The sequence below is a fragment of the Chionomys nivalis genome, chromosome X (assembly GCF_950005125.1).
Source record: "Chionomys nivalis chromosome X, mChiNiv1.1, whole genome shotgun sequence".
NCBI lineage: Eukaryota > Metazoa > Chordata > Mammalia > Rodentia > Cricetidae > Chionomys > Chionomys nivalis.
Window position 1 is genome coordinate 80,248,160 of NC_080112.1, and position 72,089 is coordinate 80,320,248.

At 37.4% G+C, this 72,089-nt stretch overlaps 1 pseudogene; it reads left to right on the forward strand.

The window, feature by feature from the left end:
* The first annotated feature begins 38,289 nt into the window (after positions 1-38,289).
* LOC130868503 (peptidyl-prolyl cis-trans isomerase A-like) lies at positions 38,290-39,801 on the forward strand (annotated as a pseudogene).
* Positions 39,802-72,089: the final 32,288 nt, after the last annotated feature.

Here is a 72,089-nt window from a genome sequence, read left to right on the forward strand (position 1 = left end):
GCTCAGAAAGTCTCTGTGAAGGTAGATGTGACACTTTTTCACTTGGATCAAATAATTGTTATGAATGAACAATGGTGTTTAAATTTTTCATCTTTACAAAAACATTTGTCTATAGCCACATAGGTATAACTTGGAACTTCTTCAAAAGTTTATCACTCCATTCTGATATCATAATCAATACAAGAGGCATAGTACTTTATAAAGCAAAGAGATTTGACACATGATTCCAGTGTGTGTATGGGAGCAAGGGAAGGGGACTCAAAGAAGCATGGCACCAATGCCCTGGAAATAGTTACATCCTAGCACAGTAGATAATGTCACAATGACAAGAAGGCATACAGTATAAAGCATATAACAAGGAAGAATACTGAAGGAATTTGTGAGTCATTTTTCCTCTTTTGTAACAATCAATTCTCAGAAAAAGTAGATTACTCAATAAGACTCAAATTAATCTTTACTGAGAAGAATGCATCTATTATTTAATCGCCTCCTGGTATTCCTTACCTACTAATTTTTCCAGTATTTCCAACACTGTCACACAAATTATGAATACTTTAAGCCATTAGACTCCAGGGAGACCACACATTCAAACAATACTTAAACTGTAGCAGCTAGATAACAATGTGGTCTATGTGGAAAGTATCAGAGACCTATAAACCTTCACTTTTCCCCTATATGTAATTTAAATTTTTGTGATGGAAAAATTTCCAAATCGAGGCCTATTTTGCTAACGTCTAACATCAGTAAGCATGCACATAAATGTTAATGGTACATAAAATGAGAAAAGGTAGTTTTTTAAAAAATAATTAATTAAGAAATAATCACTATCTATGGTGAGAAGGAGTTTCTCTGTTAAGGACTGAGAGATGCATTAATCTCTGGGTATATCGATGTCATTAGAATTTCATCTAATACTGTACCCATTTAGCACAATAGCAATATTATTTCTCCTCCTATGAGTTATGGCATATTAGAGCAGGGTTATGGCACTGATCATTAGCTTGTTTAGCAAATATAAAGGAAGTTAGAAAGTATCTGGTCACTCTTGCCACATTTTAAATCTATTTAAAAATTTTATACACCAGCAAAAGTTTAATATTTTCATATCTTTTAGTTGCTCTTTTGCTAAGAGTACAGAAATCACTGGCAACATTTTGAAGTTTTTGTCAAAAGGTCTTCATTCTTCTTCAGGGATAAGGTCTTTCTCAGGCTCTCTTATAATTAGATACTGTCACATGAGTTCTTCTCACTAGTGCAATGCAAGGGAAATATGGTATTGCAGATTTCTTGAGAAGTGTGCTTCATCCACAGTATGTAGGAATCAAAAAGCAGGACAAAGATCAGAAAGAAGCCTGAACTATTTCTCAGAAGAAAAGAGCCATTGACTAGTTTTCACCATTGAGTGTAGAAAAAGTAAACAATTAGTTGCAGCTGTGTTTGACCTACTACATGTATTTGGGTTTTTGGTGTTTCCCCAAAATAACACAGTATATTATTATAATATATTACTATTAGATAGTGCCTATATAGCTTTAGTTTTCCTGGAACTCATATGTCACCTGGAAGTCAAACATCTGAATGCCTTTGTCTGTGCCTTCCAAGTATTAGATTTAAAAGCATATGCTACAGGCACAAGGTATCAAATACCTATTAAAAAGTAGAGATAACTCTAGTTTAGATCCACAGTTGGTTTTCTTGACTCTGTTTTTTAAGTTATTTGTATATTCTGAATATTAATCCTCAATCAGATATATAGCTGATAAAGATTCTATTCTACTCTGTGGACTTCCTTTTCACTTGACTGATGATTTCTAGTGGTGTACAGAAAAGTTTTTAGTTTTAAGAGGTCCCATTTGACAATCCTTGGACTGTAACTTTCACTTCTCATCAAATAATACTTTTTTTTTTAGAGGAGATGGATATCATCACAGAAAACTACAAGTAAAAATAGAGATAACAACTGGATTTAGGATGCCCATCCCCCAGTGGTACATCAACAGCATAACTCCTACACCTAAGGCTCAGGGCACATCAAGGAAAGGGGAGGGACAATTGTAAGATACAGAAAACCAGAAAGTCTATGAGAAGTTAATATCTTCTATATGTAACAGAGACTTACACCCATGAAATTGTAACAATATAGTCACTGATCTGCACAGTGGCATTAGCTGACATTTCAATGTCACAAAATGGAAAGCTACAGGAAATTAATGGCTGTTAAGAGGATTAATTACCCTTCTTCAGGGATGAGCCACTGATAAATTATGTAATCTTAAGTGGTAAGTCCTAAATACAGACAAATATGAGCAACACTAATTGAATCCACAGGTTGTATTTATATATACATATGTGTGTATACATAAACATATATAACAATAATATCTAAAGAAAAGACCATGAATTTGAGGGGAAGTGGAGGCAGGAGTAGTGTTGGGCAGATAAGTGGTGATTAAAAATTGTGCTAATGCCATACTCATGTATGAACTTCTTACAAAATAAAATTAAAGTTCTAAAAAAAGAAATAAAATGTATCTTCTCACAATAAAAATATAGTGATATTTATACTTTAATAAATAGATCTTGCCTGATGATCAGAGACAAAGCTAAAGCCACTAGAGGTCATGTAATGGTGGCACATACCTTTAATCCCAGGATTTGGGAGACAGAGTCATATGGATCTCTGTGAGTTCAATGCCACCTTGGGCTACACAAGATCAATGCAGAAACAAATCAAGGTGGTGGTGCCTCAACTTTAATGCCAGCATTGGGGAGTCACACCTTAATCCCATACTAGGGGAAATATAAAATAAGAGAAGAGAGAGGGCTAGTCGGCTTAGTTTGTGGTCATACGGCCTTGATAGAGGTAAGACTTCTCCAGTGGTTTGACTGCCTTGCTCTTCTGGTTTTCAGGTTGAACCCCAATATCTCACTCTGGGCTTTTATTATTCATGCTACATTACAGAATAAAATTAAAGTTATAACAAAGAAAGCAAATGTATCTTCTAACAATAAAAAAGTTTCCAAACCTAGGCCTATTTTGGTAACATTGAACACAAATAAACATGCACATAAATGTTAAGTCACGATATGCTAATTATTTTGGTTGCTATATACAGTTTTTCTTTAATAATTAAATATTTTCAAACAGAGGCATCCAAATTATGAGAGACACAGTCTTTCATTGTTGTACGCAGCACAGTTAAATATTTCAATGAGTCACCACCACGTTTATAGTTTTAAGTGAAAATAATTTTAAAAATTAAAATCAAAGTAGTTTAAACAAAAAAGAAAATTTTGGTTTGTATAACTAAAAGTTCCAAAACAACTTAAAAGTCTCAAAAGTAATTAGACTCTGTACCTCATCCCTATATTGTGTGTGTGATGGAACCTTAATTTTCAGTTCTAGGTTGGCAATTTTCTTTTTCCCCTACCATCCCTTTTTTTCTCTTAAAATCTTATACCCTCTTCCTTGTCTTCCTTCTCTCCCATTTCTTTAGTTACTTCCCTTTTTTTCTCTAGGGGTAAATCTAGGCGTACTAATTTAAAACCCATTTCAAATGATATTTTAAAATTCAAAATTGTATATATCAATGGAGCATCATGTAATATTTCAATGTGTAAACACTGTGTAATGTCTAAATAAGATTAAACATATTTATCTGCTCAAACATTTAGTTTTTTGTAGTGAAAGTTTCAAGATCCTTTCTTCCATCTTCGAGAAATTAATAGCCCATTATTAGTATCTATAGTAACCCTAATAATGTGCAATGACACAATAGTACTGTGTTCTCTTCTTCACTTGTAAGTACAACTGTTCAAACCTACCCAAACCCTTTATTCTCCATCATTTAGTAAATACCATTGTATTCTCAAGTTCAATGAAATCAACTGTTTTATAGTCCACGTATAAGTGAAAACATGTGGTAATTGTCTTTATCTTCCTGGATTATGTAATTCTGCAAAATTATCTCCAGTTTAAACCATGTCCTAAAGAAAAATATTTAATTCTTCATGTGACTGATAATATTCTATTGTGCATATGTACTATAGTGTCTTAGGAATTTATACTCCCTAAGATGACACAAATCACTTCCTAGCTCCTGTAGCCTAGCAACTTGGCCATGAGTAGTCATTAAAATGACACAGGAAGCTAGAGTTCATCCATTATAAATATGCATTCATCTAAGCTCACAGTTTACCTTAAAATATGTAGTAAAAAGAGAAGTTGAAAATTGTTATACTATTTAATTAGGGAATATTTGTAGCAAATGTATAAATACTTAGAATGACAAAACCATTGTGAGACTAAAACGAGTTAAAGTTATATAAATCTAAAGAATTTGTGACATGCAGAAGGCGCTTAAAACTTATTATTGCTATTACTTATGTTATTGATAATTCTTGAGATAAGTGACATATAACAGAGATTAAAGTTTTTAAAATCTATGAGTTATTTTATAAAGATTAAGTTGTTGGAAATTGAAGTGGTATTATATAGACTTGTTTAATGGATATGATAGGCATAATAACACCCTTCCTCCAAAGATGTCTACCTCCTAATTCCTGGAACATATGAAAATGAGATGTTACACAGTAAAAGGAACTATATTTGAAAGTATAATTAAGTGTAATTAAGGTTGCTAATCATCTGACCTTCAAATAAGTATAGTTCTCTAGATTTCTCATATATATGAGTAACATATTTTAAAGCTATAATATATTTTTAAGGTTCCCTGGATATTGAAGAATTAATTAATGTCAGAATGACAGAAAGATTTGAAACCATGGCAGGCAGCTTTAATGATGAAGGAAGGAACCTTGGACTAAGGAATACAGATGACCTCTAGCAATACAAACTCTAAAATCTCTTCTAGTGTGACTTCAGTATAGCTAACTTTGTTGCAAAATGGCATAAAATCATGTATGTAGTCCATTAACATATTGTATATTTTACTCAATATTTACACACAATGTAGGAATTCCTATAGACAGTAGCCTTTAAGTTACCTGCCCACTTGGGCATGGCCTCTTATACTATAAATGCCAAAGTAAAGTGTGGCTCTCTCTTTCGACTGTGGGATTCGGTTGCTGTTCCCCTTTGATCAGAGGACTGTGATCTGTGAGTCTACCCCTAAATAAACAACCCTCTATTATACTCAATTCTGAGATAGTGTGGGATTTCTTTCTCTTTTTTTGTATTTTATTTTATTTATTTTTTATTAATTAATCAATTTATTTAATTATTAAAGATTTCTGCCTCTTCCCTGCCACCACCTCCCATTCCCCCCTCCCCCAATCAAGTCTTCCTCCCTCCTCAGCCCAAAGAGCAAGCAGGTTTCCCTGCCCTGTGGGAGGTCCAAGGACCACCCACCTCCATCCAGGTCTATTAAGGTGAGCATCCAAACTACCTGGGCTCCCACAAAGCCATTACGTGCAATAGGATCAAGAACCCATTGCCATTGTTCTTCAGTTCTCAGTAGTCCTCATTGTCCGTTATGATCAGTGAGACTGGTTTTGTCCCATGCTTTTTCAGACCCTGGCCAGCTGGCCTTGGTGAGTTCCCGATAGAACATCCCCATTGCCTCAGTGTGTGGGTGCACCCCTCGCGGTCCTGAGTTCCTTGCTCGTGCTCTCTCCTTCTGCTCCTCCTTTGGATCGTGAGACTTCAGTCCAGTGCTCCAATGTAGCAGCCCTCATACACATACACTGCAGAGTTAGATGAGCAGTGTACTAGTGAAAGTAGATCTATGTACTCTTTGAGATTTCACATTGTATTTAAAGGTGATTATGAATAAACTGTCTTTACTGGAACACTCCTATTAATATAGTGATGAAGCTAAATGTTTTTATATCCCCTAATATCATATATAGTCACATGATGTATATCAAATAAATTAGGTGACTGCCATTTACCTGTGTTGTCCTGAAGCAAGAATTTAATCTATACTATGGCACATTCACTTAGTAGAAGTGGAATTGCAAATATGCCTTGATAGTATGTATATGTCAAATTCTAGCAATTTTGTACTCATATAATCTTTTCAACTATTTTTGTCATGTTCCTTTTCTAGAACATACTGGAGTCTTCACTTCTTCCTCGGCAATATTGAGAATAATGAGATCTTGGAGGAGGAAGTCTGCTCTAAGTAACAAACTGTTCTTTAAATTTATTTTCTTATTACAACTAAACATATAAGAAAGACACCAAACTAAGAACATTCCTCCAGAGATCAGATCAACACAGTCTTTGCTCTTCATTATATCTAAGTGGGTAAAATTGCAAATCAAAAGCTTGACACAAGTCCCAACTTTAAAGCAGAAAGCAGTAACCCTGTCTAATTCCTTCACCAATTGAGCCTTGGGGTCATCCAAACTTTCTACTATGCCATGATACTTCTTTCCCATTGTGTTCATAATCATAAAATTGCTTCTCATTGAGGGGCTAAATCTCTAGACTGTGTCATGAAATAATTTCTTGGTCTCTCTTGTGTTGCTCCCTGATTCCTGGAAATGTGTTTTTATTGTGTTGTCTTTCATTTGCCCATGGCGCAGTCAATCCAACATCAAAAATTCCCACAGTCATTAACAGTCTCATACTTGTTTCAAAAGTTCATCTGAGATACATGGCAATCACTTAACTGTAATCCCCCCTGTAAAAAAATAAAAAGCAGATTACATACTTCTAATGTATAATTGTCAGCGCCTGTTCCAGTAGAAATCAGCTGGGGGTACTTGGGAGGGGGTGCTGAGGCTGAGGAAATGTTAGACTAAAAGAAATGAAGACATGATGTGGGAGTGATTTCTTTCTAATCTGTTGCTTTCAATTGGTTAATTAATAAAGAAACTGCCTAGGCCCATTTGATAGGCCAACCCTTAGGTGGGTGGAGTAAACAGAACAGAATGCTGGGAGAAAGAAGCCAAGTCAGGCAGTCACCATGATTCTCCCACTCCAGATAGACGCAGGTTAAATAAGATCTTTCTTGGTAAGCCAGCTCATGGTGCTACACAGAATATTAGAAATGGATTAGATCAATATGTAAGAGCTAGCCAATAAGAGGTTAAAACTAATGGGCCAAGTAGTGTTTAAAAGAATACAGTTTCCATGTAATTATTTTGGGTAAAGCTAGGCGGGTGGCGGGAAGCAGCCCGCCACTCCATACAACAAAGACAGAAACATAGGATAGACCAGGAGGACTGAATGCTAATATCAAACAGCCCAGAGTTTATTTCAGAACTTGCTTATATACAAAATCAGAACAAAACACAGCACAGACGGTCAGTCTGTATTTAACCACAAGACCATTCCTGTCCTTGAGTGAGCAACAACCATGCGATTGCTGTTCAGGAGCAGCCTTACTTTCCATCTTGATGTTCCTGAGGTTTGGTGTCAGCAGTATTCTTTCTACTAGAAAGAGTGTTCTTTTCTCACAGGCTAACATGCTTTTTCCCATGGGCTTAATCAGGACTTTCTCACAGTCTTCAAAGTTATTGGAAAAAGCAGAGTAGGCAAACTTGAACTCAAATGACTTCTTTAAGTCAGAAATGACTCTGGATGGAAACTGAGTCACACATGAGCTCCCACATATAATGACAAAGAATATATATTACCAGAGCATCCAGAGCATAATGTGGAAATACTGAAACAAAGCAAGCCCAAACACCAGCTTGGGAACTCCAAACTCTGCAGCTCCATATCTAATGTCAAAAGACTCTTCAGATCTCCAACTTTGTTCACGTTTGTTGACTGCGACACACTTATTTCTCTTGGACTCATTCCACTCTCTCTTAGCAGCTCTCCTTTGGGGGCCATTTTCTTTCAAACCACCACCTTGTTAGCATTTATTGAAGATGTGGCTAAATTTACATGCTAATCAGAAAATAATTTATGTTTACATAAAGAATTAAATCTTAGATCTTCCCTGGGCCTAACCTGATGAGTGCAGCTCTCTCCCTTTATGAAAAAAAGCTTCTCTTTCCAGTAGATGAAGATGATTACATCTGATTATAGGGTTCCACGTCTCAACTGATACATCTACAACACAGTACTCACCCCTGAGACTCTGGGAACATCATAGATGAGGCAGCAGAAAGATTATTAGAGCTAGAAGACCTGTAAGTCTGCTAAAAGATTGTGTCTTTTAGAAATGACAAAGAAGCTTCATCTTAATATATTAACAATGTGGCTGACTATATAAGACCTGAACAAAGGAAATGCCGATAGACATTGCAAAGTGAATGGCAAATGGACAGTAGTAGCACACATCTTTAACCCTAGTACTTAGAAGGCAAAGGCAGGCAGGTGTCTGTGAGTTCAAGGCCAGCCTGATCTGCAGAGCAAGTTCCAAAACATCCAGAGCTGTTAAACAAAAAAATCTAAAAAAAAATAAATAAATAAATTGAAAGGCAGAAATCTCATGGTGTTATGGAAATCATATCAAGTCAAAGAACTAAGGCAGAACTTAATGGACTCAACAGGCTTCAAAGATATATTTTGAGAGGGTGTGAAGGTAGGACATGACAGAGTTTTAAAGGAGGAAAGGGAAGGGGAAATTAGGTTGTATAGTTAAGTCTTCTAATTGCAAAAAATTAAAATAAAAATATTTAGATCTTAGCTGAGTATTTGACACTTCATATTATAGAGGATCTTCAGCATTTTCAGGGACTATTGATATTTTTATCTCATTATTAATAATGATGTGAAATTGCTTCATATAAATATATAACATAAAATAGTAGAAGTATGTTTAGGGACATTTCAGAAACTTTGGGAAGTTCTGTCTTAATGTCAAACAAAAATACATTTAAGGCTGAGTGTGTATAAGTCTAACTCATGTCACACTTCCAACAGCAATTAAAAGAAAAATTTCTAACATTTTAAAAATCCAGATATATAGTAATTTCATGATTATGTGTTGAAGAATGATGGTAGTAAATATTGAAAGTCTTTACTTGCTATAAGTTATTTATTTACATTCCATAATATTTCCATAAACATTACACTTCGATAAATGGAGGGAACTTTTATGTCTGGTGAACAGCTAGAACACAGAAGTAGTCTCAAGTCTGAGCCAGGGCATTTTGCTTAGTGTTTGTTTGTGATGTGGGGCATAACAAAATACAAAATTCACATGTAGCATGTTCAGAATCATGGCTATAGTGAAGTCTGGTGATACAACATCTATGAATACTGCCAGAAAACACCTCAGATTCATTCTACAATTGATTTGTAAATAAATTTTTGTTGCTATTTATTCAGAAAGAAACCTGTAATTGTTGTGAATTACCCTCACATTCAGTTATGCAATACCCACCCAGTTATACATAACCCACAGTTGAAGAAGCTATGCTGTAAACCTGTTTTCATCAAATCAATATAATAATGGTTAATACCAAATGATAATTTTTTTAACTTGTATTATGGCCTTCACATTTCTACTTGGCATAGTAGTGAAGAAAGCATTTTTTCTTCTTCAACTATTTACTCATGAAATTATTAATACTATTTTGAATGTATAAATTAATAATTTCCTTTTTATTACAAATATGGATATAATTACTTGTGTATATGCTCTTTTCAATTTTATTTATTCATTAGAAACTTCTTTATTACTGGGCATATTAGGTTGAATTTTATTGTCTTTCAATAGTTTATGGAAAACTTTAAATAATTTGAAGTTTCAGTTACCTTAACTTACCAGGTTGTATGCGTAGACTTCCTGTTTATCCAAGTTCTAAACACAATGCACATGAAGGTTTATATAACTTGGTTTCCCATTTCATTGTATTAGACCTATTGTTCCAAAATGCTGCAAATACTCATTTTATTTTATCATTTACTTATTTTTATGGTGTGAGTAATAAATCCAGGGCTTTTCACATGCTAAGTAAAGACCTTATGACTGAGCAGCATCCCCCAAATCTTCATTTAAATACTAAATTTTGAAGTTAGCTGTTGCTAATACATGTTCACAAAATGTATAAATCAGACTCTTTAATTTACTAGTGTTAATCCACTTTACTGTACAATAGTGCCACACAAACAATCATTAGAGCATGGGGGCATGGGGTAGAAGGAAGAGGAGAAGGGCAGGGGTGAGGAGCACTTGAGGGAATGGGATAGTCGAGATGGAGGAAGGAGAGATATGAGAGTAAGGAAAGAAATATCTGGACTGAGGGAGTCATTATAGGGTTATCAAGAAACCTGGCTCTAGAAAAATTCCCAGAATTCCACAAAGATGACTCCAGCTAAGACCCTAAGCAATAGAGGAGAGGGTGCCTGAACTGGCCTTGCCCTGTAGTCAGACTGATGATTATCTTAAATATCACCATAGAACCTTCATCCAACAACAGATGGAAACAGAGGCAGAGAACCACATCAGAGCACTGGACTGAGCTCCCAAGGTCCAGTTGAAGAGTGGAAGGAGTAGAAATATGAGCAAGGAGGTCAAGACCATGAGGGGTTCACCCACTGAGACAATGTGCCTGAGCTAATGGGAGCTCACCAACTCCAACTGGACTGGGAGTGAACGAGCATGGGATCAAACTAGTCCTTCTAAATGTGATTGTCAACTGGGTCAGACTGAGGGGCCACTGACAGTGGCACTGGGATTTGTCTCTACTGCATGTATTGGCTTTGGGGGATCCTATTCTCTTTGGATGTGTATCTTGCTCAACCTAGATGTAGTAGGGAAGGCCTGGACTTGCCACAGGGCAGGGTGCCTTGTCCTATTTTAGGATTGGAGGGGGAGGGGTGAAAGCGTGTATGGAGGGAGTGGGAAGACGGGAGGGAGTGGGAATTTGGATTGGTATTTTTTTAAAGTAATAAAATAATAAGAAGAAAGACTTACTAATTAAAAGAATAAAAAATTGATAAGAAAAACTGTTATAATGTGGCAGACTGACTCTAAGTAAACGCATTGTTTAAACTCCCTCATGGTCTTTCATTTCTTCAGGATTCCTATCTCACTGTTGTCTTATTTAGGTACAGCACCGTCTGATGAGCTTTTCATCCCGATTTTCCTATGATGTCTACTATTATTTTGTAATGAAGAAAATGTTGCTTCATGCCCAACAGACCTGTTGATAAACTGCTAGTAGTCTTTGTTTTTGTTTTTGATGATTTCAATAAGTGTATGTCATTTTTGAAGGAAAAAATAAAAATAAAAACTAAAACAAAAAAATTTCATTTAAATACTGGACTTACATTATTTCCACTACACCCTTTCCCCCTTTCAATTTTTCCCCGTGTGCCCTCTACTACCTCTCAAATTCATGACCTCTTATTTTATATTGTTGCACACACACACACACACACACACAAACTCTCCCAGTTCACTTTCTATTTCTTTGACAAAGACTATGATCCAACCAGTTTGGGGAGTACAGTACTTCTGTACTCTTTGATGATATTGAAGAATAGATAGTTATAATTACAGTTTTCCTTAGTTATGATAAAAGATAAAGTAGATATAAATATTGCAATTGTAACTCTTGCTTGATACCTGTTTATATATATAATTTTACTATGTTAAAGTTAAAACCTTCCTTTTTGTTTAAACATAAAAAGGGAAATGATGTGGGAAGCTGTTCTGTATATGTGTTGCTTTTATTGGTTAATGAATAAAGAAACTGCCTTCGGCTCTGATAGGGTAGAGTAGAACTAGGTGGGAAAATTAACTGAATGCTGGAAGAAAGAAGGCAGGGTCAGGAAACATCACTTAGCTGCCAGAGGGGAAAGAGGTGAACTGCCAGCTAGACCCTTGTTGATAGGCCATGAGCCTCATGGTAAAATATAAAATAATGGAGATGGGTTAGTTCTAGATGTAAGATCTAGCTAGCAATATGCACAAGGTATTGACCAAGCAGTGATTTAATTAATACAATTTCTGTGTGGCTATTTCGGGGCCCAACAGCTGGTAACAAACAAGCAGTCCTTATAACAGTAGAGGGTTTACTTAACTTACAAATCACAATCAGTCCATCATTGATGAAGAAGAAGGCAGGAACTAAAAGATGGAAGGAACTTAGAGGTAAGACCTGAAGCAGATAACATGGAAGAATTGTGCTTACTTGCTTGCTCACCATGACTTGGCTAACCCATATTTTTACTCAAACCAGGATCATGTATTCAGGGTTGGCAATACCCACAGTAAACATGTCCCTCCCTCACCAAATATTAATTTTTAAAATGCCACCATATACTTGCCAATAGCCCAATTTGATGAAGATATTTCTCTCAGTTTTTATTCCCTATGCTCAGATGACCCTAGTTTGTCTCAAGTTGACAAAATTATTAACCATCACAATTGATCCCTTCACAATTTGACACACAAATATATCATTGTTAACTATAACCATTCAATTTTGGTTTATCCACAAGATTTTATGTTAATATTACATTATAAAATTTAAAATAACTTTAAAATTCCCACATCCAGCATTTCTGGCGAGCCACTATCTGCTCATTCTTTGCCAGGGTCTAACTGGGTAAGTCCTCTTGATTTTCTCCTTCATGCATTTTCATGAATTCCCCAGATCTATTCCAAATCCCACATGTAGTGCCATGGAATAGTCTAACCCACACTGGCCCCAAATTCTAAACCTCTACCAGGCCCCTTCCTACCATAGTTTCCACAACTTACAGGTCTCTAGTCCTCACGACATTCAGTCTCTCCACCAATACCAGATTTTCCAAGTCCTTTACCAAATTCTGGTCTGTCCAGAAGAATCTACATGATGCTACCCTCAATGTATCCTCAGTACCCATATCTAACCCAAAACTGCAGGCTTAGACCAGGATGCACACCCTGAATGGAAGATAGCTCAGTACCCTGTACAACCTTAAAATCCCAATATAGCCCTAACATTCTGTGTTCTGCCCCAATCAAAGAATCTATGCAGCACTGCCCTCATATAATCTATCACTCCTATAGAAATACATAGATAAGACCAGGGCAGAGAATTTAAAAGGATAGCCATAAACTTCATCAAAGAATTGAAGGATTTTATATAAGACAGAAAAACAACTCAAAGAACTTAGAGAGAATAAATGCCTGAGTGATGACCACGAAAACATACAAACAAAAAAGTCAATGGAAATGACTAAGACGATACAGAATTTCAAAACAGAATTCAATAAAGAGATAGGAACACTAAAGAGCTGAAATGGATTTGGAAATGAAAGTACAATGATGCAACTAGAATATTCAAAGGAAGACTTTACCAGTAAAATGAATCAAACAGAATATAAAATACCAACACTTAAATTTAACGTAGATATATAAGAAATAGGCAAAGAATTGAAAAATGTATAAAGCACAAGAAATGAACATACAAGCTATGGGGGACACCATAAAATGATCAAACCCACAACAAATTGGAATAGATGAAGGAGAGGAATATCATATCAATGACATAGACCAGATCTTCAACAAAATCATAGAAGAAAACTTCCTCCAAAGAAAGGCATACCCATACACATACAAGAAGTATAGAGAACACAAAATAGATAAGACAAAGAAAATGCTCACCACGAAATATAATAGTTAAAAACCTATAAAAGAACAAAGTAAAAGTATTGGAAGATGAAAGAGGAAAAATCATGAGTCACATAAAATAAAACTCTTCAAAATAACAGCTGATTTCTCAATAGAAATGCTGAAACCTAGAATAGCCTGAAGTGATGCATTCTAATTCTAGGTTTCAACATTTCTATTGAGAAATCAGCTGTTATTTTGGTTCTAATTCTTAAAAGAACACAATGGCCAACTTAGACTAATGAATCCAGCAAAAAATATTTGTCATATTTAAAAAAAAAGCCATATATATCCAAAGTATCAAAAATGACTGAAATAAAAGAGCCAATATTTTGGCCTTATGAGAGCAATGAGCATAATCAAAAGACTGAAGAAATTAGATGAAGCTATAATTGCTGAAACACAAACTACCACTGAGAATAAAATCAACAATAAAGCTCAACAATATAATCAACACACATTTTTAATAGTAGATTTAAATATCAACAACCTCATTCTCCAATCAAAAGGCACAGGGTATTTGACTATATAACAAAAAACAAAATCCATCTGTTTTGTACAGGAAATACATTTTAACTGGGCAGTGGGGACACATGCCTTTAATCCCAGCACTCAGGAGGCAGAGGCAGATGCATCTCTGAGTTTGAGGCCAGCTTGATCTATGAGAGCTACATCCAGGACAGGCTCCAAAGTTACAGAGAAACCCTGTCTCAAATCCAAAAATAAATAAATAAGTGAGAGAAAGAAAGAGAGAAAGAGAAAAGAAATACATTTTCACTTCAAATTGGCATTATCTTGGAAAAGTGAGATGAACAGAAACACTTCAAACAAAATAAACTTCAATCTACACCTAATAAGCAGAAAGCAAAAAGGAGACTCCATTCTAATGAAGGGAACAAACGACCCAGATACATTACTCTCCTATGCATAGATGCACCAACTCTGGTGCATATAATATCATAAAAAATGTACTATTGGAATTAAACACACATATTAACATTAACTCATTAATAGGTGAATTTTTTTACTTTCTTTTTTTTTTTACTTTTATTTTTTTATTGAAAATTTCCACCTCCTCCCACTTCCGTCCCCTCCCCCCACTCCCTTCCCCCCCTCTCCAGTCCAAGGAGCAGTCAGGGTTCCCTACCCTATGGGAAGTCCAAAGTCCTCCCTGCTCCCCCCAGGTCCAGGAAGGTGAACATCCAAACAGATTAGGCTCCCATAAAGCCCGTCCATGCAGTAGAATCAAAACCCAGCACCGTCCACCCCCTGAGACGGTGGGACTGATCTAATGGGAGATCACCAAGACTAGGTGGACTGGAACTGATGGAGCATGTGATCAAACCGGACTCTCTGAATGTGGCTGACAGTGGAGGCTGACGGAGAACCCCACTTTCTCTAATAGATAGGTTATTTAAACAAAAACTGAGAAGCATCAGTGTTAAAGTATATCATACATCAAATAGACTTTAAAGATATCTGCTTTTTATGCCATTCAAACACCAAAGAATATATTTCTACTCAACCATTTCGTGGACGCTTCTCTAAAATAGTTCACATCCTGAGACATAAAAGAGAATCTTAACAAACTTGGAAAGAATAAAAACAATTCCATGTACCCTATCTGATCATAATACAATACAACTTAAAATCGGCAGCAAACAAACATCTACTAAGTAAACAAACGCCTGGCAGTTATACAGCTCGTTACTGAATGATTAGTAGGTCAAAATAAAAATTAAGACAGAAATTTAAGTTTTTCTGGAACTAAAAGAAAAGAAAAACACGATACAAATACTTCTGGGACACATTAATAGTAGACCTGTGAAGCCGGGCAGTGGTGGCACACGCCTTTAATCCCAGCACTCGGGAGGCAGAGACAGGCAGATCTCTGTGAGTTCGAGGCCAGCCTGGTCTACAAGAGCTAGTTCCAGGACAGGAACCAAAAGCTACGGAGAAACCCTGTCTCGAAAAATCCAAAAAAAAAAAAAAAAAAGTAGACCTGTGAAACAAATTTGTAGCTCTATGCACCTACATTAAAAATAGAACACTGAGCACAAATAAATTACTTTATAATGCAAGTTGAAAATTTTGAAAATCAAGAAAAAGAACAAATTCAAACCCACTACATGGCAAGAAATGACAAAATTCAGACACATGTAAATTAAATGGAAACAATAAAGTAATCAACAAATCTATGAGATAGTTTTTGAGGAGATAAACCAGATTGACAGATCCATGTCCCAATAAACTAAAAGAAAAAAGAGACAATCCAAATTAACAAAATAAGAAGTGAACAGAAAAACAGAACAACAGAAACTAAAGAAATCAAAATATTATAAGTGAATACTTTTAAAACCTGAACTCTATAGATGGAAAAGCTGAAAGAAATAGATGGATTTCTAGGTTCAGCCAAAACAATAAAATTAAACCAAGAAGATTCACAACCTAAACAGACCTATAACAAATGAAGAGATTGATATAGTAATAAAAGGGCTTCCAACCAAAACAAAAAGCTTCAGGACCAGATAGATTCAAAATAGAATTCCACTAGACATTCAAATAGCTGTGGTCAATCTTTATTAAACAATTCTACAATAAACAAACAAACTAAAAGGAATACCCAAACCATGCAACCATTAGTGTCACAATAATGCTAAAAATATGTAACAACAACAAAAAATAAAAACCTATGTACCAATATCATTGGTGAACATGGCTTATAAAATGTTATTTTCAAGCTATTGCAATGTTCAATACAAACCAAAAAGATTACAAAGCCAAGTTAGCTTTATCTTAGAGATACAGGAATGGGTCAACACACCACACAAACCAATTAATATAATAAACCACATAAATGGACTTAAGACAAATCACATTATCATCTCAGCAGATACAGAAAAGTGTCTTTGACCAAATTCAACATGATTTCTTGAAAAAATTCTAAACATAGTAGGACTAGAAATAATATACTTCATGATAATAAAAGCTACATATGAAAGGTATTCAACAAACATCATCCTATATAGAAAAAATATAAGGGATCTTTCTTGCTATTTCTTTCAGCCTTTCCTTCTTGCCCATCTCCATTCCATTTTTACATCTGCTGACCCATAGAACCACTCTTCACCATAGTAGGATTGAATTGAATTGAATTGAATTGAATTGAATTGAACTGAACTGAATTGAATTGAATAGGCTAGCTCCTTTTTAGTCTCTCCAGATTTACCCTTAGTGAGACTACAGTCTGCTGAAATGAATGCATCATCCCATCATACCTCCTACTTCCTCCTCAGTGATCCATTAAATTTTTTTTCTAGGTCATCCCTATTCCTTTGTGATACCTGATAAAGTGTAAAACCCTTCTCAACCAGTCATTTGGTCAGTATTTAGGTACCCAGACAAAAGCATTCCATTTAAGACATTCCCAGATATCCAAGGACATAGAATTACTACATGCCTAAAGCTATTGATTCATAACTTCTCAGATAGAAAAATAAGCATGCCCTCATTTTGCCTCACTTGTAGATAAGAAAAGCAAAGACCTAAAACTAACCTAGCATTAAAAGATTGCTAACTCCTCATGCTCACCTTCACCTCAGTTTATTAATGGTTTTAGTTCAGGAGATTTACTGCTTGTGTTTTACTCTCAGGAAAAATAATTAACCATCTCCCCACAGCCCTTAGGAAGACAAATCTCCACTGGTGTTTCTGATAAGCATAATTTTGAGTCTTGGGTCTCCTCTTTGTTTCAACTGCTTAAAGCAACAGGTGTAAACTGTGACAGACACTATGGGACAGACAACTTCTTCTCCCCTAGAGATTCTTGATTCATTACAAGGATGTCAGTATGTGGGCTCACAAACTCTCAGTCCCAAATTTCAATGTTGGCTGCCCCCCCTGGGGAAAGTTCAACCTAACCATCATAGGAGCAGTTTCAGGTCATTGGTGGGGCACCATAACCAAGTGCCCAATATAGTGTTCTAGTAGAGGACAATATAGTGTTCCTGGTAGAGGACCCCCTTCTTTGATTAAACCATTTTCCCCTGGAAGATTAAGGTCTTGGCCACTGTGAAGAAGGACCCACCCACCAAGACCCCTTCATCCCCCAACCCAGAGATTTTTCAAGGAGGCAACACAAAGGAGGAGTTTTTCCCCTCTTCCCTAGGCCCCTGATCTTGCCACAACTATTCCATGACAGTGCTGCTGCCAATTCAGCTAGCCCCTCCTCTGCCAGTACCAGCTTCTCTAAAAGGGGAACTGGCCCATGGGACCCATATCCATAGAAAAAAGCCCCGTGACCCTCAGAACAGGTAGCTGGACTGCCAGACCAAGGTGCAAATAAGCCACATCACTACTGGCCCTTTGCCGCCAGCAATCATTTAAGTTGGAGAGCCCAAACTGCACCCTTCTCAGAAAACCCTAAAAAAGTGATTAGCCTCTTTGAGCCAATTCTTTTCACCCATCAATCCACTTGGATGATTTTCAGCAGCTTCTACAGGTATTCTTTATGATGGATGAGAGACATGATACATATAGAAGTCCTGAAATTGGTTACAGGACCCAGAGAAGAACCCACCGTTAACCAGGCTCTCATAGATGCAGCCTTCTCCCTAATTTGCCCAGTGTGAGACTACAACATACCTGAGGTAGGGGAGGCCTCCTTGTCTATTACAATGCTCTGTTGGCAGGTCCCAAAGCAGCTGCAAGACAGCCTACAGATTTGAGTAAGGTCTGTGCTATAAGACAGGGAACAGATGAAAACCCAGCAGTGTTCCTGGGGCACCTCAGGAGGCTTTCCGGATATATATATATATATATATATATATATATATATATATATATACCCTATGATCCAGAGTCCCAGGAAAATGCTGCTGCAATGACCCTGGCTTTCATTAACCAGTCAGCTCCAGATATTAAGAGAAAGTTACAGAGGCTAGAGCACCTTGGAGAGAAGAGTATCAGGGATTTAGTAAAGGTGGCTGAGAAATATATAATGGAAATGATAGCGCAGAAGAAAAGGAAATTAAAAAGGAGCAGCACAAGAACCAACACATCACTAATGTGCTGCGGGCTGCTACTGCAGAACTGGGCTCACACAAGAGATAACTGCAATGCCTAATGGCTGGAGAGGAGGATAAGAAACCAAAAGGTAACAAAGAAAGGCCCCAGCTGGGAAAGAATCAATGTGCACATTGTAAACAGTGGGCCAAAGAGTGCCCCCGGAAGGAGGCTAGAAGTAACACTAAGATCCTGCTTGCAATTAAGGGAGACTGGGTTTTCCCCCTCCTCAAGCCCAGGGAAAACCTAAGAGTGGAAGGGAAAACAGTTGACTTCATTGTGGACACAGGAGCTCAGAACTCACTGTTACTGAGGGATGATGAACTCATGACAGACAATAAGACCTGGGTCCTGGATGCCACCAGAATTAAACCATATTTATGGACTACCCAAAGAACCATGGACTTGGGAATGGACCTAGTAATCCACTCATTCCTGGTAATCCAAGAATGTCCACTCCCACTGTTGGGCTGTGATTTACTGACCAAAATGAAAGCCCAGATCTATTTCTCTAGTGGAGGACCTAAGTTGCTCAATGAGAATGGGAAATCCATTCATGTATTGAAGTAGTTTGAAGAGTACAGGCTACATGAGGTAGTCACTGGGCCTGACCCCAAACTGGAGAGGTGGCTTCAGAAGCTCTCATCAGCCTAGGTCAAACAGGGGAAATGAGGCTAGCAGCAACACATTGTCCCCCATCTATGTGGAAGTTAAAACAGGGGCAGACCTAGTCAAGGTCTGCCAGTATCCCATGCCCCTATAGGCCACACATCAGGAGTCTACTGGACTTGGGTGTCCTCAGACCTGAGCAATTGGCCAGGAACACACCCTTGCTGCCCATCAAGAAGCCTCATACCAATGATAACGGACCAGTCCAGGACTTGTGAGATGTCAACACACCACAGAGCCTAATCTTTATACTCTACTCAGCTCGATACCCCTAGACCAGCAAAAGTATACTGTCCTGGAACTAAAAGATACATTTTTTCATTCTGCCTTTTGCCCCCAAGGGCCAAAACTACTTCACCTTCAAATGGCATGATCCAGAGATCTGGATCAGTGGCCAGCTGACGTGGACCAGACTATAACAGTGATTCAAAAAAACCCACAACCATCCTCGATGAAGCTCTGCATGAGGACCTGGGTGAGTACCAAACACAGAACCCAGAGATTCATTTGTTGCAGTACATTGATGACCTACTTACTGATTACAGCTGCAGACAGAGAGACTTGCCTGACTAGGATTAAGTGGATGTTGCAAATCCTAGGAGACATAGGGTTCAGCGCTTCAACCAAGAAAGCCCAAATCTGCAAGCAGCAAGAATTGTACCCGGGGTACATCTTAAAGGAAGGGCAGCAGTAGCTCTTGGGTGCACAAAAGGAGACAGTACTTAAGATCCCAGCACCTACTACTGTCAGGCAGATGAGAGAGTTCTTAGGCTCTGTGGTTTTGTATAGCCTGTGGATGCCAGGCTTTGCAGAATCCTTACATGAGACCACCAAAGAAGGGCAGGATTTCACTTAGACCTAGGGTCACAAGTTGGTCTTTGATAAAGTCAAATAAAGACTACTTTCATTCCCTGCACTGGGTTTGCCAGATGTGGCCAAACCATGTCACCTATATGTAGATGAAAACAAAGGGATAGCCAAGGGAGTCCTGACCCAAACAATTGGCCCCTGCCAACATCCCATAGCCTACCTGTCAAAGAAGCTGGACCCTTTGGTGGCTGGATGGTGACATTGTCTCTGCATAGTAGTAGCTGTGGCCCAACTGATCAAGGATGCTGACAAATTGATTTACGACAAAGTCTTACCATAACCACACCCAATGCTCTTGAGGGAGTTCTCAAGAAACCCCCTGATCAATGTCTGTGCAATGCTAGAATAACCCATTATCATACTCTGCTGCTGAATAACTTCAGGTACCCTCAGCTCTGAATCCAGCTACTCTGCTGTCTGATCCTGATCTGGAAGCGCCGTTGCATGACTGTTTCAGTGTAGTGATGAGGCGGTAGGCTGCTTCCCGCTGCCCAGCTCCTGGCTAGCTTTATCCAAAATAATTACATGGAAACTGTATTCTTTTAAACACTTCCTGGCCCATTATCTCTAGCCTCTTACTGGCTAACTCTCACAACTTGATTAACCCATTTCTAATAATCTGTGTAGCACCACGAGGTGGTAGCTTACCAGGAAGGATTCTAGCCTATGTCCATCTTGGGTTGGAGCTTCATCACATCTGCCTCACTTCCCTTCTTCCCAGCATTCTGTTCTGTTTACTCCACCTATCTAAGCTGCTGTCCTATCAAAGGCCAAGGCAGTCTCTTTATTAACCAATGAAATTAACACAGAGACAGAAGACCCACCTACATCATTTCCCCTTTTTCTGTTTAAACAAAAAAGAAAGGCTTTAACTTTAACATAGTAAAATTACATATAACAAAACAGTTATAAAACAAGAATTACAATGTTTGTATCTATTTTGTCTTTTATCATAACTAAGGAAAACTATAACTATCCATTCTTCAACTCCATCAAAGACTCCAGAAGGATATAATACTACGTAAGTAAACAAGAAATAGCAACTTCCAAACTCTAGAAATGACAGAGACATCTCACTGCCTGAACAGTCACCCAAAGTTCCTTTGTACCATTGGGGCATCCAGACATTTCCTTGAAGCAGTTTATGCAACAGTCCAGGCAAGAGCAGTTTCTTGCTCAAATGACTAGCACACTCCAATGCTGGCATTCCGGTCTGTACTGCCAGGGCAAACTCTGACTCTTTCAGACAGGCAGGCTGACGGAGTGTGGTCTGTGAGCAGAATGCTGCAGCTTGCTTGCTGGCAGGGACCTTAAAATGCCATAGAGTTGTGGCAATAAAAATGGCTACAGCCGATACCTTCACCATGAGGCTGGAAAGCTAAGGAACGGACTGGATTCAGCTGTCAAAGCCATAGCTTTAATCCTACCCATATTGCTTGGTAAACTAAAGACTCATGTGGTCATAAAAAGAGAGAGATACAGTAAAAGAAAGATTCAAAGTTGAAGAAAACCTCTAAATGGTTTACAGTTTGTTAAAAATGTGTAGGCTAAAGGTTAAAATTCTTAAATTAAAAAAAAAAGAAAGAGTAGTTGGGTGTGGTGGTACACACCTTTAATCCAAACACTTGGGAGGTAGAAGTAGATTGACCTCTGTAACTTCAAGGTGTGACAGGCCACACCTTTAATCCCAATGCTGGGAGGCAGAGACAGATGGATCTCTGAGTTCAAGGACAGCCTGGTCTACAGAGTTATTCCAGGACAAAGATATACAGAGAACCTATCTCAAAAAGTAAAAGTAAAAATAAAAGAAATAGAGGTTAAAACAAAGCTGCACAAAGATGGAAAATATACAGAGAATCTTGATACTGTATGCTATTATGCTCTCTTTGAATTGTTTGAATGCTGAGAAAAGAGCAACAGCTGCTAAAAGATATTTGTTTATAAATGCTGCTGAACTAATCCAAGATAGATATTTTGAAAATTCCTTGACTTCAAAATTTGGATCTAAGGTTATGATGCTTTGGAAAAGTTTTTTTTTTTGTTTTCACAGAGGATGAGACCCTGTGGATTGCTTCTATCCCAATATGGTATGATAGACCACACCCTCCTGAAAGGTTGCTGTGAACACCTTCAAAAAATTACTTCACTCAACTGCTGACTGAGATGAATCTAGCACACAGGTTATACCATGAACAATCTGATTAACAGTGCCCCCATACAGCATGAAGCAGTTTGGAGAGAAGAAACTGCACCCATATTCCCAAATATTGTTTTTTACTGTTCTTTTACATTTAAAGGGGGATATGATATAGGTATGAATAATTTGCATTGGTATGGATTTGACTTTATTGATATAAATTTAAGGTCAATCTTGTTATATGTATATGTATTTCTGATCTTGCTTAGGGTATTGTGATTGTGTAGTTCATTTAAAAATGTAATGTATAATTAGGAAATACAGGTTGTTAATGGATAATCATCAATAATAGCCAAGTTTGTAGTCATGTTAGATTTTTTAGATGTGCATAGATATATTTCAGATAGGCATTATTCATATCTTTCAAAGACTACAGAATATGGCATTTAATGTTTTAATAACTTAGGGATTTTCATGACAATGAGACATATCTGCTCCTGGCAGCACCAGCTACTTCAAGAGGAAGATGGGCATCGAAGAGGCTCCTTATGGAGTTTGATAGCCATTTGGGCAAGAAACTGCACTTGCCTGGATTGTTGCATAAACTGGACACAGAGAACCCACAGAGAGAGGACTGCTGAACTTGCCTAAAGGTGAGATGGTCTTTCGGGGTTCCTGACTCATGAAAGTCTGTGAGACATTCTGCAGGACACAGCAGAAAGTGACTAAACTGTCTTTGAAATTTCCTGCTTCATGGAAAAGTCTGCTGGATACTATGGGCCTAAAGACTGAAGATGGATGCCCCAATGGTACAAAGGAATTTTGGGTGACTGTCCAGGCAGCAAGATGTCTCTGTCACTTCTAGAGTTTTGGAAGTTTCTTACTTGTTTACTTAGGTAATATTAAATCCTTCTGGAGTCTTTGATGGAGTTAAAGAATGGTTAGTTATAGTTATAGTTTTTCTTAGTTATGATAAAAGATAAAGTAGATACAAATATTGTAACTGTAATTCTTGCTTGATAATTCTTTTGTTATATATAATTTTACTATGTTAAAGTGAACGCCTTTCTTTTTTGTTTAAACAGAAAAAGGGGAAATGATGGAGAAGGGTCATATGTCTATTGGTTAATAAATAAACTGCCTTGGCCCCTTTGATAGGACAGCAGCTTAGATAGGCGGAGTAGACAGAACAGAATGCTGGGAGAAAGAAGCCGAGTCAAGCAGTCACCATGATTCTCCCACCCAACACAGATGCAGGTTAAGATCTTTCCTGGTAAGCCACACCTTGTGGTGCTACATAGATTATTAAATATGGGTTAAAGCAAGATGTGAGAATTAGCAATAAGAGGCTAGAACTAATGGGCCAGGCAGTGTTTAAAAGAATACAATTTGTGTGTTGTTATTTCGGGTAAAGCTAGCAGTGCAGGAGCTGGGCGGCAGGAAGTGGTCCGCAGCTCCGTCTACAATAAACAAGATAGTCAAGACACTTGTAGTAGGAGGCCTCTTGTTCATTCCCAGCTGCTCAACCCCAAAATAATCACACAGAAGCTATATTACTTAAATCACTGCTTGGCCAATCACTTAAGCATTTTGCTAGCTAGTTCTTATATCTTTGGTTAACCCATTTTATTAATATGTGTAAATGCCACGTGGCTGTGGCTTACTGGCAAGGTTCCAGTGTATCTGCCTGCTGCAGTGGCTACATGGCTTCCCTTGACTCTGCCTTCATTCTTGCAGTATTCAGTTTAGTTTTCCCTGCCTAGCTCTACTCTTCTCCACAGGCCAAGACAGCTTCTTTATTCATTAATCAATAAAAGCAACACATATACAGAAGGATTTCTCACACCAGATACTGGTCAGATGAAAGAAGAACTCTTAATATTGGGACCTCAGCTACCAAAGGAAGTTCAGAGTAAAGAGTGTAAAGCAATGAAGAGTCAAACATTGAAGATTCCACATGAACATCATAGTCTAAACTTCCAAAGTTAGGAATAATTTAAGGATGTTGGATGCTAGAATTGATAATATGAACATTTCATTTTTCCCACTCTACTATGTCTTCAGTGTTACAATATTTGGCTCAAATAAGAAATTAAATTACTGATATGGCTTTATTGCTCATGATGTATTTCATCAATAGAGAATATCACTGTAATACAGGTTTTGAAGAGAAAACATTCACATTTTCTCATTGACACAAGGATGTGTGTGTGTTTGCTTTATTACAAGCATGGATTTATTTTACATACTATCATAATAAAGAAAATATTTCTTTTGAATTAAAATAAAATATTGATGAATGAAAAGTAATTTCACCATAAATTCTGCATGATTAACAAAAAAATACATGTACCTATGATATGACCTCCCTCACTTGGAAATGAAAGAACTTTATAAATTTGTTAAATGGCTTCATAGTTTCAATTACCATCTCTGTTCTCATCCCAATGTTTAAACTTTAAATCACATTGAATCATTTATCACACTAAATAATGGTACTGAATCACAGAAAAATTTATATATTGTCAAAAAAATCTGGATCTTAAAATATACATATTTAATTATGCTATTAGAGTGCAGTTTGGAGATGGGAAGACAAGAATAAGTCTCTCACTCAAGAAAAACATTTGACGGAGATCTGATCTCGGCACCAGGAGAGCCATCACGGGGTGAATGAGTTTCGGACCGAGACAGCAGCCCGGGACACGGAACTCAGACATTCCTCATCCACCCCCCCTATATTTCCTGATCTTCCTACAGGGGCTATACTCCCCGGATACTGCCTCTCTCTTCCTATACCACCCAGCTTGCATCCAGAATCTCCTCTCCCTTCTGTCTCCCTCCCCTCTTCGGGCACATAGCATCACCCAGCTCAGCCTGTTTGGGTGCTGGGGCCGAATCTTGTGGGAGTTCCTTTGCCTCAATAGCCTGCCTGCAGCAAACAAGGTAGGTGCTTTGTTTACGAGCTACCCAACCAGCACAGAGATCTGATCTAGGCATCAGGAGAGCCATCACTGGGGAGTGCCATCACTGGGAAGGTACATCAGTGGGCAAGGAGACCTGATCCTGTAAAAGAAGATCCATAGAGGAGCATTTGGAGGAAGAGATGGGCAGGCGTCAATGCAAGAATTCACCCAACAATCTGAAAAACAACATGAAACCACCAGAATCCAGCAACCTCACAACAGGAGGACATGAACACCTTAATCAAGAAGAAGTAGAAAAAATTGACTTTATGAAAGCAATAGAGTCCCTTAAAGAACATGTAAAAAATGCCCTTATAGAAATGGATGAGAAGTATAACAGAAAGTTTGAAGAACTGAATAAATCAGTGAATGACACCCTAGGAAACCAATGGAAAACAATCAAACAGATAATGGAAACAGTTCAAGATTTGAAAACTGAAATGGAGGCAAGGAAGAAAATACAAACAGAGGGCTGGCTGGACATGGAAAATCTAGGTCAACGAATAGAGACTACAAAAACAAACATAACCAACAGAATACAAGAGATAGAAAAAAGAATCTCAGATTCTGAAGATACCATACAGAAAATAAACACACTGATCAAAGAAAACAGCAAGTCCAACAAACTCTCATCACAAAACATTCAGGAAATATGGGACACAATAAAAAGACCAGACACTAAGGTTACCCACCCAGAGCAGTGAGTGCCTGACTAGCAGGCAGGCCTCAAGGTCCCTGCCAGGGAGCGCGGGCCCCTGCTGCTGGGGCTGCAGGGTCTGCTGTGCTCTCCTAGACCTGCCCTGCCTGCCTCCTTCTTCCCTTGGTCCCTGGCTCTTTGGGCTGCCAGGTGTCCCTGGGTAGATGCTGAGAAGTTCCATCTGGATGGGTGAGTGTGTGCTATCCTGGGGCAGACTGTCCTGGAAGAGAGCACAAACCCCCTTCCCCCAGCTCCTGCTGCAGGGCTTTCTTTCCTATACACGCGTCACCCCTCCCCCCAAAGCCTGCCTTGTCTGCAAGGTCCTTTGCTGAGGAACAGCTTCCTGCTCCTACACTAAGGCTACCCACCCAGAGCAGTAAGTGCCTGCCTACCGGGCAGGCCTCAACAACCCTGAAAGGGAGCACAGGCACGTCCAGCCTGTGCTGCAGGGTCGCCTGTGTTCTATTCGACCTCGACCTACCCCTGCATTCGCTCTTTTGTCCGCGGGTCATTGGACCACCAGACGTACATGTTTTGGTGTTGAGGAGTCCATCTGGAAGTGAACGGTTCCTGCCCCTACACTGAGGAGATACACCCAGAGAGTTAGACACATCAAAGTCTGGACCAAGACACCAGGCCTCTCCTGGTTCCATTTGAAGGAAAAGATGGCCAGGCGCCAATGCAAGAATTCCTCCAACAGCCTGAAAGGCAATGTGACATCACCAGAATCCAGGAATCCCGAAATAAGAAGAATTGTACACCCTATTCCAGAAGAGTTAGAAGAAATCGACCCAAAAGTGAATTATATGAAAATAATAGAGGACCTTAAACAGGAGGTTAAAAACTGCCATATTCAATTAGTGATTACAAACAAAAAGGTAGAGGAAATGAATAAATCTCTCAAAGATACCCAAGAAAAACAAGAAAAACAAGAAAAAGTAATCAACTAGGTAAGGGAAACAGTTCAAGACTTGAAGAATGAAGTGGAAGTAATAAAGAAAACACAAACCAAGGGAAGGATTGAGGTGGAAAATCTGGATAAACTAACAGGAACTACAGAGACAAGTACTACCAACAGATTACAAGAAATAGAAGAAAGAATCTCAGACACTGAAGATACCATAGAGAAAATAAACACACTGATCAAAGAAAACAGCAAAACCAACAAATTCTCATCACAAAACATTCAGAAAATCTGGGACACAATAAAAAGAACAAACCTAAGAATAACAGGGATAGAAGAAGGAGAAGAAGTACAGCTCAATGGTCCAGAAAATATACTTAATAAAATTATAGAAGAAAACTTTCCCAACCTTATGAAAGATATTCCTTTGAAGGTCCAAGAAGCATACAGAACACCGAATCGACTGGATCAAAAAAAAAAAAATCTCCTCGTCATATAATAATCAAAATGCAAAACATACAGAATAAAGAAAGAATATTAAGAGCTGAAAAGGAAAAAGGTCAAGTTACCTATAAAGGTAAACCTATCAGACTTACACCCGACTTCTCTATGGAAACCATGAAAGCCAGAAGGTCCTGGATAGATGTACTGCAGAAACTAAGAGACCATGGATGCAAGCCCAGACTACTATACCCAGCCAAGCTTTCATTCACTATAAATGGAGAAAACAAAATTTTCCAGGATAAAAAAAATTTAAACAATATGTAACCACAAATCCAGCCTTACAGAAAGTAATTGAAGGAAAATCACAATCCAAAGGGTCCAACAATGCCCACAATAACTCAGACATCTAATGACCCTTCACCAGCACAACTTGAAGAAGGGAAACACACAAACCCTACTACGAAGAGAAAGAGAGAAAGAAAGAAAGAAAGAAAGAAAGAAAGAAAGAAAGAAAGAAAGAAAGAAAGGAAAAATGACCGGAGTTAACAACCACTGGTCATTAATATCACTTAATATCAATGGACTCAACTCACCTATAAAGAGGCACAGGCTAAGAGATTGGATACGAAAACAGGATCCAACATTCTGCTGTTTACAAGAAACACACCACAAAGACAGACATCTACTCAGAGTAAAAGGCTGGGAAAAAGTTTACCAAGCAAACGGACCTAAGAAACAAGCAGGTGTGGCCATACTAATTTCTAAGAAAGTTGACTTCAAACTAAAATCAATCAGAAGAGATGGAGAGGTACATTTTTTACTCATAACAGGAAGAATTCATCAGGATGAAGTCTCAATCCTAAATATCTATGCCCCTAATATAAAAGCACCCACTTATGTAAAAGAAACATTACTAAAACTCAAGGCAGTCATCAAACCACACACACTAATAGTAGATGATTTCAACACTCCTCTCTCACCAATGGACAGGTCAATCAGACAGAAACCTAACAGAGAAATAAGAGAATTAATGAAGGTAATGAATCAAATGGACTTAACAGACATCTATAAAACATTCCACTCAAATAGGAAAGAATATACCTTCTTCTCTGCAGCTCATGGAACCTTCTCGAAAATAGACCACATACTCGGTAACAAAGCAAACTTACAGAGTTACAAAAAAATATCAGTAACAACCTGTGTCTTATCGGATCACCATGGATTAAAGTTAGAATTCAACAACAAAGCTATCTCCAGAAAGCCTACGAACTCATGGAAACTGGACAGTCAACTACTGAACCACACCTGGATCAAGGAAGAAATAAAGAAAGAAATTAAAGTCTTTCTTGAATTCAATGAAAATGAAGATTCAACATACTCAAACCTATGGGACACTATGAAAGCAGTGCTAAGAGGAAAGTTCATAGCATTAAGCACCCACTTAAAGAAAACAGAGAAAGCACACATTGGAGAATTAATAGCCCACCTGAAAGCTCTAGAAAGAAAAGAAACAGACTCACCTAGGAGAAGTAGAAGACTGGAAATAATCAAACTGAGGGCTGAAATCAACAAGATAGAAACACAGAAAACAATCCAAAGAATCAATGAAACAAAAAGCTGGTTCTTGTAGAAAATCAACAAGATTGATGAACCCCTATCCAAACTAATCAAAAGGTCGAGAGAGAATATGCAAATCAACAAGATCAGAAATGAAAAGGGAGTCATTACCACGGACACAGAGGAAATTCAGAAAATCATTAGATCTTACTACAAAAACCTGTAGGCCACAAAATTGGAAAATGTAAAAGAAATGGACACTTTTTTAGATAAGTACCATATACCAAAGTTAAACCAGGACCAGGTGAACAACCTAAATAGACCTGTTAGACGCGAAGAATTAGAAGTTGTTATAAAAAAAACCTCCCTACCAAAAAAAGCCCAGGTCCAGACAGCTTCAATGCAGAATTCTACCAGAACTTCCAAGAAGATCTAATACCTATACTCCTTAAGGTATTTCACAATATAGAAACAGAGAAGTCATTGCCAAATTCCTTTTATGAAGCTGCAGTTACTCTGATACCAAAACCACACAAAGATACAACCAAGAAAGAGAACTACAGGCCAATCTCACTCATGAACATCGACACAAAGATTCTCAATAAAATACTGGCAAACCGAATCCAAGAACACATTAGAAAAATTATCCATTATGATGAAGTAGGCTTCATCCCAGAGATGCAGGGCTGGTTCCACATACGAAAATCTATCAGTGTAATCCATCATATAAATAAACTGAAAGAAAAAACCATATGATCATTTCATCAGATGCTGAAAAAGCATTTGACAAAATTCAACATCCCTTTATGATAAAGGTCTTAGAGAGATTAGGGATACAAGGGTAGTATCTAAGTATAATAAAAGCTATTTATAGCAAGACGACAGCTAACATCAAATTAAATGGAGAGAAACTCAAAGCTATTCCACTAAAATCAGGAACACGACAAGGCTGTCCACTCTCTCCATACCTCTTTAATATAGTGCTAGAAATTCTAGCGATAGTAATAAGACAACATAACTGGATCAAAGGGATTCAAATTGGAAAGGAAGAAGTTAAACTTTCATTATTTGCAGACGATATGATAGTGTACATAAACGACCCCATAAACTCCAGCAAAGAACTCCTACAGCTGATAAACACCTTTAGTAGTGTGGCAGGATACAAGATCAATTCCAAAAAATCAGTTGCCCTCCTAGACACAAAGGATAAGGAAGCAGAGAGGGAAATCAGAGAAGCATCACCCTTCACGATAGCCACAAATAGCATAAATTATCTTGGGGTAACCCTAACCAAGGAAGTGAAGGATCTATTTGACAAGAACTTTAAGTCTCTGAAGAAAGAAATTGAGGAGGATACCAGAAAATGGAAGGATCTCCCTTGCTCTTGGATTGGGAGGTCAACATAGTAAAAATGGCAATTCTACCAAGGGCAATTTATAGATTCAATGCAATCCCCATTAAAATCCCATCAAAATTCTTCACAGATCTTGAGAGGACATTAATCAACTTTATATGGAAAAACAAAAAACCCAGGATAGCCAAAACAATCTTATATAATAAAGAATCGTCTGGAGGCATTACCGTCCCTGACTTCAAACTCTATTACAGAGCTTCAGTATGGAAAACGGCTTGGTATTGTCATATAAACAGAGAAGTCGATCAATGGAACCGAGTAGAAGACCCTGATTTTAACCCACAAACATATGAACACCTGATTTTTGATAAAGGAGCTAAAGGTATTCAATGGAAAAAAGAGAGCATCTTCAACAAATGGTGCTGGCAGAACTGGTTGTCAATGTGTAGAAGAATGAAAATAGATCCATAAATATCGCCATGCACAAAACTCAATATCAGTCTGAACACACTGAACCTGACAGAAGAAAAAGTGGAAAGTACTCTACAACATATGGGTACAGGAGATCACTTCCTACGTTTATCCCCAGCAGCACAGACATTAAGCACAACATTGAATAAATGGGACCTCCTGAAAATGAGTAGCTTCTGTAAAGCAAAAAACACTGTCACTAAGACAAAAAGGCAACCCACTGACTGGGAGAAGATCTTCACCAACCCTGCAACAGACAAAGGTCTGATCTCCAAAATATATAAAGAACTCAAGAAACTAGACTTTAAAATGCTAATTAACTCAATTAAAAAATAGGGCACTGAACTGAACAGAGAATTCTCAACAAAAGAAATTCAAATGGCCAAAAGACACTTAAGGTCGTGCTCAACCTCCTTAGCGATAAGGGAAATGCAAATTAAAACAACTTTGAGATACCATCTTACACCTGTCAGAATGGCTAAAATCAAAAACACCAATGATAGCCTTTGCTGGAGAGGTTGTGGAGAAAGGGGCACACTCATCCATTGCTGGTGGGAATGCAAACTTGTGCAACCACTTTGGAAATCAGTGTGGCGATTTCTCAGGAAATTTGGGATCATCCTACCCCAAGATCCAATAATACCACTCTTGGGAATATACCCAAGAGACGTCCTATCATGTAACAAAAGTATCTGTTCAACTATGTTCATAGCAGCATTGTTTGTAATAGCCAGAACCTAGAAACAACCTAGATGCCCTTCAATGGAGGAATGGATGAAGAAAGTGTGGAATATATACATATTAGAGTACTACTCAGCGGTAAAAAAACAATGAATTCTCGAATTTTGCATGCAAATGGATGGAAATAGAAAATACTATCCTGACTGAGGTATCCCAGACCCCAAAAGAGGAACTTGGGATGTACTCACTCATAATTGGTTTCTAGCCATAAATAAAGGACATTGAGCATATAATTTGTGATCCTAGAGAAGCTAAATAAGAAAGTGAACCCAAAGAAAATCGTATAGTCATCCGCCTGGAAAGGGGAAGTAGACAAGATTTCCGGGCAAAAACTGAGAACTAGCGGGTGAGGTGGCTTGGGGCTATGGAGAAATGGGATGAGAAACATGAGAAGGGGAGGATGGGAGGAGCTTGAGGGTTTGGGATGGTTAGGATATAGGAAGGATGGATCGGGAGCAGCGAAGTATATATCCTAACTAAGGGAGCCATCTTAGGGTTGGCAAGAGACTTGACTCTATAGGGGCTTGCAGGTGTCCAGGGAGACGTCCCCAGCTGGTACCTTGGGCAACTGAGGAGAGGGAACCTGAAATGACCCTATCCTATACTGATGAATATCTTACATATCACCTTAGAACCTTCATCTGGCGATGGATCGAGATAGAGACAGAGACTCAATTTGGAGCAACGGTCTGAGCTCTTAGGGTCCAAATGAGGAGCAGAAGGAGGGAGAACATGAGCAAGGAAGTCAGGACCACGAGGGGTGCACCCAACCACTGTGACATTGGAACTGATTTATTGGGAGCCCACCAAGTCCAGCTGGACTGGTACTGAATAAGCATGGGTTGAAACTGGACTCTCTGAACATGGCGGACAATGAAGGCTGATGAGAAGCCAAAGACAATGCACTAGGTTTCGATCCTAATACATGAGCTGGCTATGTGGGAGCTTAGCCTGTTTGGATGCTCACCTTTCTGGACCTAGATAGAAGTGGGAGGACCTTGGTCTTCCCGCAGGGCAGGGAATTTGTCTGCTCTTCAGTATCGAGAGGGAGGGGGAATGGAGTGGGGGGAGGAGAAGAGGAGTGGGGATAGGGAAAGGGGAGTGGGGGGAGGGGCAATATTTGGGAGGAGGGGGAGGGAAATGGGAAAGGGGCCAGGTGGAAATTTTAATTAAAAAAGAATAAAAAAATAAATAAAAATAAATTAAAAAAAATAAAAATAAATAAAAAGACCAAACCTAAGAATAATAGGAGTAGAAGAAGGAGAAGTGCAGCTCAACGGGCCAGAAAATATATTTAATAAAATTAAAGAAGAAAACTTTCCCAACCTAAGGAAAGATATACCTATGAAGGTTCAAGAAGCATACACAACACCGAATAGGCTGGATCAAAAAAAAATCCCCTCGCTATATAATAATCAAAACAAAAAGCATACAGAATAAAGAATATTAAGAGGTACAAAGGAAAAAGGCCAAGTTACTTATAAAGGTAAACCTATCAGACTTACACCTGACTTCTCTATGGAAACCATGAAAGCCAGAAGGTCCTGGATAGATGTACTGCAGAAACTAAGAGACCATGGATGCAAGCACAGACTACTTTATCCAGTCAAGCTTTCGTTCACTATAAACGGAGAAAACAAAATTTTCCGGGATAAAAACAAATTTAAACAATACGTAGCCACAAATCCAGCCTTACGGAAAGTAATAGAAGGAAAAATCACAAACCAAGGAATCCAACAACAACCACAATGACTCAGACATCTAGAGACCCTTCACCAGCACAACTCAAAGAAGGAAAACACACAAACTCTACTACTAAAAAAGTGACTGGAGTTAACAACCACTGGTCATTAATATCACTTAATGTCAATGGACTCAACTCACCTATAAAAAGGCACAGGCTAAGAGATTGGATACAAAAACAGGATCCAACATTCTGCTGTTTACAAGAAACATACCTCAACCACAAAGACAGGCATCTACTCAGAGTAAAGGGCTGGGAAAATGTTTATCAAGCAAATGGACCTAAGAAATAAGCAGGGGTGGCAATACTAATTTCCAACAAAGTTGACTTCAAACTTAAATCAATCAGAAGACATGGAGAGGGACATTTTATACTAATAACAGGAACAATTCATGAGGATGAAGTCTCAATCATGAATATCTATGGCCCTAATATAAAAGCACCCACGTATGTAAAAGAAACATTACTAAAACTAAAGGCAGCCATCAAACTGCACACACTAATAGTAGGAGACTTCAACTCTCCTCTCTCACCAATGGACAGGTCAGTCAGACAGAAACCTAACAGAGAAATAAGAAAAATAATGGAGGTAATGAATCAAATGGACTTAAAAGACATCTATAGAACATTCCACCCAAATAGGAAAAAATATACCTTCTTCTCTGCAGCTCATGGAACCTTCTCGTAAATTGACCACGTATTCGGTAACAAAGCAAACTTCCACAGTTACAAAAAAATATTAGTAACCACCTGTGTCTTTTCAGATCACCATGGATTGAAGTTAGAATTCAACAACAATGCTACCCAGAAAGCCTACAAACTCACGGAAATTGAACAGTCAACTACTGAACCACACATGGGTCAAGGAAGAAATAAAGAAATAAATTAAAGCCTTCCTTGATTTCAATGAAAATAAAGAAACAAAATATTCAAACTTATGGGACACTAAGAAAGCAGTACTAAAAGGAAACTTCATAGCACTAAATGCCCACTTAAAGAAAACAGAGAAAGCACACATTGGAGACTTAACAACTCACCCGAAAGCTCTAGAAAAAAAAAAGAAGCAGACTCACCTAGGAGGAGTAGAAGACTGGAAATAATCAATATGAGGGCTGAAATTAACAAAATAGAAACACAGAAAACAATCCAAAGAATTAATGAAACAAAATGCTGGTTCCTGGAGAAAATCAACGAGATTGATAAACCCCTAGCCAAACTAATAAAACGGCAGAGAATATGCAAATTAACAAGATCAGAAATGAAAAGGTGGACATAACCACAGACAAAGAGGAATTTCAGAGAATCATAAGATCTTACTACAAAGACCTATATGCCACAAAACTGGAAAATGTAAAAGAAATGGACACTTTTTTAGATAAATACCATATACCAAAGTTAAACCAGGACCAGGAGAACAATCTAAACAGACCTGTTAGTTGTGAAGAATTAGAAGCTGTTATCAAAAACCTCCCTACCAAAAAAAGCCCAGGACCAGATGGTTTCACTGTGGTATTCTACCAGAACTTCCAAGAAGACCTAATACCTATACTCCTTAATATATTTCACAATATAGAAACAGAAGAGTCATTGCCAAATTCCTTCTATGAAGCTACAGTTACTCTGATACCAAAACCACACAGAGACTCAACCAAGAAAGAGAATTACTGGCCAATCTCACTCATGAACATCAACACAAAAATCCTCAATAAAATTCTGGCAAACCGAATCCAAGAACACATTAGAAAAATTATCCAGTATGACCAAGTAGTCTTCATCCCAGAGATGCAGGGCTGGTTCAACATACAAAAATCTATCAATGTAATCCATCATTTAAATAAACTGAAAGAAAAAACCATATATTCATTTCATTAGATGCTGAAAAAGCATTAGACAAAATTCAACATCCCTTTATGATAAAAGTCTTGGAGAGATTAGGGATACAAGGGTCATACCTAAATATAATAAAAGCTATTTACAGCAAACCAACAGCTAACATCAAATTAAACAGAGAGAAACTCAAAGCCATCCCACTATAATCAGGAACACAACAAGGATGTCCACTCTCTCCATACCTCTTTAATACAGTCCTTGAATTTTTAGCAATAGCATTAAGACAACATAAGGGGATCAAGGGGATTTGAATTGGAAAGGAAGAAGTTAAACTTTCGTTATTTGTAGATGATATGATAGTGTACATAAGGGACCCCAAAAACTCCACCAAAGAACTCCTACAGCTGATAAACACCTTTAGTAATGTGGCAGGATACAAGATCAACTTCAAAAAATCAGTCGCCCTCCTATACACAAAGGACATGGAAGCAGAGAGGGAAATCAGAGAAGCATCACCATTCACGATAGCCACAAACAGCATAAAATATCTTGGGGTAACTCTAACCAAGGAAGTAAAAGATCTATTTGACAAGAACTTTAAGGCATTGAAGAAAGAAATTGAAGAGGATACCAGAAAATGGAAGGATCTCCCTTGCTCTTGGATTGGGAGGATCAACATAGTAAAAATGGCAATTCTACCAAAGGCAATTTATAGATTCAATGCAATCCCCATCAAGGTCCCATCAAAATTCTTCACAGATCTTGAGAGGACAATAATCAACTTTATATGGAAAAACAAAAAACCCAGGATAGCCAAAACAATCTTATACAATAAAGGAACTTCTGGAGGCATTACCATCCCTGACTTCAAACTCTATTACAGAGCTACAGTAATGAAAACAGCTTGGTGTTGGCATAAAAACAGAGAAGTCGACCAATGGAATCGTATAGAAGACCCGGATTTTAATCCACAAACCTATGAACATCTCATTTTCGATAAAGGTGCTAAAAGGATACAATGAAAGAAAGAAAGCATCTTCAACAAATGGTGCTGGCACAACTGGATGTCAACCTGTAGAAGAATGAAAATAGACCCATATCTATCACCATGCACAAAAATCAAGTCCAAATGGATCAAAGACCTAAATATCAATTTGAATGCACTGAACCTGATAGAAGAGAAAGTGGGAAGTACTCTACAACATATGGGCACAGGAGATTGCTTCCTATGTATAAACTCAGCAGCACAGACATTAAGGACAACATTGAATAAATGGGACCTCCTGAAACTGAGAAGCTTCTGTAAAGCAAAGGACACTGTCACTAAGACAAAAAGGCAACCTACTGACTGCGAGAAGATCTTCACCAACCCCACAACAGAAAAAGGTCTGATCTCCAAAATATATAAAGAACTCAAGAAACTAGACTCTAAAATGCTAATTAACTCAATTAAAAAATGGGGCTCTGAACTGAACAGAGAATTCTCAACAGAAGAAGTTCAAATGGCCAAAAGACACTTAAGGTCATGCTCAACTTCCTTAGCGATCAGGGAAATGCAAATCAAAACAACTTTGAGATATCACCTTACACCTGTCAGAATGGCTAAAATCAAAAACACCAATGATAGCCTTTGCTGGAGAGGTTGTGGAGAAAGGGGTACCCTCATCCATTGCTGGTGGGAATTCAAACTTGTGCAACCACTTTGGAAATCAGTGTGGCGATTTCTCAGGAAATTTGGGATCAACCCACCCCAGGACCCAGCAATACCACTCTTGGGAATATACCCAAGAGATGCCCTATCATACAACAAAAGTATATGCTCAACTATGTTCATAGCAGCATTATTTGTAATAGCCAGAACCTGGAAACAACCTATATGTCCTTCAATGGAAGAATGGATGAAGAAAGTGTGGGATATATACACATTAGAGTACTACTCAGCGGTAAAAAACAATGACTTCTCGAATTTTGCATGCAAATGGATGGAAATAGAAAACACTATCCTGAGTGAGGTAACCAAGACCCAAAAAGATGAACATGGGATGTATTCACTCATAATTGGTTTCTAGCCATAAATAAAGGTCATTGAGTCTATAATTTGTGATCCTAAAGAAGCTAAATGAGAAGGTGAACCCAAAGAAAAACATATAGTTATCCTCCTGAATATGGTAAGTAGACAAGATCACCGGGCAAAAAATTGGAATCTTGGGGCTGGGGTGGGATGGGGGTAGGGGGAGATGGGGAGAGAAAAGTGAGAAGGGGAGGATGAAGGAACTTGGGGAAACGGGATGATTGGGATAAAGGAAGGGTGGATAGAAGAGCAGGGAAGCATATATCTTAATTAAGGGAGCCATCTTAAGGTTGGCAAAAGACTTGAACCTAGAGGGGCTCCCCGGTGCCCAGGGCGTTGTCCCCATTTAGTTCCTTGGGCAGCTGAGGATAGGGAACCTGGAATGGCCCTATCTTATAGCCATACTGATGTATATCTTGCATATCACCATAGAACCTTCATCTGGCGATGGATGGAGATAGAGACAGATTCCCACATTGGAGCACCCGAAAGAGCTCCCAAGGTCCCAATGAGGAGCAGAAGGAGGGAGAACATGAGCAAGGAAGTCAGGACATTGAGGGGCGCACCCATCCACTGAGACAGTGGAGCTGATCTATTGGGAGCTCACCAAGACCAGCTGGATTGTGACTGAAAAAGAATGGGATAAAACCGGACTCTCTGAACATGGCAGACAAAAAGGGCTGATGAGAAGCCAAGGACAATGGCACTGGGTTTTGATCCTACTTCATGTTCTGGCTTTGTGGGAGCCTAGTCTGTTTGGATGCTCACCTTCCTAGACCTGGATGGAGGGGGGAGGACCTTGGACTTTCCACAGGGCAGGGAACCCTGACTGCTCTTAGGACTGGAGAGGGAGGGGGAGAGGAGTGGGGGGAGGGAGATTGGAGGGAGAGGAGGGGGGGAATGGGAGGCTGGGAGGCGGCAGAAAATTTTTTTTTCATATAAAAAAAGAGATCTAGAGAGCTGCCTTTTCATTAAAGACAATGGACAACAGAAAAAAATAATAAATTTAAAAAAAAGAAAAGAAAAACATTCCCTGAAAGTGAATTACAATTTTCGAACATAACACAAGTGGCTCCAGGAACTTTCCTGTTTTAAACTAATCTCAAAGGTCTAGACCTCCTTGGTTAAATAAAGCAGCCCAATACATAGCTTTAGAAACTGGTTTCACAATTATATTATAAATATAACTGTAGCAGGAGATGCTATGGAGGAACTAAACTATGATATATTAAGCAATGCTACCATCTTATGGCCAAGAACAGAAAATCCAACAAAAGGAAATTGAGAGTAGGTCAGATGGAAGAAGGCATATGAATCCAATTCAAAGCAGAGTATAAAAGTATTCCATGACTCTAGTCCTTCATTATGCATTGTATGCAATACACAGTAATGTAAGAGCCTCAGGTGTGCCTGAGTTGTCTTATGACAAAAGTCATAGGGTGACCGCAAGGCCCCCTCAGCAAAACAATCACTGTTTTCCATAAAGATTCTTCAAGGTCAAGGTCATTCTAAAAATAGCTCTTCATTCTAATATCTACCCCATACAGTGTCTCTGCTAAATTCCTACAGCATGTAGGTAAAAATGCTTTATTTCATCTAATGATATACACCAGAACCTAAGACTGTGTCTTTCAGCATTAGCATCTTTCAGCATTAAGTTTAAGGGAATTTTAGCCAGCCTGGCTCCTGAGACTCAACGGTTTCTCTTAATCATTAACTTGAGCTATAATCTGGCAAATCCTTAAGTAAAACTTATAGGACTCCACTGTTTAATGCTTTCTTGTATTTATTTTTATTTATCAAAATTCTGTATGAGCTAACATTATTATTTTCAATTATAGAGTACAGTTTAGGAAGAAATCTTTAATCTATAGGTAAAAATATGCAGTAGAATGGGATGTTTCCATGAGATAACCACATTTCATTACAGGCAGTAGAGAATCTCCCCATACCCAATTCAACCATGCCAGACACCAGAGAAAGATAGCAACAGCAAACATGTAAAGGTACAGCAGCAAAAGACATTTGGGGGTTTGCCATCTCAGGGGCCTTGCCTAAGCAAGATTGTCCCATCAAAGTCTCCTCCTGGTGGGCTGACATTTTTGAACTTCAATTTTGCCACCCACTGCTTCTCTGACATGGCCACTGGCAGTGAAGTCTGCAGGTTCATTAGTTCTTCCATCAACCTTTTAACCCTTTCCTTCTAGCCTATCTCTGTTCCTTTGTGACTCCCTGTGGACACAGATTTCTCTCTACCAGAGACTCCCAGGCACCACACTAGACTGGGACATAGATTAGTGCATCTCAGCCCTCATCAGAGAAGTTTCTTCTTGCAGTAAATAGTAATTAACACAAAGTTCCAAAGACAGCAGAAAACTTTCGTGCTCTGAGCACTGGAGAGAAAGGATTTGGATATAAGGGTTCTTCCTTTCACAGGATTATTCCAGGATTCATGTGCCAGGGTGGTGACTTCACACGCCATAATGGCACTGGCGGCAGATCCATCTACAGAGAAAAATTTGAGGATGAGAACTTCATCCTGAAGCATACAGGTCCTGGCATCTTGTCCATGGCAAATTCCCAGTTTTTTATCTGCACCACCAAGACTGAGTGGCTGGATGGCAAACATGTGGTCTTTGGGAAGGTGAAAGAAGGCATGAATATTGTGGAAGCCATGGAGAGTTTTTGGGTCCAGGAATGGAAAGACCAGCAAGAAGATCACCATTTCCGACTGTGGACAACTCTAATTCTTTTGACTTGTGGGCTTCTTACCCACCAGACCATTCCTTCTGTAGCTCAGGAGAGCACCCCAGTCCCATCTGCTCGCAGTACCCTGTAATCTCTGCTCTCACTGAAGTTCTTTGGGTTCCATATTTTCCTCATTCCCCTTCAAGTCTAGCTGGATTGCAGAGTTAAGTTTATGATTATGAATAAAAACTAAGAAAAGAAAACACATTGCACAAAATTCTCAAAGAACTAATAACAAAATGAAAGAAAAAACTCTAAATGCAGTGTAATTATTCTGCGATAGTTCATTCCAGTGAGCATTTGAGCTGAAAGAAATTCCAACCAGCTTCAGCTGCTTATGATTTACACTTGCTAGAATCCAGACAGGACAACTGAAGGGAAAATGCCAATTCACTGCCCCCAGGGTTCACAGCATAAGAAAATACCCAGAATAACTTTGTTGTTAGGTAATAATACAAAATGCTCACTACCTGGATTCTGCACCAGGCAAACATTCCTCAAGCCCGTACCATCCCAACTAGTCCACAGTCTGAGACTGGGCCCTGCTCTCAGTCCTAGAAGAGTGAATGACACCTTCCACCTCCTATCCCTCCAACCCCATCTAACAGCAGAACCATACCTATCCCTCAATTCTGTCCACTTCAACCCTTTCCCATGACAATCCCATCCTGCAGCTTCTGGGCCCTGCTCCTAAACCCAGCTGACTTCCACCACTGAGATCCAAACCAAGCCAGCAATAATCACCCTCAACAGTGGACAAATGACCCTTCTCCAGAGCTCCAACAGACTTCATAGGACCAGATGAAGTGAACACTAGTTGGAAGAACAGATACCACCAGCACAAATATAGTCCACACCACTTAAACAAATAGCCCAGCAACTCTACTGGGGGCCAGGATGATTCCAGTTACCTTTAAGAAGACTCAGGTTTTACTGGAGGCATTGCCAAATCTAGAGACCAAAAAAAAATTTGTCTTTTCCAGAGACTAAACCAGATCAAGGCACATAAGGCTCCCAAAACCCCAGCAGAGATACCCTACCGGACCAGAAGACTCATCAATCATCAGAACACTTAGCCATTCATTCCAGAAAAGCAGAGGATCAGAAACTGATGATCAAAGCACAAATCCAACTAAGACAAACACGGGAATCCATACCTAGACCTATAATCACCCAAATCCAGATGCCTAAACAGCAGTTTAAGAACACAATTAATGCCGGGCGGTGGTGGCGCACGCCTTTAATCCCAGCACTTGGGAGGCAGAGGCAGGCGGATCTCTGTGAGTTCGAGACCAGCCTGGTCTACAAGAGCTAGTTCCAGGACAGGCTCCAAAACCACAGAGAAACCCTGTCTCGAAAAACCAAAAAAAAAAAAAAAAAAAAAAAGAACACAATTAATAACAGAAAGGGCAATATGTAACTAGCAGAACCCTGTTATTCTATGACAGCAAGACATAAACATTCCAGCACAGCTAAAGCACAAGAAAAAGATCTTAAAATAAATTTATGAAGATGATAGAGGCCCTTAAAGAGGAAATTAAATTTTTTCTTTAAAGAAATGGAGGATCATGAATTATAGGCTCAATGTCCTTTATTTATCTCTAGAAACCAATTATGAGTGAGTACATACCATATTCATCTTTCTGGGTCTGGGTTACCTCACTCAGGACAGTGTTTTCTATTTCCATTCATTTGCATGCAAAATTCAAGAAGTCATTGTTTTTTACTGCTGAGTAGTACTCTAATGTGTATATATTCCACACTTTCTTCATCCATTCCTCCATTGAAGGACATCTAGGTTGTTTCCAGGTTCTGGCTATTACAAATAATGCTGCTATGAACAGAGTTGAACAAATGCTTTTGTACTATGATAGGGCATCTCCTGGGTATATTCCCAAAAGTGGTATTGCTGAATCCTGGGGTAAGTTGATCCCGAATTTCCTGAGAAACCGCCACACTGATTTCCAAAGTGGTTGCACAAGTTTGAATTCCCACCAGCAATGGATGAGTGATCCCCTTACTCCACATCCTCTCCAGCAAAGGCGATCATTGGTGTTTGTGATTTTAGCCATTCTGACAGGAGTAAGATGGTATCTCAGAGTTGTTTTGATTTGCATTTCCCTGATCACTAAGGAGGCTGAGCATGACCTTAACTGTCTTTTGGCCATTTGAACCTCTTCTGTTGAGAATTTTCTGTTCAGTTCAGTGCCCCATTTTTTAATTGGGTTAATTAGCATTTTAGAGTCTAGTTTCTTGAGTTCTTTATATATTTTGGAGATCAGACCTTTGTCTGTTGTGGGGTTGGTGAATATCTTCTCCCAGTCAGTAGGTTGCCTTTTTGTCTTAATGACAGTGTCTTTGCTTTACAGAAGCTTCTCAGTTTTAGGAGGTCCCATTTATTCAATGTTGCCCTTATTGTCTGTGCTTCTGGGGTTATACATAGGAAGTGATCTCCTGTGCCCATGTGTTGTAGAGTACTTCCCACTTTCTCTTCTATCAGATTCAGTGTGTTCAGATTAATATTGAGGTCTTTAATTCATTTGGATTTGAGTCTTCTGCATGGTAATAAATATAAATCTATTTTCATTCTTCTACAGGTTGACATCCAGTTATGCCAGCACCATTTGTTGAAGATGCTTTCTTTCTTCCATTGTATACTTTTGGCTCCTTTGTCGAGAATCAGGTGTTCATAGGTTTGTGGGTTGATATCCAGGTCTTCTATTCGATTCCATTGTTCGACTTCTCTGTTTTTATGCCAATACCGAGCTGTTTTCATTACTGTAGCTCTGTAATAGAGTTTGAAGTCAGGGATGGTATTGCCTCCAGAAGTTCCTTTATTGTATAAGATTGTTTTGGCTATCCTGGCTTTTTTATTTTTCCATATAAATTAGAGATTATTGTTCTCTCAAGGTCTGTGAAGAATTTTGTTGGGATTTTAATGGGGATTGCATTGAATTTATAGTTTGCCTTTGGTAGAATTACCATTTTTACTATGTTGATTCTACCCATCCAAGAGCATGAGGAGATCCTTCCATTTTCTGGTGTCCTCTTCAATTTCTTTCTTTAAAGACTTAAAGTTCTTGACAAATAGATCTTTCACTTCCTTGATTAAGAAGGTGATCCCCAAAGAAAAACATATAGTTATACTCCTGGAAATTGGAAGTAGACAAGACTGCCAGGCAAAAATTGGGAACTTGGGGGTGGGGATGGGGTAGGGGTAAGGGGAGATGGGGAGAGAAAAGTGAGAAGGGGAGGGTGGGGAGAGCACAAATCAGTCTGTTGGAGAATGCTGATGTAAGAAATTCTAATGTAAACTGCTTGATTTTGTTGTTTCAAAGAGCTGTGTGATATGTAAAAAAAAAGAAAAAAAGAAAAAAAAACTTTCTGCTTCCTCTTCCATATAGATCCTGGGGCCTTGAGGGAAGGGAACTGTAAAGAAAATTTCAAAAAAAAAAAAAAAACAGACCATTGGCTGAAGTACTCAGCTGCATATTTCCTCAGTAGAAAGGACAAAAATAGTCCTAGACCAATGGCACTTTGATAGCTTATAATTTCTTCTTAAAAGTTTTCGAAATAGACATCAAAATATTTGACTTATTTCCAAGTACATCCATTGTGCCCATAACACAGCTAAAATAAAAATTAAAAATTAAAACTATCTAGAAACTAACAATGTAAAATATATGTCTGGCATTCAACCAAAAAGTAAGACATGTAAAGCATAAGAAATGCAACTTATAAAAAGAAAGCAGTAGATCCAGTCCCCAAATGACAGAGATGAAGCTATGGCACTTTCGCTAATCACTCTACTTGTTAGTTATCTACCTCCATGGCCATACATAGTCCTTTGTGTCAGGCTGCTTGAAATGGAACTTTTTACTCTTTTTCCTATCTTGATGCTGACTTGACCAAGTACAATTTATTCTGAAATCTCATTTTTTTTGCAACTAACAAATCACATGTTTGTGTATAGATCTCTCCTTTTCAAATATTCTGACTTTTAGTCCACTAGTCTATCTTTCCACAGAATTTTAACACTGAAGCACTGGCAAAAGAAGTGTCACTTCCAATGTTGGTTGATGCTAGTATGCTTTCACGTGTCTCTCTGTTTCCGCTTGCTAGGCCTTGTTGGCCCTCCACAATATTTTCTGCACAACCTGCCTTAGACTCAAGGGAAAGGTGGTGATCACGTGTCATCATTCCTGTCTCACACTCACAAGAATGTGGAAAGGGACAATTGTGAGTTTGCTTTCTTCCAATTAGTGACACCACTTTGCCCTAAGCTCTTTTCTCAAAATTATCAGTATCACTGATAGCCCTCAAATAACACCCAGAGAATGAGATCCCAGGTGGCCTGTCCTTCATTCTCAAAAATTCTTGAGTATGCCCCTATCCAATCCTATCTTTGGAATTTCAACAAATTCTTCCATTGGGATGTCTAAAACCTTTTCCTTTGAGCCATGAACTAGCCATTGTGTATTTAGAAACTCTCTTTTCATTATGGTATTATTTACATTTTTTTTAATTTTTAAACTTGTTTATTTTATATTTTTACATTTTAATAAAATGTAACTATATCATTCCTGAACACTTTCTTCCTTTCAGTCCTTCCCATGTTCACACTCTCCAACTTCTCCCTAGCCGCTTCCCAACTCTCACATAGATAACCTCTTTTTCATTATCATTATAATGGATAGATAGATAGATGTGGACAAATACATAAATATAGCCTGCTGAATCATATATATATATATATTTCAGGATTGACCACTTTATATTGGATAGTCAATCAGGGAGCTCATTCCTGGGTAAAAGCTAATTCTCCCTCTCTCAGCAGTCATTAGTTGACTGTAGCTCTTTGTCTAGGAGTGGGGCTCCATGAGAATCCCCCCTTCCTTGTTAGCATGTTTATTGATGTTGTCATTTTTCAGCTCTTGTTTATGTGTCGTTTCTAAGAGAGATGGTCACACAGCAGATTTTCTGTTATTCTGACTCTTCCTACCAGCCACATCTGTTAATTTTTGTTTTGGGATTCAAATCTATATGGTAGAGTATAATTTAATACATGTATATAGTATATAAAGATCGGCTCAAGGATATCAAATTTTCCATATCCTTAATCATTTTAAAGATTTTGGCTTAAAAATAACAATTGTGCATAAATATTGGTCACAGCTACATATTTCAATGTCTTACCTTAGCTTTATTTAGTATTCTTGAGTGTATGTATGTACACATACAGGCCACAGAGCATGACGAAGTCAGAGGACAGCTTGTGTGAGTAGCTTCCCTTCTTCTACCATGTGGACCCAGCAGATGGGACTCAACTCATCAGGCTTGCTCAGAAAGATTCTTGAACCACTGAGCCATCTGCAGTTCACACATCTCAATTTTTGTGTACAGCACTTACCGAGTAAATCAGTATAATTAAAGTTTCCCCCTATCATTACTTTCTTTTTTGAGCCTTAAAGCTCTTCTGCTCAGTTTAAGGAACTGAGTGGCATTCTCCTCTATGTCCACTAGGGGTCATTACATCACTAAACTTTGGTGGAACTGGTGCTTTTGTGTATAGTTTCCATTTTCAAATGTAAGAGCTTGGTACAGATTTAAGGTATACTGAGATTCATGAGAATCAGAAATATAAGTGCATAGAACCTAGTTTTACTTTTGAAAACTTCGCACACTTTCTCCACCCCTTTAACTCCAAATCTGCCTGGAAATCATACCTTGTTTCTATCCTAAAACGTTTACTAAATTCCAGACTCTAGTATGTTTAATTCAGTGGCTGCTTCACATACTTGTATATGTTGCAATGACACATTGTTTCATTCTGTCATTGACTTTACTAAAATTCTTAATATTCCTGTCTCTCTGTCTTCGTCCTTCTGTTTCTGCCTCAGTCTCTCTTACTGTCTCTGTGTCTATTTGTTCGTCTTTCTCTGTCTTTGTCTCTGGGGGGGGGAGCTACACAAGCCTATCAGCTCTAAAGTCTATACTCAGTCCTCAACTATTGTCTCTGTAGCATGTTTGAAACTTTAAACTTGAATGCTGATTATAAAACCAACTCCTCCGTAATAAAAGAGAATAGCATAGCAGTAAGGAAAACTTGTGCCAGCAAAATGATGATTTCACGTGGTATTGCTGAAATGTTCTGTTTGTTCAAATTACATTGTTGACATTCGTTTTTAAGTAGCCTTGTTCAAAAGAGGTCTGTGCTCTTCTCTTCTGCTGAGATGATCAAAAGGAACCCTCTCCCTTAAAAAGGAACCATTATATCATTTGCCTCTTTTTATTCACAGGGCAGTTTATGGAGAGAACATATAAAATACTTATTAATGCAAGGATGGTATATTTTTGTGCTAAGAGGATGAACAAAATTTCTATAAAAATTCTGACATATATCTTAATAGAATAAATGATCACACACACAAGTTGTACTAGGATATCAATCAGGTACATCAAACAGTATCATTGAACAGTAGATCAAAGGACATTGTAAGCACCCAGATAAGGTAAGGACAGCTGAAGAAGTCCCAAAGGGTTATATCACTGAATGCTTATTCACAAGCTTCTTTGGACTTCTGTGGCCTGTATTTGATTATGTACTTTGGTTATAAAACTAGCTGGGATCCCGGGTTGGTTTCAGAAAATATAATTCTGATTCATAGGCCTACTTTTCAAATTGACCTGCCGTTCTGTTCAACACAGACATCTTTTAGCAGTATGGAATATGGAAGTGGTTTCAACACCAACACATCTCACATTGCTCCTAGATTCTGGAAAAATCTTTAACACCATTTACATTCTTGTTTATCTCTATGCTTTCCAAAAATAGCAGACAAATGGAAAGATAAAGAAAATCAGTGAGGCTCTGGAGGTGATATTGCCATAAACCTTGCAAACTACAGAAAAGGTTTGCTTACACAGTTATGTTTTATGAGGTTTTACACTTCCAAATTGTATTCAGTGAAAGACCAGCATGTTAGTTAAGTTGTTTTAGTTGTTGATCTAATTTGGTTTTGGAGTCTATGCCTAGAAAATGGCTATAAATTGTATCCTTGTCCCTGATATGTCTTTGGGTGGCAGAAGTGGTTGTGAACATTTATGATGGCACACTTATTTGTCTCTGTGCATAGATTAATTTATAAGTGTCTGGCATCTGGCCGGACGATCCTCTCACAGGAAATTTATTTATACTGACAGATGTCCTCTGAGTCTTGTCTAACCTATACCTAGTATATTCTTAATAAAAATAATTTACTCCCTAGGTGACCAGGAGTAGCAAGCATCATGTTTGAGTGTGTTAGTCAACAGAGGTGAAGCAGAAGCAACAACATGAAACACATGAACTAGTAGAACAGTGTACTTCTCAGACACTCCAGAGAGAGGAACATGTCTTACAGAATCAAGAGAAAGTGAGAAACTATCATGTATGTACATGTTAAATCAGCTGGGAGGGAGCAAGTAGGAGAGGGGTTTGTGAGTGAAAGCCAAGTGTGCTGTATAAGCAAAATTTCCTCAGGGTGCTCTAATTGCTGAAATTAGAATGAGTGATGCTATGACTGAGAGGAGTTACTTTTGTGATATCTCCACAGTTCAGTCTAGGGGGGTGTGATGCCCAGCGAGGCAAGTAGTAAGCTGAATCTGACTCTTCCCTAGGGAGGTAGCCTGGTAGCACTTGTCATAAGGCTGGTTTCTACACCTTGTGGAACTGAGAGAAGAACTAGAACATCAATCATACTCAAAATGCATGTCGTGGAAGCACAAAATTGCACATACTTCCTAAATATGTTCAAATAGCTTCTAAGTAATTCTTGGATGTGTAATAAGCATTTCAAATTTAACATGCTTTTAAACAGAGCTCTTAATTTCTAATCACCTAAAACAAAACATGTCATCTTCCTCCAGTGATTCCTATTTCACTATGGCACTGCTGAGAATTAATCAAATATTCAATTCACTAGCTGTCTGATAATAATTCTATATCTGAGGCTAAATATGCTTCACATTATAAAAATATATACTATGAAGGTTCAATGAGATAACATGTATATGTGTAACAGAAATTCACTAAAAGACAGACATTTGAATGACAATAACTATAATTCTCAAACATTCTCAGAGTAAAGAACATGTTCGTGTTTGACTTTTCAACATGTATATCACCACAACAGGTATCAGGGTAGACTGTAATGCCAATCTACTTAGCATTTCTTCTGTGTGTTAAGCAACAGATTGATGAATGGAGAGGTTAGACATAAGGGATCCTACTGCATGTACCGGCTTTGTGGGAGCCTAGCCTGTTTGGATGCTCACCTCCTAGACCTGGATGGAGGGGGGAGGACCTTAGACTGCCCACAGGGCAGGGAACCCTGACTGCTCTTCGGACTGGAGAGGGAGGAGGAGGGGAGTGGGGCGTGGGGATTGGGGGGAGGGAAAAGGGAGGAGGGGAGGAGGCGGAAATTTTTAATAAAAAAATAAAGTAAAATAAAATAAAAACAGATAAAAAGATTAACAAAAACAGAAAAACAGGGGTGAGTGCAAGTGAGTGAACCCAGGAAACATTCTCTGAATTTTTAGTACATCAGGCTTGCCTTTCTTTACTGAGTATTTTACACCTCTGTAGCATATATCTGACCAAGTGTTCTTTTGTGGTTGTGAAGTTATCTTGTTGAGATTTCTACCTTTCAGTTTTCTAAATACTAGATGGTAATATTGAATAATGTTTGCCTGTGTGGGGTAGTTAACCAAGTGTGCTTGGAATATGAAACTAGAACAGTAGGGCTAATACAAAGGCTGTTTTGGAATCTAGGTCCTTTTTGAAATCTACAGTAAGGTTCTTCAAGATGCATAAAAGACTGTTAAGTAGGTGTAATATACATTGGAAATAAAAAGAATGTCTTTGATGGAATGTACATTGCATGAATTGTGGTATTCTAGAATGCTTCGTGTCATATTGTGATCCTCCTGAAGTCCCAGGGTCCCATAAAACATTTTAAATATGTTGTAGTGGCCTTTCAAGTCAGTACGAGTGAAGTACAGGACATGTGAGTAGGTTCATCTAGCCATTTTATAATACTTGTTTGCCTATAATTAGTTTCTAAACTGCTGGTGGCCTCTGGCTTCTGGCCAAGTGATATTCTAGGTGGACGTGAATTCTTGCATTCCTCATGCATGTGGTCAAGGCAAGTACACAAATAAGCAGTTCACAAGTCCAAATGGCAGCCATGGGATTATAATGGAATACCAAGCCTGGGATAAAAAGCCAGGGTGGGTTGAAACTGATATAACTGAGCAATAAAGTGGAAGAAGTGTAAACACTTTTATTGATAACAAAGCATTGTGTGTGTGTGTGTTGATAAGCAAAAGATGATATGAACAAAATAACTTCTGGCTTCTGACACTCTTAATCTGTTTGGGGTTCTACTTGCAGTTACAAGTGTTCTTCACCTAGATTAGTGAGTAAATTGTTCCCTTGGATAGAGAAGACAGCCATTTGATACTATTTCATGTAGAAACTTATGCAACCAGTCCTCTTGAAAAAAATAATCCAAAGAGAAAGTTGAGATATATATTGGTTACTTTGATTTTGCTGTGATAAAACACCATGATCAAAAGCAATTTAAGGAAGAAAGGGTTTGTTTTGGCTTATGGCTCTGACGGGGTGTGTGTGTGAGTGCATCGTGTTAGGGAAGAAATGGCAGCAGGACAGTGAAGCCAGACTGGTGATCAGAAAGCAGAAAGATCATGTTTCATCCATACACAGGAGGCATAAGAAAGAAATTGCTCATACATAACCATTCCACAAACCATAAACCAAATGTAATTCTATTTTTTAAATAAATTACCTTTCAAGTTGCATTCAGTTATAAGTAGAAAAAAATTACTAAGGTGAGCTCCAATATGTATCTTAATGTGGGGTGACTTTGTTTAGTGCATTGCTAATATGCATTCCCCTCTCCATTGCACCTCATTATCTAATGAGCAGTTGTATACAGTGTTAATTTGTTCCATAGAAAAGACCGTAAGTATTAATTTCCTTAATGCTATAATCTACTCACTAATTCATGTGAACATATTAATTATAGCACTGTGCTAGAAAATAGATATACAAACTCTACGACACACTTGTCTTAAATTATACCTATAACAACCTAGGAATCCAGCCTGTGAATCAAACACTATATATATGATGTGGGCAAACATTTATATTATAAGTCCTCAATGAGAAGCAATGCCTAGCATACATACAGCGTGAAAAAATTACAAATTAGCACATCCTAATTCCTTATATCATTTGTTTATAGTTTTCAAAACTAAAGGTAATCTAAATGATCATAGTAAGGAACTGGTTGCTATGGTTTGAAACGTAAATGATCCTCATAATGCTAGAATTTTGACTGTTTCCCAGATGGTAATGCTATCAATAGACAGGAGGCAGAATAGAAATTCCTGGTACATAGCAAATGTACTAGCAAACTGGGGAGACTGTGGAACCTTTCAGAGGTGGGAATTAGCTATGAGAAGAAAGTGACTAAGGATGGGCCCTTGGAGCCTCCCTTGATTTTGTTTCCTGGTCCTCTGTGATATGAGGAGCCTCCATATTCCACTCTGGTTGCCATGATCGAAGTTATTTCAATGTCCCCTCCCACCTATTATGCTCTGAAACTTAAAATAAACCTTTCATCCTCAACTATTTCTGTCATGCATCTTGGTCAATGTTACATGAAACTTATTATTACAGTAGTTAATATTAAAGTGTGTCAGTAAAATGAAAGGAATAAGGACCTTTAAAAATTGGTCTTTCTTATAAAATAATGTAAAAAAAAAATCTACCAAAACTCATCAGAATCAACATTGTTAGGGTTCCCAAAAATTAACCAGAAGATTTCAGCAAGCTGGGGAATGTTGATTCCAAAAGATAGGTTTCAATCACTTTCTAAAAGTATTTTTAAAGCTAAAGGAAATATATCTATAAAGGTAGTAACCCTTCTTTAATAAATTTACAGATTTAATGCTGCTCTGGCCTATTATGAAATGGAGGAATTAAAGCCCTCACAAACCATTGTAAAAAAAAGGTAAAAATAGCAGAACCACTTTGGAAGTTATACAGTTCCTCTAAGTATTCAACAAGGAGTTATTATACATATTTCAGCAGTTATAATAAAAAGTATCTTCCCAAATAAACACATATAGCCACTTTGAAACTGTGTGTAGCAATGTTTATTGCAGCAATAAAGGAGAAGAAAAAATGTGATCAACCAAAATGTTAATGAAAAATGGATAATTGATAACAAAATAGTATATAATCTATAAGAATGAATAATCAGCAATAAAAATGAATTAAGTATGATAATATTACAATATCAACAAATCTCAAAAATATTTTAAGTGAAAATTCAGAAAAGGCATATTTTATGATTATATTTATATGAAATTTTAAAAATAGGTAAGAAAATAGAAAGCAATACTAGGGTGTGGTTGCCAGGTACTTTGAATAGAGAAGTGCAGAATGTGCATATTAATGAGTATGAAGTGTCATTTGGGGTGATGAAATGTTCTTAAATTAATGGTGAAGATACCACAATTTTCTGAATACATTAGAACCGCCAAATTATATGATTTAAAAGATTAACTTTGTATGTGATTTTTTTTCTTTTTCTTTTTTTTTGGATTTTTCGAGACAGGGTTTCTCTGTGGCTTTCGGTTCCTGTCCTGGAACTAGCTCTTCTAGACCAGGCTGGCCTCGAACTCACAGAGATCCGCCTGACTCTGCCTCCCGAGTGCTGGGATTAAAGGTGTGCGCCACCACCGCCCAGTGAATTTTATCTCAATCAAAAATTCAGAAGGCAATAGATAAAATATAGCATGGTGAAATTTTCGCAAAGATGAATGTAGAAGTATTTCATATGTTGATGCCAAACAATATTCAAAATACATTGTGAAATGAAAATATTAAGGTACAGATGACTCATGGGATTGGAGAATATGTACATAGCTATGTACATCTTATCTGTGCATCACAGAGTATGTAACAGACACATGAAAGACAGGTAATACAAGGTGCTGTGGCAAGAGGCCGACTTCCACAGGAAGATACTCTGTTCCTTTGGAAACCTAAACAATGCTAGCAACTAATATTTAAATTACAAATGTTATTATTAAAAAAGTTCAAAGGCCAAATGAAAAATGGGAAAACATTTTAGAAACGCATATAAACCAGTTGTAATAACATTAAGAACCTTATGAAAATATTTATAAAGCTTACAGATAATTCCTAGAAGAGAAAATGAGAATAACATAAATATATTAAAAATCTCTTCCACATATTAGTCACTTTTCTCCTTTCTCTGACAAAATGCTTCACAAAAGCAACTTAAGGGGAAGAGTTTGTTCTGGCTTACAATTTTAGGACAGTAGTTATTCGTTTCAGTTGTCACCTTGACTAGACTTAGAATTACCTAAAAAATACAATCCTGAGCTAGTGTCTATGAGTCTATTTACAGAGAAGTTTAAGGAGCAACTAATGACTTTAATTAATCTACTAGCAGTTCAAAATAAATAAAATTTTATTCTTGGTCCTTAACATGCATAGATTTTTTTTCTGTTTTTTTAATGAAAATATAATTGCACCACTTCTCTCCTTTTCTCCCTTTAGCCCCTCCCAAGTCCTCTCCTTTGCTCCCCCTCAAATTTATGGCCTCTTTTTCTTTGTTATTGTTACACACATATAAAACCTGTTCATTCCATTTAGTTTTATTTGTATGTATATGATTTCATAGCTGACCATGTTGTGCTGCATAATCAACGAGGAGACTCATCCCTGGGGAAGATTATTTTTTTCTGCTCTCCGCATTCCTTGGATGTCTGTATTTATTTGTCTAGGGCTGTGGCCCCATGAGATTTCCCCATTCCAATAGCATGTCTTTACCACCATGTCATCCAAAACAAAGGGATTTGAAACTGAATATAATTATTAGTTACTTTTTATGGCAAAGCAAGCCCCTAGTGAAGCAGACTGAGATTCCAAGTCCGTCTCAGACTGATGTGCAAATGTTCTCAACCCAATCTCATTCTCCATCATTTATTCCAAACCTTCCCTGTACTGGACAAATATCTTTAGCTAGTCTTCTTTCGATAACAGAGTATTTTTTTCATCTCTATTAAGCAGGTCCGATCAGCTGCTTCCATATTCTTTTATCATTAACACTAGTCTCTGCTATTAGCTGCCAGACCACTTAATGACCTCCTTCAAAGCCTTGTTAGTTTGTGACATAGTTTTGAGGAGCACTACTGGATGTCCTCTTTCCCCACATATATCTATTCTCCATACACAACCCTCAAAGTGGTCAAAGTGGTGGCCAAATACAGTAGTATCTCTGGCATTTCAGATTTTTGTGTTATCTCTGGCATTCCTTCAAACAAGCAATGCTTTATAATAATTTTAAACATCCCCAAAACGAGGATATTGTGATAATGTGGCCAAATTTACAACAAAATATTACCTCCAAAAGCATCATTATGAGAAGTGCCTGAAACAGCACCTGGACAATAGTATTTTTCAGCAGAAATAGAAGTCAATAAAATCAAAATTACAACTGCAGAAACTCATGGTAGAAGTTCCATATGTAACCACTAGATGGCAAAATTGCAAAAACGTGGTAGGTAAATTGGTCTATGGTGGTTCATGGAAAGACAGCAATGAGCAGAAGAAAGAAAGCACTATTATATTGAAGAGAGCGGCACTGGCTCCTGAGACTGAGGCCAAGGTTAATATCAGAAAAGCAATCTGCAGAAAACGAAGAGACACTTGCAAACAGGCAATACCTAAGAAATATGTGGATGATGCATTCAGGTAGAAATATAGTCCCAAAAACAATCATAAAAATTACACACAGAAAAACAAGGAAATAAACTGTATCTAAGAGGGACTGTTTTTTTTTTTTTTTTTTTTTTTTTTTTTTTTTTTTTTTTTTTTAGGCTGTGGGACTAAAGTTCTTGGCTTTACTCTTACATTTGTTAAAAGGATTCACGGTGGGAACTGAGGAACATTAGAGAGTAGGAAGTTGTTGTTTAATGAGAACAGAAGTAAAGCTTGGGGTAAATAAACAGATCTGGAATGGAGTAGTGGTAACTACTTTAGTAACATTGTGAATATATTTTATGCCACTGCATTGTATGCTCAAGAACTAAAGATACAGGAGGTGTCAGCCAGGTGTGGTAGCGTATGCTCTTAGCCCAGTTATTCTGGAAACAGAAGCAGAAGGATCATGAGCATGTTTTATTGTATATAGTTCATAATGTACATAATATTCGTATAATTTCTTTAATAAGAGAAAAATGACCCAAAACAAATCAAATTTCAAATACATTGATATGGCTCCTAGCTACTGCAGGATCCTAGTTTAGAGTGGACGTTGTCTAGTTCCTCCATGCCATAGCGTAACAGTCTGCCATTCATTTCACAGCCCCATAAAATGGTCAGCCAATAGATGCTTCTCTTTATTCTCTTGAAGCACTACATTAGATCAGCTAATAACTCATCAAAATATTTAATGTCTATTTATTTTTAATCTTGCATTTTTGCTTCGTTTATTATGTAGACCTGAACTTCTGTCACATATGTTTCTGTATCAAAGAACTTGTCTCACAGCTTCTTACAAGGCAAATGTACACTGGCAAGTAATTTTCTCAACTTTTGTTTGTCTGGGAAAAAATCTTTTCTCTCTCTCTCTCTTTCTTTTATTTCTGAATAATAGTTTCACTAGATCCCGAATTGTAGGTTGTCAGTTTTTTTCTTTCAACACTTTAAACACTTCACTACACTCTTTTCTTGGTAGACGATTTCTAAAGTGCAATACAATGTAATTCTTATCTTTGTTCCTTTGTAACATAGCTTATTCTGAGACTTCATCGTTGCCTTGATGTTGATATGCATGCTGTTGTTTTGATAGCCATTCTCCTTGGTATTATTAAAGTTTCCTCATTTTGTAGCCAGCCACTAATTTTAAAATATATTTAGCCACTGGTGTTTCAAATCTTTCTTCTGTTTCTTTCTCTTTTCTTCCTCATAGTTTCCTTATCTGTAAGCATTGTTTATGTGAGCATACAGTTAGACATCCTATTCTGGGTGTGGGCCTTCATCTTTCCCTCTGTTATTTAATTGGAGAAATTTCTATTGGTGCTTCTTAAAAATTCCATGTGTGATTCCATCAAAGGAATTTTAAACTTTGCTTACAGTGTTTTGTTGTGGTGGTGGTGGGGACTGAAACAAATGTATAGGTGGGTTAAGTGTAACCTTCAACTCCTGGACTCCAGGGTCCTACTGCCTGGGTGGCTCTTACTGCATGTGTGTGTGTGTGTGTGTGTATAGTTAGCAATATTTTTATTCCTGGAGTCTTCTCTTTGTGTGTTTTAGAGAAATCTAGGGCACACAGATAAAAATGCTAATGGAACACAGTTCCTTGATTCCCTCTTTGCCCACCTTTCATATCCTCCCTGATAAACCAGCAACAACTCTTTATCAATGCAAATCCACAGTGTACTTTAGGGCTCACTCGGTGTTATAGTTCTATACAGTTTGACAAATATATAAAAATATATATATCACTATAATACAAAATAAACTATAGATTCACTGGTCTAAAATCTCCATGTTTGAAGTTTCCATTTTTCCATTCTCCCTAATCCTTGAAAACCACTGATCTTCCTCTGCCTGCCGATATGCCTTCTCTGGAATTGAATCTCACAACACCTAATATTTTCAGATAGTCTCATTTAGTCACACACACACACACACACACACACACACACACACACACACACACATATATATATATATATATATATATATATATATTTCCCTTTGTCTTTTCAGGATTTATAGCTCATTTCCCTCAGTGTTGAATTTTTCTTTTACTTTGGGTGAGTCTACAGCCTTCTAACTCACCACAGAACAATATCTGCCTTGATTACAAATTTGAACAATTATGAGTAAGTTGTTAGAAATATCTACTGTAGGATTTTATGTGGACATACATTTTCAACGTTTGGGTAAATACTAGTGAGAGTAATCTCTGAGTTGAAGAATAATAGTGTGTTTTACTTTCTTTGAAACTATCAAACAGCCTTCCAAAGTAACTGCACAATTTTATGTTCTCTAGAGAAATAAACACATATTCATGCAAGCATTTGGTATTGTCAGTATTTGGATTTGTTTCTGTCTGATAGGCAGGTAATCACAGTGTCTCAACTGATGTTTATGTTTCTATGTATCTCCCTTTGTAAGAGTTTTGTACAAATATTTTGCTTTTTAAAAACTGGTTTGTAGTTTTTGTTATTGTTCACTTTTTATGAATTCTTTCTTGTAGTTTTTGGTCCTTTACCAGTATAGCCTTTTGCAATTTTTTAAATTCTGGCTTATAAAAATCCTTTTTCAAGTCTTTCTTCATGTTTCTATCTCTCTGCTTGCTACATATCTTTTATTATGTATTGTCCACTCTATTTGAGGACTAATGTATTAATCAGAGTTATCAGAAATTTCAAGTCTGATTATTTCAATATCCCTCTTGTTCCTCAACCTAGTTAAGATGATGATTTATCCCTTCAAAATGTGTTTTTTTTTTTCTCTTGTAACATGTACCTTGAACAGGTTTTGGTTGAAGGCTAGTCATTATGTATTTAGTAAAAGAAATCCAGGCAAATAAAACATTACTGTAGGGTTTGTGTTTATCTAAGAGTACAGTGATCTTTCTGTTTTCTTTAGCTGAAAGTATGTTGGAAGCTGAAAATTACTCTAGGGTCTTTGATTGTGACTCTACTTTTGTGCTTGGATTTCCCAAGGGACTTCTTAAATAGCATGTAACCCTTGCAGTTCCCACTTTTTACTTTACAGGTTAGCAGAAGCTTCATTCTTCTGTAGAAAAGATTACATATAATGCTATGGTCAGGTCTCCATTTTTAGTGAAACTACCTATTTCACAAACGTTTCCTAATTCTCTCCCTTGGGTACTCAGAAGGCGGTGCAATCTCAAGCTGGGAATTTCTCTTCATTGAGATGGTCTAGGTCTTCGGAAGTATATGCCAATTAGGTTTCGATAATATATATAATCTCTGTGAGTTTGGACTTTTTCAGAACAGAATATCCTGGGCCTATATCAAAATATTTCCTCCCCATGGCAAGTCTGCAAAGGGTTGCTTTTCTGCTCTTCATTCTGAGTATCAGATAAGGTTTCTGGTGGGAACGTCTGAAAGTCTGAAAGTCCCTAGAGAATGGTTCTCTGGGAGGTTTTATCTCTGAAGATAATCAGCCACCAGGTTCCATCAGCTCTCTGATTTCTGGTTTTCAGTCTTGTCACATTTGTTAGGACAGGAATGGCAACTTCCAAAGTCTTTGCATGCCAGAAGTTGTTTTTTTTTTTTTTTTTTTTTTTTTTTTTCCGCTTTGTTTCACTCATCCACTTTAAAAGACACTGCTCTTCTCAAAATATTTGGGTAAGCATTTGGAGAGAAAGGACCAAATGAACACTGTGGAGTAAATGAGAACATTTCTGTGTGTATTAAAAATCTTTCAAGAGCCATTTTTAAGTACAAAATAAATGTATTCGTTGTAAAACTTGAAATGTTATAGAACATGCAGTAGTCTCTTATTCCCAATCTGATCACTCTGAGCACGTTCTTGCCACCCTTTAGTTGATGGAATAAGCATAGACAAGCACATTTGCTGTAGTTTTTTACAAATGTATCACAATGCCTTTACTCTTCTACAATATGCCTTCCTTTTTTTAGTTACAGCTGAGATTATATCTGACATGATTTTATGTCCTGCTTTTTAACTTTCATGTGCTCCCCTTTATATTTCATAAGTATGTATTCATTCATTCAGGGTTTTTGTTTTTTTTTTGATGTTGTGGGCTTACCCCCAAGCTCTTGTGCTTGCTAGACCCAAGTTGTACCACAGAGCTAAGTCCTCAACTTATTCCTCTGTTCTTAAAGTGTTAATAGTTATCTTCATTATACAAATGCACTGCAATATACTTAATTAGGCCCACTTGTTAAGCATTGAGTGTTTTGTTTTTCATTTATTCGTTTAGGAAATATTCATTGAATAGTTGCTGTATTTGTGTCACAGCAAGTATAAAATGTGTGCTTCTCTGCTTGTATATACACATGTGTATTTCAAGCTTCATGACGGTTAAATTCAAGCTGTTATAAATAACACTGAAGAATACATCAGTACCTGACATTTTTTCCAGTACTCCTTTTGTATAGAATACTTAAAGTGTAATTACCAAGTCAGAGAATGTAAATAATTTGAAACCCTCAATATAAAGATGTCATTAGAAAGATTGAATCATTTTATTAGCTTGTAAAACTTGCAAGGCAATATTCATGCTTACCGTGTTCATGATAACACTATACTACTAGCACCACATGAAACAGGGCTTAGTACATATTAGATGGTTGCTGCATATTTAATAATGAATACCTAAAATTTCATCATACTCCACTTTCTTATGAGATTGTTGCAATGGTTAATAATGTTAATCCACCAGTATAACCTATATGGGTGCATTCTATGTATTCTCCAGTTTTTATCTTGTGGATATCTAGTATGACATTATCTTCCTTTCCGATAGAAAAGCTCTCTTAAGGTCTCTCTTAATGGTTTGTATAAAGCCTCCTTTTTAGTAAAAATAAGCAAATAAACTTTGAGCTGTGACGTCATACATGCCCAAAATTGAATTTTGATTTTATCATTACTTTTGTGAGATAAACAGATATTCTCTAGCTCTCTCATGTCAAGAAGGTCACCTAACACTTTTTTGAAGAGTAAGTGATTTATTATAAAAATCCAGTTTCAAAGTTACAACTAGGTAATAATGGTTGGGCCAGTGCTAGGTTTCTACCTCTCACTAAGACACCTGGGACTTAACTTCTGCATGTGAATCTAGAAACAAACTCCAGTCCTCAATCCGGACTCTGGTGTCTTGTGTGAGTCGTGGTCACTTTCCCATCTACTCATGTTTACCAGATTTCTCTTTTTACTTCTTTTACTTCATTTCTTCCTAGCAAAATTCAGGCAATTTGGTTTAAATATCATCTGTTCCAAGCAATGTTTCTAGATTCCCCAGATGATCTGGGGTGGTTATTGCCTCTCCTGAAGCCACATTGTGCCATTTCCCATACTGTGCTATATTTCATGGAACAATGAGCCACTTGAATCAGGGAGTTTGTTTCCGTTACCCTCCAGTGTGAAACACTAAATACATTCTCTATATCAACTTGTTAAACTGAGGTGCACTGTTTCTAGACTTACTCCTCAGAGTTCCCATGTTTTTTGAGTGAAGCAGGGAAGGAGGTGATATCCAGTAGGGAGAAGTGGAAAGACAAGTTAGAGAGAATAATTTTTAAGCTGTGTTTTTCTGATTAAAGTATTGGTGGGAAACTCACCAGGTAAGGTGCTCATATTATGGCACGGTGCTTGGTTCCAGATGTTTAAAACATCTCACAATGATTTATTTCTACTTATTTGGCAGGCAAGAGAGGAAAGAAAAAGAGAGCAAATAAGCAGACTAGAATGGGTTAATAAATTGCCACACACTTTACAAAGATGCAATAGAGTTAGGGGAGTAAAACAAACACAAAACAAAAACTTGATTGAGATTACCCAAATGCAGAGAAAACCACAAAATTCCTCCTTCTTCCCACCCTGGTAAACTTACATGAATCACTCATTCATCTTTCCTTCATTCACTTGTTCTGTTCAACAAGCCTTTACTGAGTAGCTATTATAGGAGAAACTGTATTGGAGACAGAGAGCTCACAGTCTGGGAATGGAGGTGGCTATATAAATAACAATCTTACAAAGAAGACAGCATAAAATATGTATCCTGGAATGTAAAGAGAAACAGGAATCTCAGGACTAGAGGTAACTCACAGAGTCAAGGAAACAATAAGCTCCTTTCTGCTACCTACAGTTAATGTTAGTAGCTCAAAATTAATTAAGAATATGTCTGTCTGGAATTTATGTATTTTGCGAACTTTTTGACCAATTCTTTTTCTATAACTTTACCCCTAAGATGGTGAGGAAAGTTAGTGATAATTTTTACTTCTTTTCTTGAGTTTTCTTTTTTTTTTTCCAGTCCTTAGATACAAAACCTAGGGACTTGTACCTGTTAGGCAAATTTTTTACCACTAAGCATTATCTTCAGCCTCATCGAGTTCTCTTTTTTTTGTCATTTTAGCTATTTTTTTGTTATTTTCTGTTTTAAAGTTGAATTAATTTTATTTGTTTATTTTTTCCCTGCTCTATTATGAGTTCAACAATATCAAAGCAGAAATATGTAAGAAAATATAGATGTATGTCCTTTTTTCTTTTTGTCAGTGTTTATGGTACCATCCACAGATGCTTTCTTATTATTAAAGCCAAATTGGCCAGTTATCCTATCTATCTGATTATCTAATTCACTGAAAAGCAGTATTCAAATAATTTTTGTACAAATAAGTCTTCTCTAAAGAAATGAGGTAAGGGTTGTGATAGGAATTTTATGCTTTGTGAGCCTGTCACTAGCATGTATGAGACAGATACAGAATGACTAAAGACATATCAAGCAATTTGAGGAAGTTCTGAATAGCATATGCAGCCCTGTGCAGAAATAGCACAAAACACTGGCAATTATAACCAGCCTCAGTCAACAAAAGATAAAGCAATAAAGCAAGCTAGGCCAAGCTAATTGGGCTACAAGGCAGACCACTGTTTGTTGGGCACCAGTGTCTCTTCACAAAGGCAAATGACCACCCAAATTATAGCAATCTGGTACCTTACAAATAACTGGGACACAAGATCTTCTAAGCCCTCTGATGTTAGGAGACAGCACAACAGAAATATTGCTCTCTACTTTGAAATCAGGATAATTATGATTGGAATTCTGGCTCTGCTGCTTATTATCTTTGTAGCCCCGTGTCACTCATTTTCCCTCTCTCAAACTTCAAGGCAGTAATTGTACCTACTTCGCAGGATGGCTTTGAAAATTTGTGGACATCATACATACAAAATGCATGGGTGAAGAGTTGCTAACAAACACAAGTATTTGTTGTTTGAATTGGGAAGATGTCATTCTTTTTGGACTTTTTTTTGCGGGGGGGTCTTTCAGGCTCTTCAGGCCTCAGTCTTCTCATCTTATAAAATTATTGGAAAGGCTCTGCAGCAAACAGAATGGCAGTATACAGAAATTCAGAAATTCACAATTCACAGTGGAAATGTTAGTGGTTCTTGTGAGCACGTCTCTGTGTGATGTGTGTGCATGAGTGCGTGCAGATATTCATATCTATAGAGGGCAGAGGTTCATGTATTAGTCTCCACTTTTATTTTTAAAATTGTTAGTGTGTATGCGTATGATGTGTGTGCATGATCGTAGGCTCACAAATGCTGCAGCACACATGTGCCACAGCTCATGTATAGAGGTCAGAGGACAACTTGCTGGATTCTGTTCTTAAACCATGAGTACTGGGAATGGAACTCAGAGCAGCAGCAGTACCTGGTAATCATCTTTTTTTTTTTTTTTTTTTTTTTTTTTGGTTTTTCGAGACAGGGTTTCTCTGTGGCTTTGGAGCCTGTCCTGGAACTAGCTCTGTAGACCAGGCTGGTAATCATCTTTATCTGCTCTGCTATCTAGCTGCTCCAGCTTATCTTTTGAGGCAGGGTCTATCATTAAACCTAGAGCTTATCAGCTTGGCTAGGCTCCACAGATCCTCCTGCCTCTGTCCCATTTCCCTGGCACTGGAGTTACAGAAACACCAGGCTCCAGGCCTTGTTTTTCCAAGGTGTTGGCGGCCAAACTCAGATCCTTATGCCTGAATAACAAGCACTTTACTGACTGAGTCATCCCCTCGGCTCTACGTGGTATTTTTATTTGTACATTTAGCAGCTTGTTGTCTGTTTATTAGCATACTGAAAAAGCATTCATTCAACCTTCCCCTTCCTAAGTTTATTTCCTAATAGAATGAGTCAAACCTGTTACTGTTGCTAATTAAAATGCTCTTAGAGCTGAATGAACATATCAGCTACCCTGTGTGGAGGGAGAGTAGGTGAGGGTGTGTGTTGGAGCCTGGAAGATCAAGCCACTGTTTTAAATACTTCATTTCTTGAAACAGTTTGAATTTCAGGCCATTTTTACTTTCTTAATTAGATGTGTGTTCCTCAATGTGACACACACATATGTGTACATGTGTTCCTTTTTCTTATTTTTGTATTTCTTTTGCAGAAGAGATGGTAATGCATTATGGAAATTAAAGAAAAGAAAAATTATCCACTGTATTGATTCACCCGTTGGTAACTTTTTGAAATTATAGAAACTATACCAAGTGTATTTTTTCCTTCCTTTCTGAAACTGAAAAGAAAATGCACAAGTATAAAAAAACTACAGCTCAATAAAAATCATATTTCCCTAAAACTGGGATTTATTCAGGAAAATCTGTGCTTCGTAATTTTTCTCTTTACTCCCAGGAGAAAGGGCTCTCTAATACTCTGGGTACCAATTTATTTCAAAGTGTACAGGCAATAAATATATCAAAAATGTCTAGTCTATTTTCATTTGACTAAAATAATTCAACTATTTACTGCATATATATATATATTGCATTCTGCTTACTATTACTCCAACTCAATTTATTTCCTTTCTATTATTCATCATCCATCATCCCATTACCTGCCCTTTCCTTTTCACACACTAATGCCTTTGTTTTGTTTTCTGACCCACTTGATTTTCTCCTGAACCATCTGTGTGACCACAAATCTGTAACTAGCCATTAAAGCCTGGTGGGCTTTCTATTTGCTACATAACTAAAGACAATGACTTTTCCACCTCCCAGAAACCAACAGGTGCCAATACTTTAACAGGGCAGAGTAGGATCTCATGAGCTCATTCGTGATCAGTTATTAGTTGTTTGCACTCTTGTGCACACACTTGCTGCTTGCTATAAAATCAAGATTTTAATGTCTATTTCATACCCAGAAGAGAGCATTTTCTCTTTCTTCTCCCAATCCTATGACTTACATTCTTTCTGACCTTTCTTACTTCCACAATGTTCTCTGAATATCAGAGGAGTGGTGAGAATGTCTTGTGTAAATCTGGGCATTCAACCAACCATTTATTCTAAGAATCTGAGTAACAATGATTTGTGATTATTTATTGACATTTATTGCAAAGAGAAGCTTCTCTGGTCAAGGATAAGAATACCATTTGTCTATGGGTATACACATAAGTACTTAGACCACAGTGAGATACCCATTTGGGTCTAGTCTAGATACCCCCAGCAATGGGTTTGGGACTGGGTTTAAAATATTGGGTGTAGAGTGCACAGACCTCAAATAATATCAGAAAGAAGTTGGTTATCCCATAAATGTATGCCACTATTGTATCAGTGGGCACATTGTGCCCAGCAGGGTGATATTTGTTGTATGAGAATCTTTTCCTGGAGAGATGTAACATACACATGTTCACTCAACACAGAAAAAGAGTCAACAACAGAAGAAAAGTCACAGCTTCCCCAATGCCCAATTTGGTGAGACAATGCGTTTTTTATTGGGGTTGCTAACAAAAGTATGAGTGAGAGGATATATACAAGGAGCAGCTGTATCACAAGAATGCCCATCCAAACACAAGGGATGACTGCAGAAGATTACAACCCAGAACTGCCCGAACATCTTTTCTTTTGGGTAACATTGCTGATCAGTCTTCCTCCTGAGCAACTTCCTTTTATACTGTTAAGTAGGGTCCTTCAACAGTCTTCTAAGTTTTTGTTCTCCCTCTTATGTGATGTTTGTGACCTTTTGATTACCTCTTGAGGCTCTTTAGCCTCTCTTTCCTCCTGGAGGAAATGTTTCAATTTGAAGGGAATGGAGCAATTTGGAGGAACATGTCTTGTAGTTGATTGGGTTTACAGTTAGGTTAGATACCTTCTCTGCCCGAAGCCTACCTTCTCTGCCTGCAGAGAGCCTTCTAGTACTGTGAAAGCTAAATATGTCTTTGGTTTATTGAAAAATATCAAGTTTTTGGATACAATGTTCTGGTATGTATTATAGAATAACTCGTAGTTATAGATGATTCTACCCTCAATATACAACATAGAAGATCTGTTTAATTTATTTGGTAGTAGAATTCAAACCTAAACAAGAACCAAAGTCTTTTTATTGTGAGAAAAAAAAAAAACATTTGTTTCTTGATTCTTGGTTTTCTGAGTTCTCTGTATATTCCATATATTAATACTCTGATGACTATATAGCTGGAAAAGATTTTCTCCCATTCTGTGGGCTTCTTCTTCATTCAGCTGATTATTTCTTTAGCTGTGCAGAAGCTTTCTTAGCTTAATGAGGTTCCATTTGTCAATTACTGGCCTTAATTCCTGAGGAAATGAAGTCTTATCCAAAGTCCTTTCCTACACTTATATTTTGTAGGGTTCTGCCTATGTTTTCTTCTAACAGTTTCAGTGTTTCAGGTTTCATGATTAAGTCCCTGATTTATTTGGGAGTTGATTTTTTTGTTAAGGATGATAGTTTTTAACAGCTAATTATAGTCACTTAAGAGCATTTGTTAACTTTTAATCTGAAAAGGACATTGCAGTTTATCTAATTTACTAAATGTAGTTGCTGCAATGAGGTTGTTACACACTTTTACTACTAAGAAGACAATTCTTTCTAAAGCTCAACTGAAGAAAGAAAGCCAAAAGAGAAATGCTTAGACCTAAAGTCTGCTCTAGACCAAAAATTTTCTTTTTCTGAAAAAAGAAGGTACTTTTTCCAGACTATTTCAGTGAGGAGAGGAACCTCTTGTTCTTACATATAGCAATTATATAAAGTAACAGCTTTCATTCTGATTTATTTCTCCAAGCATGAAAATTACCTTGATCAGAATCATCGACCAGTATCCTACTATCCTTTCATATTCTCCTCTCGTTGATCTCCTTTCTCTTCCCCAATAGTAACAAGGCTAGATCTTTAGTGAACCAAGGCAAAAGGGCCTTTCTAAATTTCTAGTACTCGTGTAGGTTAGATAATAAAATGCATCTTATTAAATGGGAATCTGAATTTGATTTTAAGTTACACTACCAAATAAATTGAGTAAATGCATGGGAGAGGGCCCAAGTTGATTTATAACAAATTCCACTTTTCATAAATGAAAACTGCCTTGTTAAAAATCTTAGTTATGAACAGAGTTGTAAGAAAGAACTTAAGCTGGTTTTTTTTGTTGTTGTTGTTGCTACAACAAATTGAATCCTAAGTTCACACACACTAGGTCAGTACTCTTATCACTGAGCTATACTCTTTGCTCAATCAGAATTTAAGTTCTTTTAACTTATAAAATCTCAGCTTAAAAGCTAATCCCTATCACTTTATTATGTTTTCTATTTTATTAGGATGAACAAATCATAGCCTTACTCTCTCTTTGTGGAAGAAAAATGAAGAAAAGGCAGATTATGCAGAACCTGCTAGAGAACTAACAGCCATTCCACTCAGAATGAGATTCTTTACTCTACTGCACACACAGTCACACATACGCATGTGTGCATGTACACACACACACATACACAAATTCCTTATGCCTTTAACAAATTATTCATGTTTTCTCTGTCTGGAAAATGCTTCCATTTTTTTGATAATCTGTCATAGACCCAAATGACAGCAGTCTAAGATAATTTGCATACAAAAACGTTGATATCTGAGAAAGCTGAGTTTAGATGTTAGCTTAGCTTTTCATAAACAGTGTGACCTAAAATTATTTATTTGGCCTTTCTAAAATTTCACCTCCATATTAGAAAAAAATATGGAAAAAAAGAGTTTCTAGTTTATAGGGATGCCAAGTTATTTAAATAAAATTATGAACATAAAGATCGTATGTCAGTACCTAGCGTATGAAAATCATTTACAAAGCCATCATTACTATTATCTGATGTTTGTGTTTGAAACTTCATTCTCATTTAAGACTATTGTTTACAGTTTTTCAATGGAAATTCATTTGAACATGTCCTCTCTCCTACTATATTTTATTTCCTACATTCAATAAGTATTCATTTAAATTTTAATGTGAATGAAGTTGTCATATGTCTTTTAGTTCTGAGGCATCCAAGAAAATACAAATTAACATTTTGAGCCTCTATCTAATGAGAACATTTTGGACACATCTCTTTATATGTTATAGATTTTAGTTTATTAAATTTTGGGGGAGAAAAACTAAAAATTGATGATTATAAAGTGGCATGATGGCAGTCCTACTGCTTTAAGGCTTTCACCAAAGACAATCTGAGGTCTGTCCTCCACAGACTGAGCAAAGTTACAAGCAAAATAAGTTCAGAGTCTGTGTGTGTATCTTGTCCTGAAATAAAAAAGTTCCATTGACTTGCCATATATCCTTACCTCATTAAGGCTTTAACAGCTCAAACTTTGTGAGCATTCTAGGGAGCAAGCAAGCAGAGGAAAAGACTGGAGAATAATGATCTGGTATACTTCTTGAGTATTGAAGTTTGCTAAAGGCAAATGGTACTTCAGCTACTTTCCGTGGTACCTGGAAGCCTGAGATAATGATTTTCAGACAGTTTTACTTATAAACAATAGCTGCATAAGTTGTGCAATGGTATGACAGAGGGAAAAGAAAAAGTCTGTTCCTTAATGAAAAGAAAAATTCTTCTAGTGGCCACACAAGGTGCTTGAAATGCAAATGTTATTAAGGCTGAAGTAGAAGTGAGTACTGGAGAGAAACAAATTGCAGGGGTACATTTATCAAGTTAATCAGCTGTTTAATGAGACTAGAACAGGGGACTGATGATTTAGTCAGAGAAATAGGAAGAGATTAAGTGTTAGCTTGAATGAGGAATTAGGGAGATAAAATGGATTCCGAAGAAAGCTGATCTCAGAAGCCAGGGCAATGGATGTGAAGAGGTGAGGACATTCTCATTTTAATTGTGCATAGCAATGAATTTTGCTTCTCAATCAGGGCTGAATACATTCTCACCCTCCAAATTTAAAGCAGATTTTATTGACTCAAAAAGAAACTTCATTTATAACGACGCATGCATTTATCTCTCTTTTTCTAAACTTCTGGTATTTTTTTCATTGATTTGTTTTTCCTGTTGAGGAAAAAAGAGGAATACAGTCAAGAAAACATGACAGTAATCATTAATCTTTGTTCCATACTGACTTTTTGACCCTCCAGTGAATTGTAAGGCTCTTCTTTAAGAAGCAGAAATACGAAAGTCTTTTTTTTCATTAGCAATTGTGATGAACTAGTACATGCAAGTTAAAAGAACATTCTCAATAGTTAATTTAACTAGTAAATACCTGGTGTCGACTATATCACCTGTAAAAATAATCTCTGATCCAGATTTTATAAATTATTGTCAGCTCAAGTTTTTAATTAATGGTTTGAGATAATTATAGAATGTCGTTTTATGTATTCAGAGATATGACATACACACAACACATTTCCTAAGGATAGCAACTTGTATATTGGACATTATCATAGCCAAGCTACTAATACTGATACACTCAAGCATTAGATTACTTGAGCTAGTGTAGCATCACTCGTGTTCTTCTTTTACAGCTGGACCAACTTGTTTACTGCTCTTTCCCTCTCAAAATGCAGAATTCCACTCTATAATTTTGTCATTTCAAAAATGTTTTATTAATATAATCACACGATGTAGAACTTTTTGTAATTGGCATTTGCTTTCAGCATAATTCTCTGGAAATTCATTACTATTGTATCATTTAATTTCTTCTTATTGCTAAGTAGTAGTCCATGATATGAATGCTTAACTATTAAAACGTGGTTTAGCAGTTCACTCATTCAATGACATCAAGTTTGTTTCCAATATCCATCTAGTATGTAAAAGGTAGCTATAAATATTCATGCGTGTACAGATTTTTTGTGTATGTTTTCATTTCAGTGGATTAAATCCCCAGTAGTGAAATAGCTGGATCACGTGGTAGTTTTGATCATTAAGAATCTGCAAAATAATTATGAGTACCAGTGCATTTTTACATTTATATCAGTAATGTAGTAGCAATACTTTCTTTGTATGACATCTTTTTATTAGTGATATATGTTAAGATGTAAGAATTAGTCAATAAAAAGCTAGAGCTAATCGGCCAAGTAGTGATTTAATTAATACAATTTCTGTGTGATTATTTTAGGAGTCTTGGTGGCAGGAAAATGAACAAGGATCCTCCTACAACAAATTGGTGCTGAAAGTGTGGACAACTGCATGCACAGAAAACCTGAGAGAGCTTGGAAAGTAATTGTAGATACAAAATAACAACATTAAGCACAGCTTCTTGGTAGCACAATTTCTTGGGTTTGCTCTCTTTGCTAGAGGGAAGTACATCTCATTTAAGAGAGGCTTCCTGACTCAGCTTTAGCTGAGAAACTTTGCAGCTAGTTCAAGAGGCTCTGCCACCAAACACTTAAATGGTGTTTATGAATTATCAATAGCATGCTTCTTGGTGTTGTCAGGGACCTTGAAATGCCATAGAGTTGTGGCAATAAACATGGCTCTGGCCAGTACCTCCTCCATGAAGCTAGGGCTCTAAGAAAGCTAAGGAATGTGTTGGATCTAGCCTTCAAAGCCACAGCTTTAATCCTAGCCATATCGCTTAGCAAATTAAAGACTCATGTGGTCAGAAAAAGAGAGAGATATCAAAGATAATTTCAGAAGAAAAAGCCTCTAAACAGTTTACAGTGTTTAAAATATATGTAGGCTTGGGAGAGAAAAGAAAAAATGATAAAGTCCTTAAAATAAAAAAAGAGAGTAGTTGGGTGTGGTGCATGAACCTTTAATTCCAACACCTGAGGGGCAGAGTGAGGCAGTTCTCTGTGAGTTCAAGGTGTGGTGGCACACAACTTTAATCCCAGCACTTGGGAGACAGAGGCAGGCAGGTTTCTGGGAATTCAAGGACAACCTAGTCTACAGAATGAGTTCCAGGACAGCCAAAGATACACAGAGAAACCCTGTCTCAAAAAGCCAAAAATTAAAAATAAAAACAAAAGAAATAGAGTTTAAAATAAAGCCACATAAAGATGGAAAATAAACAGAGTCTTGATACTGTATATTATTGTGTTTTCTTTGAATTGTATGACTGCTGAGGAAAGAGCAACAGTTGCTAAAAGATATTTGATTATAAATGCTGCTGGATTAATTTAACATATATATTTTTAAAATGCCTTAACTTCAAATTTAAGTCAAAGGGTATGTTACTTTGGAGAAGAGGTTTTGTTTTTGTTTCCACAGGAAAGGAGAGGCTGTGGATTTATTCTTGGCTAAGAAAAATCAGGTTTGATCAAGGAAGACCCCCTGAAGAATCTCCAATAGGAGCAGATGGTCCAGATGATCCAGCATTTCAGAGGACCTCTGTTGGAGTTTCCTCTGAGTTCTGCATCCAGAATAGTTTTAAGACTGCTGGCTGAGATGATCAAGTCTCAAAGAATATTCCATTGAGGACTTGACCATAGTTCAAATTTTTCTTTAGGTTCTCATAAGATTGTAAGCGACCCCAATCAGCAGGAAGTAGCCTAGATAACTATACCCACATCCCAAAAATGGATTATGGATGTTTGTGTTTGTTTAGAATGTTGGTTACAAGTTGTTATAGATAATGGTCAGGAGAAAAGCTAACCAAAGGAGATTTGATTCAGAGTTGTAAGAAGCCTGAGTTAATAAGTCAATTGGTTTATAATTAATGTAGGCCTCTGTGTGTTTATTTGGGGCTAAAAGGATGTGGGACCTGGTGGGACAGAAACCTCTGTCAACAGGTATGTGCAGTGTTATATCTTGTGACTTCCACTTCCATTTCTCTGATGATTAATTATATTTGAATACTTTCGCATATCCTTATCTTCCATCTCTATCTACTTCAGTGAGATGTTTTCTCATGCTTGTTTTCCTTTCTATTAGATTGACTTGGTTGAATTTTTGAGAACTCTTCACATTTGGACATTAGTCCTTGATCAACTATGTAGCTTATAATTATTTGACCAAACATATAGTTTTTATTATCATCTTGTTGACAAAGGCTATTACAGAACAAAAATTTTTGTAGATTTTCCAAATTAATTTTCTTCTTTAATAATTTCATGGACATATAATCCCTTTATACATTCTTTTCTGTTTGTTTTGTGACTCACTGTGTTTAAACAAGGCCATCTGTGTGACAATGCATTTTGAATAATCCAATTGTGCCTGGGGGCTAACCAATGGCTACTCAACTGGTGGCAATGACTCTAGCTCTCCCTAAATATAATCAGTTTCCAATAGGTTAGCATTAATAGGCAGTACTCCCTGAACCCCTACCCCATTCCATCACTGTTTTACTGTTGACAGACTTGTTCTTGTTCAATCCCAGCACCAGCAAACACATGTGGTGTGATGTGAATTCATGATTGTGTAATCATCATGTCTTGCCTTAAACAGAGCTGATATTTACCAGCCTTTCTCTGTATCTTCCATCTCTTACATCCTTTCAGTCAATTCTTTCACAACACTTCCCAAGCCATGGAAGATATTGTATAAATGTCTTGTTTAAGAGGTGAGCACTCCTTATTTGTCATTTACTCTTGGAACCTGGAGAAGCCTTGAGTCTCTGTATTCATTGAAGGGGCTTTTCTGATTAAGTATGTTAATAGCATTTGTCTGAATATAAGTGCACATTTTTAGTAGGTAATTTGATGACATATCAATTTAGCTAGATGACCATATTAATTCCCACCTCCTTGGCTGAGGGGGGCAGGGTGTATGATTTCCACAGTCATGGGTTTTTGACCTGGTTTACAGGGTTCTGACCAGGTATTGATTACCTCCTGTGGAGTAACCCTTAAATCTAATAACTGTTGTTACAATACAAAACAAGTGTACACATCTTTCATATCAGGTTGGTATTGCAGTTGGTAGAATTTCATAGTTGTGGTATACTGCTCATACCTTTTCTCTAATTTTACCCTTGAAGCCTGGATAGCACCTTCTGGCGCTATGAAAGACAGCTATCAGGGAGGAAGCTGCCAGGGGCCTTTGTTATTAACCAACAGCTTTCTAATTGAATGCAGGGCTTATCCAATAAAGGGAAAATCATGATTGATACTGGAAACCTAACCAACTACCTGGGGATAGGGAAGTAATGGATTTTAGAAGAGAATCTACAATAAATTCATAACGAGGTATTCTACACTGGGCATTGGGATTTTTGTTTAATAACCCACAGCTTCCAAGGGTAGCATTATTCAGCCTTACAGGGTGTCTCCCTATAAATGTTTTCTGAGTTGGATATCTTATAATTAATTGAATTATAAAAATAGATTATAAAAATGTTCAGCATCATTAAACATCTGAGACATGCAAATAAAACTACTTTGTGATTTCATCTTATCCCAATCAGCATAACTATCATAAATAAATGAAAGGAGAACAAATACCAGTGATTGAGGAAAGTGACACCTGTACTCAGTGTTGGTGTGAGTGCAAAGTACTTTCTTTAGCCATTATGGAGGTTTCTAATAATGATTGAAATAAAACTACAATATCAGCCAGTTTTACCTTCCTGGGCATATACCCAAAGGACTCTATATTCTACTACAGTGATTCTTGCTTAATGGTGTTCATTATTACTCTATTCATAATAGATAGGAAATGCAATAAGTCTCTATACCTAACAGACAATGAATGAGTAATGAAATTATGGTACATATTCACAATGCAATTTACACAATTGAATATTGTTTAGCTATAAAGAGAAACAAAATTATGAAATTTGCAGAAAAATAGATTGATGACAAAAAACTATAATGAATGTAGGCACAGAAAGACAAATGACTCATGTCCTCCTTCATATGTGGAGTCTAACTTACAGTCTCTATTTTTGTGTGTTTATCCTGGAGTACTATAGAATATAGGTCAATAGAAAGAGGCCATTATGGGAAGCATAAAGGAGAGGGGGAAGTAAAATATAGGTAATATAAAATTATAGACAAAAAATACTGGGCTTAGATAGGTTTAAGTGGGGAGTGGCATGGAAGACAGGAAGATGGGGGTGTGGAAAGGTAGGGTTATCCAAATCAAAGTTGTTATTTTTTTTCCTTACTGTTGATCGGACTTTTTCTAAAATGTCTAAATCTTTGCCTAGACATGGAATCTAATGATTTTCTCCTACATTTTTTCAAAACAGTGTTATACTTTCTATTTTGAATTTACATCAATGTTGACTAGTTTGGTGTCAACATGACACAAACTGGAATCTTTTGGAAAG